At 43.9% G+C, this 66589-nt stretch overlaps 5 protein-coding genes across 11 annotated transcripts in view; 2 read left to right on the top strand and 3 right to left on the bottom strand.

Annotated features, from left to right (window-relative positions):
* The window catches only part of LOC108924129 (tau-tubulin kinase 2-like), a 21373-nt gene extending 17109 nt beyond the window's left edge, over positions 1–4264 (bottom strand). Inside the window, exon 1 of one of the 2 annotated variants that reach the window (XM_018735317.2) lies at positions 4210–4264. The gene's annotated coding sequence lies outside the window, so the exon portion shown is untranslated. Of the gene's footprint in view, positions 1–3946; positions 4188–4209 lie in introns of those variants that run through there. The other variant, XM_018735316.2, reaches the window with a different exon arrangement.
* Positions 4265–7416: 3152 nt separating this feature from the next.
* Positions 7417–14674, top strand: LOC108924120 (synaptosomal-associated protein 23-like). The gene is made up of 8 exons (XM_018735305.2): positions 7417–7537; positions 10811–10924; positions 12333–12374; positions 12602–12650; positions 12743–12860; positions 12987–13130; positions 14072–14216; positions 14405–14674. The coding sequence occupies exons 2-8, from the start codon at positions 10868–10870 to the stop codon at positions 14465–14467; spliced, it is 618 nt and encodes a 205-aa protein (XP_018590821.1). The 5' UTR covers positions 7417–7537; positions 10811–10867; the 3' UTR covers positions 14468–14674.
* A 956-nt stretch (positions 14675–15630) lies between these two features.
* churc1 (churchill domain containing 1) lies at positions 15631–17809 on the bottom strand. Its single transcript, XM_018735306.2, has 4 exons — positions 17656–17809; positions 16704–16839; positions 16542–16612; positions 15631–16258 (listed from the first exon to the last, which is right to left on the bottom strand). Exons 1-4 carry the CDS (start codon positions 17692–17694, stop codon positions 16166–16168), a joined length of 339 nt encoding a protein of 112 aa, XP_018590822.1. The 5' UTR covers positions 17695–17809; the 3' UTR covers positions 15631–16165.
* A 1213-nt stretch (positions 17810–19022) lies between these two features.
* LOC108924132 (zinc finger protein 106-like) lies at positions 19023–35178 on the top strand. The gene is made up of 21 exons (XM_018735325.2): positions 19023–19097; positions 20647–20734; positions 20920–20981; positions 21222–21404; positions 23863–25296; positions 25743–26163; positions 26454–26517; positions 27740–27906; positions 28105–28165; positions 28387–29560; positions 29770–29819; positions 30241–30368; positions 30476–30610; positions 30742–30858; positions 31085–31276; positions 31374–31436; positions 31604–31723; positions 31823–31894; positions 32032–32103; positions 32977–33123; positions 33378–35178. The coding sequence occupies exons 2-21, from the start codon at positions 20681–20683 to the stop codon at positions 33432–33434; spliced, it is 4773 nt and encodes a 1590-aa protein (XP_018590841.2). The 5' UTR covers positions 19023–19097; positions 20647–20680; the 3' UTR covers positions 33435–35178.
* A 366-nt stretch (positions 35179–35544) lies between these two features.
* LOC108924080 (calpain-3-like) lies at positions 35545–65325 on the bottom strand. 6 transcript variants are annotated; one of them, XM_018735211.2, is made up of 24 exons: positions 64618–65324; positions 56267–56336; positions 49586–49704; positions 49351–49484; positions 48222–48390; positions 47586–47687; positions 46694–46777; positions 46103–46197; positions 45033–45110; positions 44658–44818; positions 43740–43909; positions 43524–43535; positions 42894–43102; positions 40617–40653; positions 40380–40409; positions 39814–39912; positions 38442–38519; positions 38121–38178; positions 37942–38006; positions 37677–37745; positions 37341–37419; positions 36630–36746; positions 36377–36435; positions 35545–36287 (listed from the first exon to the last, which is right to left on the bottom strand). In XM_018735211.2, the coding sequence occupies exons 1-24, from the start codon at positions 64987–64989 to the stop codon at positions 36261–36263; spliced, it is 2493 nt and encodes an 830-aa protein (XP_018590727.1). In that variant the 5' UTR covers positions 64990–65324; the 3' UTR covers positions 35545–36260. The 6 variants fall into 6 exon arrangements, with proteins under 6 accessions (XP_018590727.1, XP_018590728.1, XP_018590729.1 ...); XM_018735212.2 differs by lacking the exon at positions 47586–47687; XM_018735213.2 differs by lacking the exons at positions 39814–39912; positions 40380–40409 and having other exon boundaries at positions 64618–65325.
* Positions 65326–66589: the final 1264 nt, after the last annotated feature.

The raw sequence follows: 66589 nt of genomic DNA, 5'->3' as shown, positions 1-66589 counted from the left end.
TGCCCGAGGCACTCCGTAAAATGAGCTCAAGTTTAGTTATGATGGAGGGGCAGAGGAGAGCCAGTCAACAAATTCGGACAAGGAGATTCTGGCCCCAAAGCCTGGAGCTGCACACAGGAAGGTAAACAGCTGACCATGTTGACAAGATTTCAGGGGCAAATGACTTGCTTCCTTTTAAGAGACTCCCACGTGATTTTTCATACGGTGCAGCAGTCTGCTTAGACGTGTATCTACGAAGAAGCTCGCTCAGTCCCTGAAACAGAACGACCTGACAGAAAGGGTGCAGAGGGCAAACCATTGTTTTCTCCTCTCCAAGACACACTTTCCATCATCACAGTGCACAAATCCACCCAGCAGCAAAAGCTCTGACTACTGGTTATACTGAGCATGAAGAACTAAAAGAGAAGGAAAAGGCTTTGGTCTGATTGCTCCTCGGCCATGAACGGCGTTTACTGCTGCTGAAAACAGCACAACCGCAGCTTCAGGACAAAGGCAGGATTTCGGTGGGCTCCAGCAGGGCATGGTGACCTTGGAACACAACAGGGCTCACTGGAAACCTGGAAGATCTCCATCACAAGCAGGTTAGAGAGATTTTCTCCCAGGGATCTGCACCATTGTGTCTTATAGAAAAAGGATCTCTGCATCTGCTTAAACACTTTGCAGCTGCAGGGTGCAAGGAGAACTTTTGAATGGTCAACAGGCCAGTGGTGCACTTACTTTTAGTTCCAGGTGCAGATCTGAGGCAATCTGGAAGGAGACTGAACAACGTTAAAGCCAAAATCATAGGAAACTCACCCAGGTAACAGCAGACTAGAATGGCTGGACATGGACACGTCAGCCACTTAAAATGCACAGCGCTTCCAGCGTGGTCTCATATGCAGCAGCTCGGCCCTGGAGGCTCCTGCCTAGCTACGCTGAACGAGGATTAAGTTTTTTTGTCCAAAAGAGAATCAGGGAGAATGGAGCGCTATTATCGCATGCCTTATGTTAAAGAGTCAGACAGGTCTTTCTCATTCACAGTAAAAGGTGATGGCTTTGTATTACAATCATGGTACAGTGTTGCAGAAGGTACCATGGGTTCCTCACAGCACCTGGGCTGTGCCACTAGACATAGGTTCGATCTTCTTTTAACCTGTGTGGAGTCCGCATGTACTCTCTGTGTTCAAGTGGGCTTCCCCTCACAGTTCAAAGAGACGTTTCAGGTGAATTGGTGACTCGTGTGTGTGTGTCTCTCTCACCCTGCTCTGAAGTACATCTAGTATTGTTCATCACCTTGGACAAAACCAGCAGCTAAATACATTTTAATGGTAACAACAGCCTCATGCCTCATGCATTCCTGCTGTTGGTGTGATGCACTCATTGTACATCTCAGAGGAAAACATCGCTTTGGAGAAAAGCATCTGCTAAAATGAATAAATGTAAATGTGTCAGTCTGCAGGATGACCTGACAACAAAATCCCACATGTGCTCATGTGCAGGTCGACTTTGAGACTGACTCTGCCAAACTCTGCTTATGGCTGCTGGGGTTTGCAGATGTCATTTTAACTTGGTTCTGGAACCGGGCCTGTACTCATCAGCACTCAATACCAGTAAATCAGAATTTTAACTGTTAAAGTACCAGCACCTTTGAGTGTGAACATATCTTGTTGTTCTTTTAAGAGTACTGGTACCATCTTCCACTCCACTCACTGTTGTAATTCAATCTGTACACACACTTAAAGTAAAATCATAGAAATCCTCAGTCATACCCTTCCCCACTAGATCAAGGTGACCCTTACAGTCTCTGAGGTAATTACTCTGCCAATAGCTTCCCCCTTCCCTCTTTTGGCCCACGGTGCTCCCTACAAGAAACAGCTACACAACTGCCGAGATCAGCGGTGCTCAGACTCAAAGAGCATCCATGTGCTAATATGTCCTCGTCCAGTTCTCCGTTTTTAAAGCACCCACACCATGCATCCATGTGCAGTTTCTCCTGGTTAGAGAAACAACCGCATGTACCAAAGTGGGTTTCCGTCCACTTTAACAGTGTTTCACATGGCAGTGAAGTCCACAAGTTTGTCATTGTCATTTTGATGCTTACTAGTGCAGTGCAGTGCCGACTAGGCAGAACCGGCTCACAGCACCTCGCGAGCAAATGGTCTGCGGGTGTAGAGCTGCTGGACACTGAGACACGGCCACGTTCCCGGACTGACAACCGGCTCAATGTTCACGATCACTTCAATAGCACAGCAACAAGTCAGCTGCAAATGAAGGAAAGCTGGGTACTTTTCTTTTCAAACCAAAAAGCACAACTTTTAAAATTAGATTATTTTAGATAAAAAGATGGTTACCCTTCTAGCCAGTGTGGGCCTGACGATTTCTGTAGTCTGCCACTTCCAAAACCTCATGATGACGACACATGTCGGATATTCACTTCAACCAGTATCTCAGGTGACAAACTAGCTTGAAATTATACTTTTCCCTCATGAACTACAATCAATTATAGAGGTGGTCCCCAATTTACGATGGGGTTGCGTTCCGCGAAACCCGTTGTAAGACAAAAATGTATTTAAATACACCTAACCTACTGAACACCATTGCGTAGCATGCATGCAGTGGCCATTACGGGTTCGCCGCCTTCATGCTGGACAATTATCTTGAGTTTCTCCTCAAGAGTAATTGCCCTCCTCTTCTTCTTCTTACCAGTAGTAGGAGACACAGATGGGCGTTTCTGTTACATTATGGACGCACAAAACACAACCGTGTGGCAGACCGGCTGATGCGGATTGCTGCCGCTGCCCAGCATCGCGAGAGAGTATCCCACCACATACTGCTTACTCGAGGGGAAAAAAAAAAAAAAAAAAATCAAAATTCAGTATTTGAAGTATGGTTTCTACCAAACGTCTATTGCCAGGTCACCATCGTAAAGTCAAAAAAAATCATAAGTCGAATCATTGTAAGTCGAGGAGCATCTGTACAATGAACTTCAGAATAATGAGGTTTCTTTTTCCCTCAGCAGATAGTGTATTTGGTTTAAAGCAGCTGCCTTTAGAAGGATGTAGGTTCGAATCCCGTGTCCTGTACACCTGGCAAAGAAAATTAAACTGCTACAGTAAAAATTACCCCGCTGTATGAGTAAATAACTGTCCGTAGCTTAGCACTGCTGGTTGGACAAGCGTCAGCTGAACGGATACAGGTAAATCAAAATGTGTTGTATGTTAGAAAATATCGTGCAGTGTTAACAACACTGCGGGGTTTATTTTGCCTCACACAACTTAAGCTTCGCCCGTAGAGGCGGTGTGTTCAGCAGAGTTACTGTATGCACGGCGCTCCGGGATTCTAGACTCTAGAGCGTAAATAAGACCTCAGCGCTCGTCTTCCTCCATTAGAAATTTCACCTCAGCGGCGCCCTGTGTATGTGTATTTCCCTCGCGCGCACGTACACTCGCGCGGGCCCGCTCGCTAGCGTGGCTCGTGAGGGGAATTAGCTAGCTGGCCGGCTGCCAGGGAAACAGGCACGAGCGCGTCCTCTCGGCCGCGAGCAGCGTGGAGACTCGCCGGCTGCGTTTCCACATTCAGTTTAATCTCTGTCTGCTTGCACTGCGCTCTCGTGTGTGTTTTATGCGCTTTTACGGTGGAAACTATAATACCATATTAAATATGCGCGGTGACTCCTCGGGGGCGGGAGCAACAAAATGCCCCCATCGCTCTGCTGGGTCCGGCTTGTCGCTTCACGTCTCCGGCGTTCGCCCCACTCCCACATTTCCTTCAGGTTCAGCAGCTGACATAATTAATAACGAACATAAACTCTGGTGGCATAATATGACGTCGGTTAGTCAACACCGGAGCCTTAGTTAGCCGAAGCGATTTGTTTCTGTTAACACTCGCTGTGTTCCCACCATGACGTCCTTGGCAACGCAGTAGAAACCAAAAACGGGCTCCTCGTCAAACTACCCTTCCTTCCTACCTCGTTCACTTAAGGTCCAACCGCGAGGCGCGCTGCCAATGGAAGCCCTTTATGTGCGCGAGGAAGAGGGCGGCACGTCGCAGAGCTCCATGGCCGTGAACGACGTGGCGCAGCCGCGCTCCCGTCCGCCGTCCTTCTGCGGGCTCCTTCGCAGGGTCCAACGAAGCGTTTGTGTGACAAAAGCAAAACACACACACACATACACCCTGGCTCAATCACTCACGCACAGCGCCGTTTCCAGCCCGATCCACAGCAACACCCACCCCTCGCGCGCGTGCAGTGGAGGATCGCCGTGTGTGCGTCACCGCCATAAGCGCGTCTTCCAGCGGTGCGTGTGGGAAGTCCGTGTGTCCACACTGCGTGTGACATTTCGCTGCGTGGACAAACAATGATTGCAAACGTACCAACAGCATCCGCCGTACAATGGAAGTATGCTGAAAAACAGCATTTTGACTCTCTATAATATATTATATATACACTATTATAAACACAAAACCATGTTTTATTCTTTTAACTGCTTTATTGCAAAGTTAGTTGTCTCAAATTGTAAGTATCTTTAGACAAATGCAGCAGCTAAATGAATGTTAGCAATAATAAGAATGCCATATTAATTTGATTAACTTCATGGGAGGTACAGCAATTCCCCACCTTCACACTACTACCCAACTGAAACCCTCTCTGGTAATGTATGTTTTGATGCACAGCTCTGCTTGTCAGCTAATTATACTGTATTATTACTTTATAATTTCAGAAGACAGCTATGAGTCTTACATTTTACTCCCTGAAGGCCATGCATCCAAAGCACATCGGTGGTAAGAGCCAGGCCTCTATTATTTCATAACTGCAACTTCTCTTTTAACTGGATTCGCAAGTAAAACTTTCCGAAATATCATTACAGTTATGCACAGACACACACACATACACACACCATCTGAAACCGCTTGTCCCATACGGGGTTGCGGGGAGCCAGAGCCTAACCCGGCAACACAGGGCGCAAGGCCGGAGGGGGAGGGGACACACCCAGGACGGGACACCAGTCCGTCACAAGGCACCCCAAGGAGGACTCGAACCCCACACCCACCGGAGAGCAGGGCCTGGTCCAACCCACTGCACCACCGCACCCCCCTGCAGTTATGTAGTGCAATATAAATAACTGCTTTAGGTGTCAGTGTGCTTTGATTTTCTCCATTGACATTTTTGTTAAATGTACAAAAACTGGCCCTCAACTTTTATTTCTTCATGTGTCGTGTCTAGTTGGCCGCCTATCAAGCTGATAAACAGTGAGCACTCATTTATGCAAACTCTAAAATCAGTGGCCATATTGAACATTTTAAGTGTTTTTACTGATATATACATGTAGAAAAATGGGACCAGAATGTGGTGTTATGATGGCAGGGCAGAATTCCAAATTATTACTTAATAATGTTGAGTTTCTCAAATGCCTGCTAAATGCTGAGCCTTTGATTCTAAAGAAAATGTAAATACTGTACATCCTAACAGGTAGAGCAGCCTTAGCCACATTAAGGTGACCAAACCTGGGGCAGGCGAGAGTTATTAAAGATCCCATTTCTGTACATTTCTGTTAATCCACTTCCAATGATCATTTATTGGTAACGGTACCAAGAAGGAGGCAAAACAGATGAGATGGGTAAAAGGTTATGTGAATGCAGGGTTAGATAGGGTGGAGGTTGGTTTGTTGCAATGCTTGTACTGGATGGAGAGGGATAATGTTTTTAAACAAGATTATTAGGAGAAAAACCAAACCTACACCTTGTACTTCCTCTTCACACTCTCCCGTAAATCAAAACCAATCACAACAGTCTTTAACTTTCAAACACAAACTCGATATCACAAATCACAACCTAAATAGCACATAATTGTATAATTATGGGGGGGGGCGTAGTGGCGTGGCATGGCATGGCAGGTTTGGCCGGTGCCTGCCGTGTGGTAGGTCTGGGGCTCGAGCCCTGCGGCGGACTGGCATTCCGTCCCGGGTGCACCCCTCCCCCGAGCCCTGTGCCCTGTGTTGCTTGGGCCAAGTGGTTGTTGACGTGGTTGGTATATAATCACACACACACACACACACACACACACACACACACACACACATCTTCAGAACCGCTTGTCCCATACGGGGTCACGGGGAACCGGAGCCTACCCGGCAACACAGGGCGTAAGGCCAGAGGGGGAAGGGGACACACCCAGGACAGGATGCCAGTCTGCCGCAAGGCACCCCAAGCGGGACTTGAACCCCAGACCTACCGGAGAGCAGGACTGTGGTCCAACCCACTGCGCCACCGCACCCCCTATATTATCATTATACCTGTAATTATATAATTCTATAATTTCAGAAAAAGTTATAAATGCATTAATATTAATAAATTTAAGTGAAAACAACTTTTAAAACATGAATGCCCTTACAATTACAGGAAATCTATGACCTGTAGGGCAGCTAGTACTGTAGTGGTTGGTGCTATTGCCTTTGAATCCAAAGGTCACACGTTTGAGTTCTGCCTCTAGCTATAGTACTCTTGAACAAGGTACTTACCCAGAATTACCCAGCTGTATAAGTGGATAAAAACTGTAAGTAGCTATACATTGTAAGTCACTTTGGAAAAACGTATTTCACATACACATTGTCTGAAGCTGCTTGTCCTAAGTGGGGTTGTGGCGAGCTGGAGCCTAACCCAGCAGCACAGGGCTGGGGGGGGTGGACACACACCCTGGATGGGATGCCAGTCCATCGCAAGGCACCTCAAGCAGAACTCGAACCCCAGACCCACCAGAGAGCAGGAGCCAGCCAAACCCGCTGTGCCACTGCACCCCCCCAGAAAAGTATCAGATAAATGTAAATTGAACTGCAGATGTGCACCTACACTAACATTACACTCAAACTTGGTGTGATTATAGACATCCTTGTTGTCTGGGAGTAGAGGGCCTTCTGCTCAGAGCTGAAACATGGTACACCTGATGTTAATTTTGCTCTCTTGATTCTCCACTAAAGTGCTGTAAAATGTGACTGACGCACCTGCACAAACTCATTTTTTTCTCCAAGAGGGTTAAGACACATAACGCTTCGAAGTAAGTCTGAAGCCAAAAATATGCCTTTGTGCACATTGACTGTATCCTTATAATTAACTTATAATTTGTTAATATGGCTTGTTTTGTCATTATTTTAATTTCATTAATGGAACAATGAGTTGCATTGCATACTCACTACTTTTGGTGGGTTTCCTACTTTTCTGTTGCTACCGTTTGCATTGTTAGTGTAAAGTGAGACACAAATTAAATGCAAGTTTCTGAGGCATGAACGCAACCTTCAGACCAACTTGCAACTGCACCGTTTTTCTCAGCTCTGCTCAAGGACAATAGTCCTTGGTGTTTTCCATTGACCCGCTGCCTTTCCACCCCTGCCCGCTTCGTGGCGCTAACGAGTCGACGTTGTCTGAACGTCGTCGCGTGCGGACTCGCCGTAGAAGGAGAAGAGGTCCGCCCTGTGCGCGAGCGCTCGACTGAAGGAATTCGGATGGCTGAAGTGCGCTGACGACGTTCGAGGTGGAACTCCCGGACGGCTTTTAAACTCGAAAAGCAGTGAGTAGCTTCTAAAGGCGCTCAGTTTTGTACGGTTAGCGACTTCGCGTACACGTTTATAAAGTGTAAGTGAACCTCCGTGTGAGACTAAGTGAAAACAAAACAAAAAAAGCTAAGCCAGCGGAGTGTTACGTTAAACACACTCAGGTAGCGGAGACGCATGGAGGGCCGAGTGAGACAAGGACAGTTGGCGCGTCGTCTGACGTGCTTCTTCCACCCTCTGTGTAAACACGACCCAGAGAGATACTTCAGAGATACTACGTTACACACACAGTCCATTGTACCAATGGTTGTCGAGGGAATTGTGTGCAGGACCTAGTTTTTATAGTTAACTTTTTAACTTTAAGCCAAGGCTGAGCGCCGGTGGACAACACACAGTATGGACAGTGTCTGATGGAGACTTGTGAGATTCAGATTCCATCATCATGTGACCAAGTTAAAGTTTGTTGGCGATGCCACTGCAGTGTACAGTGTGTGTGTGTGTGTTTGACCAATGGTCATGCATGCCTCTAGACGAGAGTCAGTATACTGTCATCAAACAAAGAACTGCACGACCACATGATTCATCATCATTTGTGTCTCCTTTCATACTTAATAGAATATATTGAATTCACAATGGAGATGTAACACTTCTGGGGAAAAATGTAACAGTGTATTCATTTCAGTACTTACCATTTACAGCTCATTTTTGTGTTTTAAAAAAAAAAAAATCTCATTGAGGATTTGAAAAGTGGTGGTAAGTAAAAAGGATGTCTTGAGTTGAAATCAAAGGCTCAGATTGAACAGCTTTGCTAAGAAGCCTGGAGGAAGAAAGGACTACTGTGAAAAGTGTTTTTTCTCTGATCGACGATGATCAAGACTCGCTTTGCGACAGAAAGTGTAGGAAATGCATTGCGCTGAGATGTAAGAGAAAACTACATGGACTCTACTCCTAGTCAGGAAATGACAGGCTTGGGATCCCCCTTCAAAAACAGGAAAGAGTGGCTGGAGTTTAACAGGAAGGGAGAAGATTAATGTTCAAGGAAGGTGCTGGATAGATTGTGTTGTAGGGGAGCTGTGCATGCCTGGTACAGTAGTTACAGCTAACACATTGCACTTGAAAGACCCAGGCTCAAATCCCACTTCCTGCTGTAGTACTGTTGAATAAGATACTTGCACTGAATTGCTTTAGTGAAAAAAAAAAAAAAAAAGCCCAGCGGTATGAATGTGTGAATCATTGTAAGCCACCTTAGAGAAAAGAGCTAGATAGCATTTACATTTAGATTTGTGAACTGGCTTCTGGTAGGGTCCTGCCTGCTGGCGGAACCAGCACTGAGTTCCCTGTTTTGTTTTCTGCTGGTGATTCTGACTTAAGACTGGCTCTGTAGTTGCATGCTGCCTGAAGGGTTTGTTTAGTTACCTCACTAGTGTTGCTCAAGGAGGGAGTTGCTTGAATTACCATAAAGGTTTTATGTTTTCAGTTCGTCATCCTGGTCTCTTCAGTTTTATATTTCCTCATTTGGCCGAGCTTGTTACTGTTTTGGCCAGCTGCATATGAACAGAAAGAATTGATGTTTGGGTCATTCTAACTCTTATCCATTGCCACCAGTATTCCTGGCCTCTTGATTGTCCTGATGGTGTATAACTTTGCCAAAACTTGGTATTTATTCTTTTTTAACAATCGGTTTTTCAATCTTTTTTCTTTTCTTGTATAATTGTATAGAAATATGGAAAATAAATATTAAGAGGTTTTCGGACTCGTATTGTTTGTGGTGGCCTCTTGACTTCCTTCAGCTTAGCTTGGATTTTTTTTTTTTTTTTTTTTTGCCAGACTTTAAATATAATCTTAACCTTGCCTTTTCATGTTATACCATACAGAAGACCAGGTGAAATGTGAAGTCATTGACAAATTATTTCTGACTTATTTCTTACTCAGACAAAAATATTAATATTAACAGTGTAGCCCCCACGCAACTTGTTCTCATGTGTAGTTGGATATTTGGGGTGGAAAATAGTTATATAAATATGCAGAGGGTTATGGTTTTGTAACGTGATGTTTTTTGTTGTTTTTATATTGTATGTTTTTTTTTTTTTTTTTTTTTTTTTTTGGTGTTTATTGGTGGGAGTAGTGTCATTTAGGGACTGCCCAATCAGTGCTGGTGGGGAAAGTGCTCGCGACCTTGTGGAGTGGGATGTTCCGGGAGAGGAGGGGAAGAAGACGGAGTAGGAGGGAGTTGTTGGAACACCGCGTGGGGAGAGAGGGAGTTTTTTTTTTGAGACCGGGCGAGGAGAACGATCCGGTTTGGGTTCGTTCTCGCTCGGGTGTTTGCTTGTTTTTTTTTTTTCCCCCCAATCAGAGCAATCAGAACCAGCCGGCGTGGAGTCAGTTAGGTTTGAGTAGTTGAGTTTAAGGGAAAGAGGGGGAATGGAGCACGTGTGTGGTAGACACCGCTTTGCACCTAGTTTTTTTTTTTTTTTTTTTTGGAGTTGTGGGGCAGTGGAAGTGTTAGGGTTTGGCCAGCGCGACTGGACCCGGAGAGAGTGTCGCCAGGACTCGCCATCATCGCTCCCCCTTTGCTGGAGAGAGGGTGGATGTGAGGACAGGTCGCTGTCGGTGTCCTGCACCGCACGAAAACCGTGAGTAACGGTGGGGGACTTTCCCTCGGTGGTGGACAAGGAGCTCCAGACTAAAGCGCGCCAACGAGACGACGGTACCAGAGACTGAGTTTTATATAAAAAAAGGAAAAAAAACCCGGGTATAAAAAAGTGTTTGTTTTCTTTGTTGGTGTGAATATTGTTTATTTGTGTGGACGTTTTATATTAAATGTTTGTTGGGGTTTATTTCACCTGAATGTTGTGACAGTCCCTGTGTGGGTGTGAATTGTTTTTTTGGGGAAAGGAAAAGGGGCTGAGGTTGCTTAGTGTGATGCATGGGAGGTTTGTACTCACACAGTATAACAGTATAGCTGCACGACGCTAACTGGGCCCCTCCTCACCCTAGCGAGAGTCATACCCTGCAATTGGGGAAGCAACAGTACACGCATCCCAAAGTTGTGTTGTAGACACCATCGATTCACCTCCCATGCTAATAGTAATGTTAAAAAACATCAGAATTGAGTGGGTGGGCTACACTAGTATACTTACAAAGCATGCTCAATAACATCCAAATAAGAAGATTCTTATAATGCCCACAAAATACTCAATTTGTCCATGTGTTTATATTTGACTTTGGTTACTTTTATCGGTCTTACGGTCACTATGTTTAGCATTTTGTCCCCCCCTCTGTCTGTGTAGATCTTACAACCTGAGCTGAGTGGACTTGAAGGAACTAATCTAGACACTTGCATCACCATGGCGGACATGTCATTAGAGGAGATGACCATAAGGACCAACCAGGTGACAGATGAGGTATGTTTATCATGTAATACTGCAGTCAGTGGCATTTTGTAAATGTGTAGTAGATTCACTAGGCTTCACGATTTAAGAAATTTACTGTCAGAAAAATGTGGAAAAACATGTCTTGCTTTTGAACTGGTCGTCTTTAATTGTGCTCTTTAAATTCGGTCCTATTCTGACACTTTCACTCTTTTCTTTTCCTGCTGCCTCTATGTGGGATGGGACAGATATCCTTGATCTGCTGTGGGTGGGGACACTTTGCAAGCTGGGTCTGTCTGACTAATCAGCATGCGTTGTCACCCCAGTGTGGAGCAGGGTAAACACAGCTTCTGACACCTAACTGCAGTAGTAATGAAAAAGGCTTTTATCCTATTTGGATTCATAACAAACGTCAGTTGTGCCCATTACAGTCAGTGTTTGTCCTTTTGCCTGCAGTAATGTGTTCTTCGTTAATTTTGTCATTTTTTCGCTACATTGTAATTATTGGGTATCCAGTCCTGCATTCTGTTTTTTTTTCCATGGATTTATTCTGTAACAGTTTGCTCATCTGTTTCACTTAGTCACACAGAAGCATCTAACTGTAAGCATCCATCCTGTACACAGGTGGTATCATTGCCTGGGTTTTTTTTTTCCCCCCTCCATTTATTAAGTGGCACATCTCCCAGTCACAAGCCAAAAGTGAAGCAGTCCACACCTTAAAGTGAGGGCTTTTATTGTTGGTCTTCTAGCTGCTTTCTCTTGCATTGTCACTGATAAGATAAGGCTGTCATTAGGAAAATACTTCATTCAGATTAAAAGTGACTTTTAAATAAAGGTCACTTCACTGCTGTGTGCATAGTGTGGATGATGAGTTGAAGAGTAAGTTCAGTATCTGTGCACCCTCTGTGTTCTGAGACTCCATGTTTACAGTACAGGTTGTGACAAAAGGCAGATGTAGCCCCAAATCACAGTTGTCCCTTCAAGTGAAATTATACATTTGGCTCATTTACTTCTCTCCCCAATGTGGACCATTGCTGTTTTTTGACTTCTAGCTCCTTCTGCAATGGTCAGGGTCCAGCTTTCAACCATTAAAGACATGTTGGTTTACTTGTGGGACCACCCATCCCCCTTAAATCTTATTGCACCTGTTTGTGTATGTAGGTTAGCGTTCAGTATTTTCATCTTCAGGTTTCCGTAGTTTAGTTAGGTCTACCAAGTATTGTAGTTTCTAGAAGTCTTCCAATTTCAAATAAGCAGTGAGGTTACATGACTAGATACTGTATACCCCCCCCCCCCCCCCCCCCCAAAGAAAAAAAAAAAAAAAAATCAGCAAGAGACATCTTCTATGAAGAAGCTGTTGAAGTTCATCTAAGCTTTAGATGAAGGTCTGACAAGTAATTATTGATTGTGGGAGTTGAAAGTTTTTTCTTTTTGCTTACAGTCACTGGATAGCACCAGGAGGATGCTGCAGATGGCAGAGGAGGTGAGGTTACACCTATGTGATTGTGCCATTGTTTTTTAATTATTTTTGAAAAATTTACACTAACACATTTATTTATGGGAAACTTGTATTCTTGCTAAATGGCATTTTTTCTGTAATGGGAATCATTATACTAAATCTGCCACTGTCTACCTGTAATCACATATAAATGCAACTTGATCTGAATTGCTACTGTTTAAAACTGGATGTGACCCTCTCCATCTCCTCAGACTCAGCAAACAGGGCAAAAAACGGCAATAATGTTGGGTGAACAAGGCGGTAAGTAGGCCAATACAACGCCTTCAGGTGACAAGTGGTTGTTTGCAGGGCCTAGTTTCTGCTGCGCCAGCAACATTCACCTTTTCTTCCAGAGCAGCTGAATCGTATTGAGCAGGGTCTCGATCAGATTGGCGAAGACATGAAGATTGCAGAGAAGAACCTCACAGACATGTCCAAGTGCTGTGGTCTCTGCCTGTGTCCTTGCAACAGGTACTTCCTCATCAGTTCTTGCATTTCTGTGTGAAACATGTCGTTTGTTCTGTAATTCAGATTTTCCAAACTTCAGGTTTCAGTTTTTGAATCGTTGCAGTTCATTAACTTGAATGGTTGGTTCAGGGTGAAGACGAGCGATAAGGGCTACAAGCGTGCTATGACTGCTGACTCCGATGCCTCCAAAGGAGGGGTAGTATCCTCTCAGCCCACTGGAATACGCAACGGGCAGCCAGGCCAACAGACAGCCTCCGGCCCCTACATCAAGAGGTGCTGTTCTGTTCTGCATGGTCAGAGTTAGTGAATATATTGTATTTAGGATGCATGTTAATGAATATCTAGTTTACATCTGATGCTCCAGATGGGATGACTTACTATTTTAAAGGAATAACTTCAGCATGGTCTTCCCCCACCTTACAAATTACTGAAAAGCCCTTTGTGAGGTGAATTCAAAGATATAATTGCCATTAGTTTAAATGTTTGTGTTCCTGAGCCCCAGATTGATACCAATTCATAAATATCTGTAAATCTCATTAAAATGGACAGTTAACTCCAGTAGTTAACAGTTGCATAAGGCAGTTCCATCATCATGTGTAACTGTCTGTTTGTACTACATCAGCTTTTGTATCTATCATGCATCTCACATTTAAATGCTTACAAACATGTATACATGATACTCTGTTTATCTATTAATTCAACCATTAAGGCAAAATAACAGAACAGTAATGACAAGAAAGCAATGGAAACAAAGCAAATGAATTCACTCGCCAAACAGGCTTATGTAGTGCCTTATGGTGCCTTGAAGTGCCTTGGTTATGCAGTTTAGTGTGGGTTCAATCCCTACCATGGGTGAATGATTGTAGGGAGTTTAGCACATCCATCATTGTCACACTGGATAAGTGTTGGTTAAATACTAATCGTAATTCGCTTTGGAAGTGTTTGATAAATTAATGTAAGTGTCTCACCCTGCTCAGCTGTGTGGGGGTGCACAAAATCCAGATTCCGTCCTCATAAATGCGAAGAAATGCCCAGGAAATCAAAGTAGGGCTACTAAATTAAATTCCTCGTAAAATCAAATGCTTGTAACTCAAATGGTTGTATCTTGGGGCATGACTATGCAGGTAAGGGTTGATGTAGAGTCACCGCAAACATGGCAATCTAGGTTAGCTGCAGCGAGTTTACCAACCACGCTGTGCTGACTTCCCACACAGGATAACAAATGATGCTCGGGAGGATGAGATGGAAGAGAACCTGGAACAGGTGGGGAGCATCATTGGCAACCTGAAGACCATGGCCTTAGACATGGGAACGGAGATAGACAAGCATAATAAACAAATTGAACGCATCAATGAAAAGGTGAGATCTGCTGGGCTGAAGTCGGCACATGCTGGGTGTGTCATGCCCGATCTAAACAAGCTCTTTGCACTGAGATTTGTCACTTTCTTGTCAAAGTAGCAGTCCAGGTAGCACTATGACTCTAGAAAGATTTGTCCTATTTGGTTTCGTCATCTTTTTTGACCCCTTTTGTCCTTTGGATGCTGCAGGCGGAGGTCACCAATGTCCGAATTCAAGATGCCGACAAGACGGCCAAACAGCTGCTGAAGTAGGGGAATGCATCACAGGACTGTCAGCAGAAGAAATGTCACCATTCTTCCTTCCCTAAATGCAGATTTGTCCTTTGCTGTCTATCCTCTAGAACACTTTCCTCAGCTAGCTAGAGATGGCTGGGAAGCACGAGGGGGTGATAATAGTGCTAGGCACCCACATATTCCAGCATGCTGATGTTCTCAAATCCTACCTTAAACAGAAGAGAATCCACAGACATTAAAGTCTGTGGACATATCCACTCATTTTGGTCATTAAGCTGTACATTTAATTGCTGAAAAGAAATTTCAGACTTTGGTTCTTTCTCAGGTCCCTTCACATTTATATCAAGCTAAAGCATAATGTACTTTTGCTTACAAATAGTACTTTAATTTTTAAATGTTTATTGGTTAACAGTTATGAAGTAGGTTTTTAGATATGTTCTACTTTTGTATATTTACTGACAGTCACGTCAAGAGAACATTAAAAACATAACATTTCATACATTTACAACAAAATTCATAAGAGGGTGCTTTCTTTATGTCGATGCCTTATCTATAGGTGATTTGCATCTTATTGGGGGGAAAAAAGGCCTTATGGGGGGAATACATCAGGGATGTGCCCTGAAGACCACAAGTAAAAGTTATGCATCTTTTTGTGATTCATTTGTTTGTATGGATTTTAAAACTCTTGTAGGGCACAGAATTTTTTCTCAAAATGTAGTCTCACTTGTACTGTCCAAAGACTGGGGTTTAGGTTTAATTGTTTGCTGCATGTCTGTGGGTGGTTGAGTATGAAGTAGACAATCAGTCCAGTTTTTGACTACTGATCACCTATGCTGTATTTCCTCTTAATAAAGGGATCTTTTGTAAATGGCCACCGCATTCACTTGTTCACACGCTGAGTTTAATATACCAACAACTTTCAACACTTAAACCCATTGCTGCTAAGATGCATAGGGGCACACAGAAAAGGGCTGCTAATGTATTGCATCTCCAGTAAATTTAGCATTTTAATGTATTGTAATTCTGCCTCACTTTAACAACACTTGAAGAATTAATGTGAGAATCTATAGTGCTGCTTGCAAGAATATAAAACCCTTGTCCTGTAGTTTTACCATTAAATGGTTATTCATGAGAACTAGTCTTATGTGACAAAAGAGGTGTGTAATGCTTAATTCCATAAGTGCAAAAATAAGTGAACCCAAGTGGCATTGGTTAAAGCAAGGAGGTAAGTAGAATCAGGTGTGTAAATCATTTTATAGCTTTAATATTTTATACAAGAATAATAACCATCCCTATATATTATACTTTCAAGCAACACTGTAAATGGAATGACTGAACATTGGACAGAGTCTCAGTTCATTTCCACATCAACCCTTTTCAATAGCAACATGTTTAAAATCAGTTTGAAGCAGATGATCATGCAATTTTGGTATTTAAAATACAAATCCAGCTGTGTAACCTGGAGTATTGCCTCTGAAAAGCAAGTAACAAAGCAGTATTACAAAGTCAAATTCCATACAAATAGGCAGGTGCAACTAGCAATTCAGTCCTCAATTGTAGAGAAGTTATGCATTTGAAGTTATACTCTTGTAAGAAAATACATGCGTGCATTAAACCGTGTTCCAGAAGAATACACAGCAGCATTTGAGCCATCCCTTTGTTCCCATCACACAAAGTTTTATTCCAGAAAAGATGGTCTGTGGTGTATTCCATCTTCTAGAATAGTGGTGTGGTCTGTCTTGGGTCATCTGGTAGCACACTGATAGAATCCTCTGCTTTTCCACACAGAAGGCACAACATGGTATATTCCTGGAGAACAGATTCATGCAAAAAAACATTACAAAACAGAAAAGCTTTTCTTTTTTCCCCCAAAAAATGCTGGGGCACAATTCTATGAGTACCATTAAAAGGTTTTCCATGGATTTGTTCAACAGATCAACAGCATCTTTATTAAAAATACTTGCATATACTTAGTGTAAAATCAGTACAATTCATAATGTACAGGAAATTAATGTTTTCTTTGGTCATTAATATGTTAAAGCCTACTCTAATTTCACCAGCTGGTGGTTCTAACTGACAACAAAGTCATTACCTGATAATCATCCACAACAGAAAAGGTGTACTCATGTCTGGCTATTATGTGATCACAATTTTTGCACACATCTGCAAGAAACAAGAAAACGGAAGAATGCAAAGTTTTAGCGTTTTACAAAAAACATGAATGTTCTAGTACTCAATGCAGTCTTGAGCATACGGTCATAAGTGACGATCTCCTCTCCATCCTCATCTTCAGTGGCCTTGTTGCTGATAAGCACAAAATCCCGCTGGTGGCACTTGGCACAGCCGACATAGTTCATCAGGTAGGAGCCGCTCTCCAGACAAGTGTTGCCCTGCAAGAGAAAGCAACACCTCAACAACTGGAACAACGAGGCTCCTTCATGCACACAGCAGCTACCTGGATTACTCCATCACAGTATGAACCAAAGACGTGGTGATCTACAGCTTCCTGCTACAGATGTATGGACTGTACACCTGGAACTGTTATTCTTCAAAAATCCAACTCGCCACCTGATGTGCTAGAAACCTCAACCATACTTGGGTGAGCACTGCCTGTTTGTTTCTTTGCCAAACTGTGTTCAAGTGCTCTGTATCACTATGTGAGAAGAGCACTCTATAAAAATAAACTGAATAATGACATGTAAAGACCTTTACATTCATTTATATAGCTGACACTGTTCTCCAAAGTGACTTCCAATGAACTCTCTGTAGTGTTACCAGCCCACACACCTTATTCACCAAGGTGACTTACTCTGCTAGATACACTACTTACATGGGGTCACTCATACATATATTAAGGGAACACACACTCTCTGTCACTCACACACTATGGGAACCTGAATAGCGTGTCTTTGGAGTGTGAGAGGAAACCAGAGCACCCGGAGGAAGAGAACATGCATGGACCCTCTTGCAGCGCCAGACTAAAGCTGTGCCACATGCAAATACGAAATAAAAATGACGATATCTTTCTAAAGAAAAATAATATAGGGACTTCAAAAGCAGAAAATAATTCACATGAATTAAGTTAACTGAATTAAGGCGACTAGATCAAGAATAAGGAATCAAATCGCTGTGGTGTCTGTCGAAGCACTTCCGTTCCGTATAATCAGCCCCCTTTCGAAACAGCTAAACTCGCAGCAATCGCTCACCCTGTCAGGGTATTCTTTTTGTACGCAGTCGGTGCACATTATCCTCCTGTTTTAGCCGAAGAATCGGCAACTCCGTAGCACATCAAATCCTTCGGTGGCCTCAAAGAATTACGCACTACTGCTCTCCAAACGAGTGCAGACCGAAAATATCACACTTGTGCCACACTTCCGTCACATGACTGTAGACTTCCGGAGAACTTCCGCCACACCATCGAATCGTGAGGTTTAGTCATTATTTAAGTAATTCACTGATTTATTATTTTGTCGTGACATATGGTACTGGTACTTGGTATATTCTCCAGCCTTTTATAAATAGCATCCTAGATACTAAATGTACCAGTTTGCCTATCTGAAAGTCCATTATTGCCTCGCAAAATATTGACTATAACAAGTACACATTTTTAATTCAAAATTACACACACATCTTCTGAAACCGCTTGTCCCATGCGGGGTCGCGGGGAGCCGGAGCTTAACCCGGCACCACGGGGCGTAGGGCTGGAGGGGGTAGGGGACACACCCAGGACGGGACACCAGTCCGTCGCAAGGCACCACAAGCGGGACTCGAACCCTAGAACCAGCGGAGAGCAGGACCCGGTCAAGCCCGGTCAAATCCACTGCGCCCCCCCCGCCCTATTTCACAATAAAATAATAAATACAAAGATTAATAAAAAAAAAAAACATCTTTTTTTTTCGCCTAATGGACTAGAAATGGAATGGTTAAAATTCAGCTGAATGTTGAAAGAGAACGAAAGAAATCAGAATCACAACGACCTTTATTGCCAAGTATGTTCACACATACAAGGAATTTGTCTTGGTGACAGAAACTTCCACAGCACAGACAGAATGACAGTGACAAGACAGATGAGAAGATAGAATATGTGAATGAAGGATAAAAAATATATAAAAATATAAAGTATACGTTTAAATAAATAGGGTTTAAATGATCTTTAATTTTCTTAAATTACTACTTTACTATTAAATAACTACTTCTATAACTAAAATCCTATCTAACATTTATGTGAAATGTGCCCATTTCTGTAACAAACTGTCACTGATGCTCCAAAATGTGTATGAAGGAAATCTGAATGCATACAAAATTGTTATCGTTTATATAAGGCTAAAATACTGCACAGTGAGCCTATTTGAAAAACTTATAAACTATGAAAAACGACTTTCGGTGATTGCATTTGAAAAACTCATCAACAGTGCCTTTTATAAGTTGTGCTTTCAAACGTGTGTATTACCATAATCCTGTACGACGCTGTATTCTGGTTGGAGGGGGAGGGGCTTTAACGGTTAATACGTCATCAACAGGCGACAGGCGGAAAATTCGTACGTGTCAACGTCACACGGAAGGGGCGTGACAACGTTGTGACCAGTATGGAGTCTGTGTGCTACACGTGTGGCGAGAGGATTTAAACAACATAGAGTTAGAGCAAAAGGTATGCAATTTGACCGCTTTTCGGGGAATTTCCAATAAAAAATCTCCTGTGCTCACAAACAACTATTTCAGAACTTAAAAGGACAATCGCGACATATAAGAAGTCCATGCATGTCCTTACCCTCTTCTTACTGTGTTTCCTGGATTCTGGAATCCTAGCTGCCCGGTGTTGGTTAACTTAATCATTATGGGTTATGTGAATATTATATTCGTGTACGATACAGTTAATTTTGAGTTTGCTGCTGTTTGTAAGTTTTTTTTAAAACAAAAATAAATAAATAAACATTGCAGACGACATGCAAGTTGAAAATGCTTCACAGCAGCTGGGGCACTGGGGGGGGGGGGGGTAAACCCTCTTTCTACCTGTCACCTGTGCACCCAACTGTATGGATAAAACGGCCAAGGTATGGTGTCTGGCGCACTAGTTAATAACCTGGTGGTGGTGGATCAGTTTATGATAGATTTATTCCAGACCCATTCTGTCTCCAAAACTGTAGACTAAGCAATTTTGAAGTAGAAGTTAACCAAATCTAGGTATTGTGCAGAACTTGTGATGCATAAATTGCCTGGTTTTCTGATTTTAAGGGTCAACTTTTGTTTCTCTTTAGGACATTGAGATATTTTGCTAGAATTTATGGATTTTTTTGGCTTTTGTTCTTGATTCAAATGTCTACAGACAGCATAAAAGTAGACATCGCATACATATCGGGCATATTTTGCCTTGTTTTGTTGTATTTCCCATTGTGATTTTGCTAGGGGACTGTTATACCTTATTATAACTAGATTTTGTAGATGGTCCATTGGGACTCAAAGTTAAGCAAAGGAATTCCATTCTGAAATTAGTGATCTTGACTCAAATAAGAATAACTTACTGTTGATTCCTTTGCATGTAAGGATCTGTATGTACACTTTTTTTCTTCAGCACTGAAGTGGTCTACAGAGATTGCAGACTACAAAGGAAACACGATGAAGCAAATCTGACATAAATCACAAATGAATGGTTTGTGCATCCTTAGGATACACAACAAATTAAAATTTGTGCAAAACACTTATGGGGTTAAAGGTTGTGGAAATTGATTTTGACCTCCATCTTAACGGTACAGTGATAGTTTGGTATTTTTTTTTACACCTGTTTTTAAAAAAATTCAAATCTTCAAAAAACAATGCAGTTGATTAGGTAAAACATGACATACCTTGTCTTCATAGTGTTTTTGTCTGAATACAAGCCAAAGTAAATTTACAAATCACTCCTTTTTGTTTTTCTTATTTTATCTTCTGTTAATGTAATGCACACATTCTCTGTGAGATGTCGCTTTGGAGAAAAGCATCTGCTAAATGAATATTTTTAGACTTAAAAAAAAAAAATTTCCATACTGTCCTCAACTTTTCTGGAATTGGGGTTGTAAATGTAATAAAAAATCTAGTGTTCATTGCATAGTTGGTTTATCAAAAAAAAAAAAAATCAGGAAATAGATATGAAAATTGAGAAACCAATACACTACAGATTTATTATTAAGAAACCCTGTATGTATCTTTGGTTTTACTTCCAGTGATGGCTTGATACATACAACTTCAGGAACCAACATGGCAAGAGAAAGGAAATGCATCCTCTGCCGTACCATCTACAATACAAAGCAGGTAGGGAAGCAGCTCTCCAGACAAACCAAGAAACATAATAAGCCCCTGCACTAAGATATGAAGCAGACTGAGCTCCAGTGGCCTATTAAAAAACCAAATGTGTTTTAGTGTTGTTATTGCTAACGCTTCTTTGCCTCTGACTTACTTTTCTTATCCAACCGGCACAATTTGTCCCTTTCTCACAGGAAATGGATGAGCATATGCGTAGCATGCTGCATCATCGCGAGCTGGAGAACCTGAAGGGCAGGTGAGCGCCATTCCCACACTTGATGATTCTGAGATTTGCTGATACACATGCCTATCTTACTTGCACTCGGAAATCATTCATAGCCAGATCTTGCATAATTGCGCTCTGAATTTTTATTGTGCCAAAATATATCCAACATTGTTCTTTTCTCTGATCCATGCATATGCGTGTTTTGTAGTTGTCAGCGTAAACTTGTGTGCCAGAATGTGTTGATGTTTATTTTCTCTTGTCCCTCTCCAGAGACTGTGACCACGAGTGTCGCGTGTGCCGTGTGTCAGTGGTGGGTCTGACAGGCTATGCCAGCCACATCTCCAGCCCTCTTCACAAGCACCAGGTTGAGCAGCATGATCAGGGTAGCAAGGGATCTGACTCTGAGGAGGAGTACTTTGACCAGGAGTTGGTTGACCTTATTGAGAAGCGCCGGTAAGTGGGACTTATCGATTCATCAGCGTTAACATTTACATGTATTCATTTAACAGACACTTCTCTCCAAAGCAATCAGAGGATACAATTTTGTGCATTACATTAGGAAAAAGAATCATATTTGCAGACGTGTGATTCTTAAGTTAGTTTCTTTCTACTATACGCACCAATGTTCATCACACGAGTAGCTGCATAAAACTCAAAATAGATGATTCCTGATCACCTTCCAACATTTTTTTTTTCTTTTGGAAAAATACGCAAACATTTACGTACAGTACAGCAGTAGCAGCTGTGTAAAGGCTTATCTGGGTATAATCATAAAGTTATGGAGCATAAACATTTATATCTTACATGAGCTTAAGAGATCATGGGTGAAGTGAGTCTGGAAAAGGTGAGTTTTCAGACTCTTTTTAAATGTGAACAGAGATTCAGCAGTTCTGAGTGAGAGGGGGAGGTCGTTCCACCACAACGGAGCCAGAACCGAGAACCTCCGTGCTTTAACTTTTGTGCTTGGGACCACCAAGCGGGCAGATGTGGAAGAGCTGAGCAGTCTGGATGGGGTGTAGCAAATGATCAAGCCTTGTAGATAGCTAGGAGCAGGTAACAAAAACTAATAGTAGAAAACGGTATTATTTGCTCATTTTGAAATTACTCATTGGTGGTACTTGAACTAAGGTAACTGTCTTGTTCTGTTGAAATCACCAGGGCTTAGTGTTAATTGAGTTTCTTTATTTATGTAATCACATGCTAATTGAGGAAATATGGGTTATAATTACTTGATACAAGCATTGGTCAATTTACAAACTCTCCATCAGAAATTTTGGTATAACGGCTCTTGGCATTTGATAACCAAGTTTCGAGTTAAGGAACAAAAAAGTCACACACGCAGTGGCTGAAGCCGCTTGTCCGGGGTCACAGCGAGCCGGAGCCTAACCCAACAACGCAGGGTATAAGGCTGGGGAGGGGAGGGGACACACCCAGGATGAGACACCAGTCCGTCACAAGGCACCCCAAGCAGGACTCGAACTCCAGATCCGCCAGAGAGTAGGACCCGGCCAAACACAGTGCACCACCATGCCCCCTTACAAAAAAGTCAATGTAACTAAATTTATCCAAAGCTTGTCTCAAAAAAATTAAATTTGCACATTACATGAGTAAACCAGAACAGCAGTATTGTACTGCAGCTGGCGTGTCTGCAATCAGAGCTTTCCATCTTTTGGTTTGTTAGGAATGAGAGAATTCTTTTAAAGAGTGGGTAATCGTGAGAATTATATGAAATTCTGTAGGAGTGTCTGTCAGCCGTAATGGGTGTGTTTTTTAATTAATTAAATAATTGCAGAGACAGCAGAGCAATTAGCAGGAATAATTCAACACTTGGCTTTCTTGGTATACCATGTGCATTTTAGCAGCACTGTACAGTTTTAGAAAGATCTTCATGATAAAGACAATGTGTTTAGTGGATCCCTGCCTGGTTTGTTGCTAAAAAATTAAAAAGAGAAGTGAGAAATACTGCTGAGCAGCGTGTGCATGTGTTTTATATTGTGCTGAAATCATGGGTTCTTAGTTATATAGGTATTTTAGAGTGTTCTAGTGATATTTGGGAAAATTTGTTTGGGGTTTTTGGATGGGCTAGGAATGCATTATTTTTTCCCCATTTAAAATAATGGGGACTAGGCTTTCAATATCCAAAATTTAGATATTAATTTTGTGAAGCGAGGGGTGTTTCTTTTTTTTCCTGGGCTCAAGATTGCATAAAACTTAAGTCAGTGGTAGTTTTGACCTCTACAAAAGTGATATTAACATGCAGTTTTCAGAAATCCATTGTATGTATGATATAATAAATCAGGGTAATAATGTGTAACAATTTGCCACAATTTAATTGGTTCCTTAGATTGCAAACACAATTGCAGCTAGTATTTTGCTTTGTTTGTAACTCCAAAGACACATTTACTGCCAAGTCACAAACAGAAGCTTAATACGCAAGTCCATTAATGTATATAATAGCTGTAATAAATAAGCTTATTAACTTTCATATTTTTTAATCTTGAACCTAAGCACTAATTTAAATGTAAAAGTGATCTTCATAAACTCTTAGTTTAGATCTTTGACAGTTTACTTCCATAAACACACATTTGTCAAGTTGTTATTGTTCGTCAAAACTTTCCAGCAAACCCAAGCTGTAAACACAAGTGAGTGGACATGAAATTAAAGTGGTCCCACACTTGTCTTCTGTTTGATTAGTTTGTATTGAAACCTATTGACTGACTGCATAAACAGAAGTTGTTATCTCTCTGAAACAGACAGGAATGAAAAAAATACACTAAGTGAAGAAAATTTGAAATAAATGTGAACTGGAAAATGTTTTTATCTTCAGAAATTCATAACGTGTTTTAAATATGCGAATAAGATCTCTTCTGAGTTCACAATGGCAAATTTCACTCTTATACTTACATTCCAGGAAATTAGAGGAAGAAGCAAAACAGGCTATGGAGGAAAATCAACGAAAGCAACAGTTGCAAAATAAAGGGTTTTCTCAGCATGGTGCACATATGGGATATCCCATGGTCCCCATGATGCAGGAGGGATACGGCTCACCCAACTGGCAGATACACAGGAGTTCCTCTCAAGGACCGAATGGTGGGGCTCATCACCCTGGGGAAAGTCACTTTTCGGAGCAGGTGGGGATGTGGCCTCATGGACAAAAATTTCACCCATCTCATGAATACCCAGGAAGGCCATTAAAATTCCAGAAGTGGTCCATGAGAGGCGTGGGCTTCAGGGGGAGTCAAGGAGCCCAGAACAACTGGCATCATGAAGGTCAAGGATGCCCCCCTCAACAGATGGGAGAATTTTCTCACCCATACATGAGCCATCAGAATCAGGGATCTTGGGAATGGTTGCCAATGTCTCACATGCAGTCTGGGATGGATTTGGACTTCACCAACGATCACCTTCCCCACTCTTGTAGATTCGATCCCAGCTCTGAGGTAGAATTCAATCATGGGGCTTATCAGGCTCCATATGGTGGTATCTACCGAAACTTTCAGGGTAGACAACAAACTATGGGGAGGTCACGAGGAATTCGAGGTAAGGGAAAAGGTTCAAAGTTTTGGCCTTTTAAGCAAAATCGTTGGACCTCATATAACTGGGACACCCCAGAACAGTACCATGAAATTATGTGGAAGGCAAAGAAGGCGTTGCAGAACAAGGACAGCTTTGCCACTGAGCCAGAAATACAGGTTCACCATGTGGAAGAACCTTTGAGTTCAACAAGCAGTGGCCTCAAGCCTGGGTCTTTGACAGTGGAAAAATCCATGAAGAAAAAAGACCCAATAAAAGCTAGCAGTCATCTGAACAGAAAGGGTACACTGAAAGAGTCTCATCTCACTTCTTCCCTGCAGTCTGTTCAGATTACTACCTCCACCAGCGAAAATCCTGGGGAGATTCAGCCTTCAGCTCTGGAAGGCCACCAGAGCCAGGAAGAGGAGGTGGAGGACGGAGACACTAAGAAATGCACATCAATTCAAAAAGAGAATGTGTCCGTGATAGATGAAGTTCCAGGTTCAGAAAGAGACACAATGAAGGAAGCTCAGGCACCTGTCCACGGACCAGTAGTACCAGACCTGAGAAAACTGGGTCTCCCAGCATCCCTGAAGTGGGATTTGACCCGGCATTCAAGCAAAGCCGGGGGTCACGAGCCCAACCTCAATGCAGCACGAAGGATCCGCAACATCAGCGAGTTGCGGAAGTCTGAGGCCGAGAAGGACTTGGGACTGAGGCCCACTCTCCGACAGCTCATCAGCTCCTCGGGTTCGCGCCGAATTGCCAACTGGGACCAGGTGTACCATGAAGTTTGCAAAAAGAAACAAAAGGAAGGGAAGGGCATGCCTAGGTGAGAGAAGCAGTTACTGATATTAGACGGTGTAGGGTGTACGATACAGTTAAAATGATTTTACAGTTATGTTGGGTCTTGGTTGGCTTTGTAAATGGGGTCCCATTTCTTTAGTCATCATTTGAATTTTGGTGGGAAATCCTCTGATGTATCTATGCTTTAAATCAGATCTCTCTGCATATAGATGTCTCCATCTATATCTGTAATGTACTTTTGTATTGTTCTTGCAGATGTACGTACGTTTGTAGAAAGCTGGCTGCTAAATCAATAAATGTACGTGGAAATGCAGTTTATATTCACCTTTACACAAGGCAGTTAATTGAGAGATCCTACTAAAATATCAGCAAAAGATTGTCATCAACAAATGTCATCTGAGACATTGGATAGGACACAGCAGAAAACATGCAAGTTTCTTGTCCTCTTAGTTGCTGTTGTCCATGTTTCAGGTTTGGTATTGAGATGGTGCCCTCTGTGCCCTCTGACCCAGAAGTACTGAACACGGAAGAGGACGAAATTTCCCTGTCAGAGGGATATCAATGGGAATCTTTCAGCAACCCTAGCTCTGCTGTCACTGGGTTTGGGCCCCGCAAACGAAGCTTTTCAGAGAGCAACCTGGGGGCCACTGATCCAGAAAGTGGGTCCAGGGAATCTTCTGCAAAGGAGTGCAGGCTGACCACAGAGAGACTGAACATCTCACCTTGGGGCAGTGAAACCTCTATACACTGTAGATCTGGCCAAGCAGCCAACAGGGAGCTGGAGGAGGTTAACAATACAGCCAGTCTGAGAGGAGATGGTGAGAACCCTTTGGAAGAAGACACCAGACAAGAACAGAATGATTTCCAAGACACAGATCTGACGATAACAAAGGTAGGAGATTGGAGTAGCACAAAAGTAGAGGCAACTGGTAGTGTAGTGGTTAGAGCTGCTGCCTTTGAACCCAAAGGCAATACCCTTGAGCAAAGTATTTACCCTAAAATTGCTCCAGTAAAAATTACCCAGCTGTATAAATGGGTAAATAATTAAGTAGTTTAACACTGCAAGTCGCTTTGGAGAAAAGTCATCTACATGAAGTAATGCAAATGTAAGTGTAAGGAATTGAGCTTTAGCTAGTGGACTTAGCCCGATGATTTAATTTGTTCATCATCTTTTTTGAACAGGATAACCCATCTTTTGTAGTTGTTAGTTCAGAGCAGAGGACTGAAAAGCAGAAAGATGTTAAAGGTGAGTTCCCTTAGAGGACATTTTGATGTTTTGTATGTCCATATACTTATCTTCATCCTCTGTTTTGTAGACTGTATGCGGGAGGTGTTGCATGTATATGGAAAAAGTCTGGAAAATCAAAAAAATGCATTTTTTTGAAACATGGTGCTGTATACTGTACAGGTGGTCCCCGATTTACGGCGATTCGACTAGTGTTTTTTTTTCGACTTTATGATGGTGAGCTGGGAATAGACATTCAGTAGAAACCGTATTTCGAATTTTGACTCCCCCCGCCCCAGGCAAACAATACGCAACACGATACTCTCTCGCGATGCTGGGAAGCGACAGCGATCTGCATGTCCCATTCTGTCACACAGAGGTGTGTGCAGTATTAGGTGTATTAAATGGATTTTCGACTTATGATGGGTTTCGGGGAGCGTAACCTGATCATAAATCGGGGACCACCTGTACTCTGTACTGCAGTGAATATCCTAATGTAACGTGTCATGAACACCTAATGTGCCTAATGAAATTAGTGCTGTAACTGAAGCATACATTCGTACTGCGCATACATAAATACTGTACATGCATGCAGCGTGTAATATATGTACGTACATATATGCACTAATACAAAGATAGTAAATCAAACGGAATATTGTAAATAAAATAAAGACTGCAAATAAAGACACATGTACTGAACAGAAAAAAGCTTGACTTATTAAAATTTAGCTTAGTCATATATCTGAACACTTTCATTTATATTGTTATAGCTTTTCTTTGTTATTTTTAATGTCAGAAACTGCTTACCACCATACCCTGCACACGCTAGACCCCTTTGCCTAGTTTTTCTCGCAGTTTAAACCTCTAATTGACAAATGTCCTTTCTTTGGCCTTTTGCTGCTGTTACATTTTTTGTCACTTCTGGGGCCATTAATAAATTGCAGATACACAGAATTATATCAAAAAGGCACTGAACAGCACACACTCTCTGATACCGTTCTATGAGAACACACGCTACAAGGTGATTAACCGAAACTTTGCCACTCTGTAAAACTAACAGTGGGGATGGCTGGATGGTTCTTTTAAATATAAGAATATATATATATATATGCGCACATACACATGCACAGTATATATGAGCCTTGTGACCTACAAGTAAATTCATGCTGTACTGCACTTATGTGCCCTGTATGTTGTTCGTTCTGATGTTATCTTTCTTGCTTTTGATTCTCCTGTTCCCAAGTTATTTCTACAGAAAGCTCCCAGGTGGACCAGCTTCTGGCTGTGTCCCTGAGGGAGGAGGAACTGAACAGTTCTCTCCAGACACTAGAAAGCAGCCTGATCCAAGGCCGTGCAGCCCTGCAGGCTGCCTACATGGAGATGCAGCGCCTACTGATGGTCAAGCAACAAGTAAGGGGTCGCAAACACCAAAACCATACTGATAACGTTAATCTTAAGAGCCACACATTACTCATTCAGTGTGTCACAGTCTACAGTCTGTTAAAGGCAAATTGCTGTTACTGATTCATCTCCAGAATGTTTTGCTTTTGTACTGTTTATTGCCTCTTTGTGTGCACAGCGTATGTTGGTTTCATATCTGATTTCCAGATTACTACAGAAATGAATGCGCTAAGGGCAAAACGCATTGAAATCCTACAAGGAATGCAAGGTACATGCTTCTTTTTAGGTAAAATATTTGATCAAGATAATGCGATTAACAGGCACTGTGACTCTGCCTTGGTTTTCTGGGGTAGTCGGTGCATCTGTGTGAGTGTACCTCTTTTTCGTCTTGGTGTCTCTCAAATACCTAAACGTTGTCATGATTTAGTTAATGCATTAGTAGCGACTATACTCAATGTCTAATTTTGCTGCTTATGCCATGTTTTCCAGAGGGGTATGATGGAGGGTCTAAACAAACAGTGAAGAAGACCTCAGAGGTTGTTTCACCTGCTGTCAAAGCATCACCTGCTTTGCCCCCTTCCTGCACCATCCAACAGGATGCTCTGTCGTACTCTCCAAGCCAGCTCCCACCAGCTGGTCTGCCCCATATTTTACATCAAGCTGTGCCCCTATCCTCCATGTCTCCTGCACATCCCACTCCTGCCACCACCACGCCGCTTTTCATTAAGCAGGAGCCGGTTTCCCCCACGCGCCTAGACTCGGACCCTGACCCTGCCGAGAACCCTCAGACAGATTCTACCCCAAGCAGCTCGTCTACAGCCCAGTGCATACCACGAGCAGAGCAACATGGGAGTGTGGTTGTGTCTATAGGCCACAGCCAAGAAGATGCTGCCAAAGGATGGAGTTCTTCCGGAGTGCAGTCTCATTCAAGTGCTCCGGCAGAGAACCAAGTACTTCAGGCCAATGAAGAGAGGTGTGTTTCTGTCTCAGAAGAGTCTGTTTCTGACCCTTGCCAAAAGACATCCTCTAAACGGTCTGGAGGTGAGATCGAAAGTCATGTTCTGCTGCTGGCCCATGCATCGTCTCCAGATTTAACACCAGAACAGTCTTCTCCATCTTCTGCCTTTATGCCAAAGGGAAAAAAGATAAACTTGAAGAACAAGAAAAAATGGAAGATAAAAAAGAAGGGAAAAGAGACTGAGAGTTACGCAAACAATGCACAAAATGGCAACGTAGATCAGAGCGCAAATGCTTGCTCTACCTTCTCCACTAAAACCAATATAAATGAAAAGCAGTCTGGAGTAAGCAAGTCCAGCCCAACAAAAGAGAAACAGGAGGAGGAAGAGGGGACAGACTGCAGGAAGAAGTCAGCAGAGGCTGGAAACTCCCTGGCCTCCACAGGGGTGGATCACGGAGCATCTGACAGTGATTCGTCCTCCTCCTTGGCATATGTGGAGCTGCCCGAGGCTCCACCACCCGATATTGTTTCCCTCGACTCATCTGATGCCGAAGATGAGCAGGAGACCTGTGGCAGAGAAAAGTCCCCATCGCTCCCCGGAGCAGGTGGCCCTTCTGATTCAGGAAGAGCAAAACCCAAGGGACTGGCCTGTAATGAGGTCAGCTCCACCAGCGAGCTGAACACTGGTGCAGGAAGTCAGAACAGGTCAGAGCCAAATCCCACAGGCCAGAGCCCTTGTGATGCAAATCATGATTTTAAGATATTAGTTCAAACATAAATACTAGTGTTTTGTATGTGCTCAAGATCGGTTACAAGAAGACTGTCTTTCGAGATGAGTTGGTATTGCTGTCACATCACTACATACTACTTAAATTTTCGTCATCATTTTGGAATGTCACTTTTGTTTTTTGTAGTGATACTCAGATGCCTTCAGCCAGCACGATAGACTCAAAGAAATGCTCAGGCAAGTCCTCGACCTTCCTGAGATATTCCTCGCAGAACTCCCTCTGCCATGTTTGAGTTAACGCACCGAGTCACAGCTAGGTGAATGCCATCTGGTTGAAAGTGGCCCTCTGAGCAGAAATCATGTTTACATTTACATTTATTCATTTAGCAGACGCTTTTGTCCAAAGCGATGTACATCTCAGCAAAAGAACAATTTATGCATTAATTCATGCAGTTTATGCATGTTCCAGCCGCGACATCATTTTATTAGTTTATATATGAGCAAATTTGCCTAAATGTCATCTTTTCAATGCACACCTTTTTTTATGCACACCTTCAGCCAATAAAGCGATATGATGGTAAAAGATATATTGTCTTCCCATTAGTGAAAGCCAGGCATCTAAGTGGCTAAGTCACAAGATCACGTGTCTTTGCTGCAGGTGTTTCCATGGAGCCAACCGAAGGGTCATTTGAGGGTCACAAGCAGGCTGTTACCGCCTTGCAGATCCACGGTGGATGCCTGTATACCTGTTCTGAGGACCACACTGTGCGGGTCTTCAGCTTGGTGGTGAGTTGGACTCCCTGGGAATTCTTGCTCCCAAATCCTAGTGGAATTTGTAACTTGCCGTGTGTAGTTTCTATAACCAGCATGTCAACTCTCCGCATCGTTTGCAGAGCCGGCAGTGTGTCGAAGTGTTCGAAGGCCACAGCGCCAAAGTCAACTGCCTTTTCGTATCCTCTGGACCGGACCTGCAGCACCGGCTCTACACAGGCTCCAGTGACCAGACCATCTGCTGCTATAGCCTCAAGGTCCACTTCTGCTCTGTGAAATTTTCAGATACCATACAATTAGAATAAAGTGAATGTCGTTTGCCAGTTATTTTGCTAGCTTGCTTCTCTTCCATACTGGTTGACCCCCCCCCCAATACCCTTTCCTTCAGACCCGGGAGTGTGAAAAGCAGTTCAGCTTGATGGACAGGGTCCTGTGTCTGCACAGTCGCTGGAAGATTCTCTATGCAGGCCTCGCCAATGGTTGTGTAGTGAGCGTTTGCCTGAAGGTGTGCATTGCCTGTACCCAGTCTCACACGTCAAAGAATGGAATGGGGTGTTTACGAAAAATTTAATTGCAAATTCGTCATTGCTGCATTTCCACAAAAGTTAAAGTTCCTGCTTTTCAGTAATGTGTTTGTTAGCCCCTTGTTTGACTAAACAAAACTGTGTTTAAGCTGTACACTGTTGGGTTTTTCATTGTTGTGTTGTTTATAAAATGTTGTCACTCCTTAGTCGAACCGGCAGCTGGATGTATTTGAGTGCCACAGTCCACGTGCGGTCAGCTGTCTAGCCTCCACACAGGAGGGGGCGCGGCGACTCCTGCTGGTGGGCTCATACGACTGCACCATCAGCGTGCGGGATGCCAAGAGTGGCCTGCTGCTCCGCACACTGAAGGGTCACACCAAGACCGTGCTCTGCATGAAGGTAGGGGTCCAGAGACCAACCACTCCCAGCTGCCTGCTGTCATTTCCCCTTATGTGGTGTCTGACTACCCATGTGTGACCACACTGTCTGTCTGCAGGTGTCTCATGAATTTGTGTACAGCGGTTCAAGCGACTGGCTTGTCCAGTGCCATAACATTCATGTAAGTGTCAAGCCCAGCACGCACTGTGCTCTCTGCCTTCTAGAGAGTGGTCTTCAGAAAACAGCCCGAAAGAGCCGAAACTCTTGCTAATTGGTACATTGTGTCATTAAAGACGTTTTCTGTTCTTCTCTCCTGCTCGTGTTTGTGGTCATTCTTTGCATGCACAGACAGGAGAACTAAAACGCATCTACAAAGGTCACAACCATGCAGTGACCGTAGTTGCTGTCTTGGGGAAAGTAATGATAACAGCGTGTTTGGACAAGCTGGTGCGTGTCTATGAGTTGCAGGTGGGTTCTGCTGTACACTGAACCTCTCCGTTCACTTCTAAATGCCAGAAATCATGGTATTTCCAGATAGATTATGCATTGTGTGTTTCTGCCCCACAGTCCCACGACCGGCTCCAGGTGTACGGTGGCCACAAAGACATGGTTATGTGCATGGCCATCCACAAAAGCATGGTGAGTAAGAACAGGCCACTGACCCTCATACACATGGACAGCTTGAAGATATCCTATTGGTCATGTCTAATTTAATGAGACGGAAATGAAACCGTTGAGTGTTTATAGGAAGGTTTGGCTTTAATTTTGTGGCACAGATCTACACCGGCTGCTATGACGGGAGCATACAGGCTGTCAGACTCAACCTGATGCAGAACTACCGTTGCTGGGTAAGTTAGTGTGCGGTAATCCTATGCAGGTCCACTTTTGTGTCTGGAAAAGTGTCCTTTAAGATGAAATACTTTGTCATTGTGTGCAATACAATGACATTTTTGTGCGGCAGCTCTTAGAACAGCAGCAGCAGAAAGAACACTTGAATAAGAATTAGATTAAAACTTTGAAGTCATCAGTCCTTAGCAGCCTTGTGGGGGTGGATGCGGGGGAGTAATGGAGGCAGCAGCTGGCTTTTGTGATCAGTTCTCTGGTTTGGCAGGGAGGGTGTGATGATGGCCATGGCTCTGGGAAAGAAGCTGTTCCTCAGTCTATTGGTGTGGGATTTTATTGTCCTGAACAGTTTGTCAGACAGCACTTGTTCTTACTGGGATGTGTGGTGCCCTTGATCATACTGCCAGCCTTCTTTCTCATTCAGGTAGCTTAGGTACTGTCCAAATTGGGGAGCTCCATCCCAACGTTGCGCTGGACTGCTTTCTTCATGCAGTGCAGATCCGTTCGCTCGGAAGTTATACAGCTGGCATGCAAATGACATTAATAGCCATCTTTCATTCGTTGTTTGTTGAAATGTTTAGCGCATGGTATCTTATTCCAGCTCCTTCAAATGCAGTACTTTGTGGTAAAAAGGTGGCTTGTGTTTCAAGTGGAGGTCTTATCTGAACTTAAGTGACTTAAATCATTTTTTTTTAAATTGTATAATCCCCTTTGACTTGTGGTCTTCAAGTCTAAAGTTACTCTCAGACATTGACATCATAAAGTTTAAATGAATATCTTGATCAGAAAGACAGTCATTTTAGGGAATTTGTGTTAGGGAATACAGGTTTTGAGGAACGAGTTCTGTGAATTCGAGTGGCCTTTCTCCTCTCCCCCAGTGGCATGGCTGCACCTTGATCTTTGGTGTTGTGGAACATCTTCACCAGCACCTGCTCACAGATCACACCAGCCCCACATTCCAGGTCATGAAGTGTCGCTGGAAGGGCTGTGAAGCTTTCTTCTCTGTGAGGAATGGCACCAAGGAGGTAGGCAATCCACACCAAGAAATGTCAGCGCAAAGCGAATTAGCTCACTGAAACGCAACATTTAGCAAAGGGCTTTCAGCTGTGTCCCACAAATGACTTTGATCACTTTTCTGGCCAAACTCCGTAGATGGAGAGAGAGGTTTGGACATATTTGATTAAAACTGGGAGACAGAGCAGATTTTTGTTTTGTGAGGTGTTTGGATATGAGTGTCAGGACCACTTTTCTTGATTGTTCTTTTTCCATCTCCCTGAAGGACTTACCCAAACACATGCAGAAACATGCTGAGGAGGACAGCAGTCCAGAGACCTAGAGAGCACTGAGGTTTTGGACAGGAGAGGCAGAGGGGGTCCCCCTTCCTTTTTCTTTTCACTGTTCCTGCCCTTCATTGCACCTGGAGTCACATGAATACGTTAGCTGAGTATCCCCACCAGAGTCAACAGACAACCCTGTCTTCACCTGGTTTGTCAGTTGGCTGCCTTTTGGTTTTTATTGTTGCTTAGTCCTGTCTGATCAGCTGGACCCCATGCTTGGAGAGGAAGAGCCCTCTGCAGCCAGGGTGCAGGGACTGAGCCAGTTGAGTTGATGTTGGACAGGGTGGTGTTCACCACATAATACAGCTGCTCTCCTTGACCAAGACTTAACCCGAGCGCCCGCCCGCCTGTCTGCTAGCACAGCAAGGTCAATTACTCCATGTCACCAGCAAAACAACACCTTACTGTCCCTTATCCACTTGTCCCTAAAATTTTATCCCACAGTAATTTTTCTATTTTTAACCACATTGTCTGATTTTACATTGCTTTTATCATTTTTGGAATATCATGTTGGTGTGGCCGTGTTAAGACATAATTTGTAAGAAGATTCTCAGAACAGTATTTGCCTACTCAGACAGGACACAGACATAGTATGCAGTCTAGCATGGCCTTAGAATAATATTATTCCTCAGTATTATGCAAATAAAAATTGGTTTGTTACCCTCAAGTGACCTTTACTAGTAACCGGAGGTCATAGAATGATAAGCCCTATATGGTCCGTTGTGAGATTCAAACTACTGATGGTTGTCCTGTTTTGAGCTCCTGTCTTTGATCTGCAAGTATTCGTATGCATGTGTTGTGCATCTCCAAAGTAGCCTTGCAAAAGGTTTTAGTATCTGTGATCACGTTCTTCGATTTGATTCAGTGCTTATCAGCTCAGCTGTTTGTATTGCAATATAAAGCTTAGGTTAATTACCATGTGTTTTCTTTCTCTTTGCCCAGGAAGCGCTGTCCAGACAGAGTTTGTGTCCTGGTAATAAAAACTGGGCTTTTTAATGGTTTTAGACTAGCAGTGACAGCAGCTGAATAGTAACATGGGTGTGTGTGTCAAGTGTTAAGGCAGCTGTGCGTCAACATAAGTGCATTTTCAGTTTTTATGGAATGACCTTATGTGTATGACCAGTTTTGTTTTTGAAAACTTAAAACTCTGGGTTGTGCTTCTCTAACCTACTGAAAACATCCCTAAAGACAGTAGTTCAAAGTGTTGTATAAAATGTTGCGTTTTTTTAATTCTTTTTATTTTTCCCCCATAGACCTCACCTTTCATACTTCGTGTGGTCTATTATTCACAAGTGTGCCTGAGCTTGCTGAACCACCCTCACTGATATCAGTACCAATACTCCACATTAAAAATTAATTTTCAGATCCCAAAACAAGCATTCTTTTGTGTTCTTAAATTTTGGTGACCATAATACTGTTTGGGTGGAGGAGACGGTGTGTTCTTGTGGAATCAATAGTATAGTAAGAGGGTTGATTTGTGTACCCCAATGCAGCACAAGACCAGAACATGTCAGTATGCAGTCAAACACAGTATTTTTCTACCGTAAAACTGCATGCTTGGGTGGTGGTGACAAGGAAGCTATTTGGCTGCAGTATCAGGTGTGTATGACTGGTTTGAGCAGGTGGGTAAAACTATGGATGTAAACACTGGCTCTCCTACTGTTTTTGCTTCCTAGTTGGTCAGCATCCTTCTCCTTTTTGAAAACTTGTGCATGCCTGTTTAACATGTTTTGTACGGAAATGTTTTTATAAGAAAACATGCAAACGTTAAATAAAAAAGTTAAAATATTTTATTGCAGTTTGTCTTTGAGTGCTTTACAGTCATCCTTTCAGAGAAGTGTGTTCACATAGCTTGACCAGGAACACGAGGAGTCCTTTCTGAACACTTTAATTAATTTGGAAAATTTAAGCTGCATTCACTTTAAATAGTCACAACATTTCCGTGCAACCAAGAGACAGGACTGACAAGTCTGTGAATGTCTCTCTTGCACAGGGTACTATGGAAACAAAGTATTGTACTAAATACAGAAAAGCCCAATCACCCTTCATGAAAGCCTCTGGGGAAAAATCAAACAAATGTTGAGTAAACTGCATTGAGAAAAATTACTTATGACTAAAGCCTTAATTTCAATGTTAAACTAGGAAAAATTTTCAAACCATATGTATATCCACAGCGTCTTTTAATCCCCTCCAACTGGCAATAGATGACAGGTATCACATACTGATCTCTAGGTGTTAGTTTGCAGGTTTTGGGACTGTCCACATGAAGTGTCAAAAATGAGGCAGTTCTTAGTATTTGGGCTGTGAAGGGACATGGATAGTGCCCAGTGGGAACGAGCCATTTCTGCTCAATAGTGCCAAAGGCCATTAAGAGTGACTGAACAACAGAGGGGAAGTGTGGCCCAGAGGAGCAGATGGATCAGGAGTCGGAGGGAGGTCCGTTTCTCCTTTCTGCTTTTCCCTTTGTGACCTAGGATGGATGTCATGCACGGAGAGCGTACGTAAACCTATTGCGTACACAATGGACAGGTGGAGATCAGCTATGGAGAAATGGCTATGTCCCTGAGGTATGTTGACAAGAGTTGGTGTGTGTTGGTGAGGAGAAAGTAAGGAGTGACCAGGACATGAGGGAATACAGAGAGTGATAAGAGAATCAGAGAGATGGATGAAGCTGGAGGGGGTGAGAAGATTGTGCAATGGAAGGGGGAAGGAGTATAGAAGAGATGCGTTGGTAGGTTTACGGTTGAGGTAACAGCTGTTGCAGTTTGGCCTGGAATCCAGCTTCAAGCCTGTCAGGGCCTGTGCTTGGAGGCTTGGAGGCTGGTCTAGGCATACATGGTGAGCTGGAGCCACTGCACACAAAGGGCAACATGTCAGTCAGCCTGGTTCTGGCACCCCCTGTGTTCTGTTCTGTTCATCAATCTCCAGCGGTTACTCTTACCTCCAGGACATTGAGTCTGATCAATCCATCCCCATCTTTGTCAAAAGCATGGAACGCCCCTGCAAGGAGACCCACTTATCTCAGCTGAGACAGGCTGGTTTTCGCTTTCCATGGTCAAGGCCCACCTTACCAAGTGAACTTGCCAATGTACTCCAGATAGTATATAGATACGCACACAGTATTTTTAACGTATGAAATTCATAATTCTGCTTAGCAGCTTGTGATCTTTGACTTCGGATTTAGTGGGACTTACTGAACATGCCCTCAAGCCGCACAAGACAGCAGATGAAGCTGTCGAAATCAATGTTCATGTTCTCATCAGCATAGCGCATGGTGATGATGTCATACAATTGATTGTTCAGACGGAAGCCTGGGTGCGACAGAACACTGTAATCAGAGATTTGGATAAACGGGAGTAACACTGGAACATTTATTTATTTATTTATTTATTTGCTGAACTGCAAAAAATGTAGGCAACGTTAAGTGGGAGAGATAGTTTCATATATTTCCATGAACTGCTTGAAAGTATGTCAACCCCTTCTGTCCCTTAATTTTACCATGAAATGCTTATTTAACGAGAAGCACTATCTCATATGACACAATAGGTGTGTAATGACCAATTCCATGTTGCTTTAGAGGAAATCATGTGTGTAGCAGAAACACAGAAGTAGTGCAGGTGCAAAAATAAGTGAACCCCAAGTAGGTAAGTAGAATCAGGTGTGTAAATCATAATCTTTTATAAGTTTATCTTAAAATTTAATATTTTATAAAACAATAATGACCATCTCTACAGGGTTCACGAACTTTCAAGCAGCACTGTAGATCATTTAAAAATGTGAAATCCGGCAGCTTTAGACTGTGTCACGAATAAAGCAAAGTTGATCAACTGGATTGGACTGGTTTTCATGAATGGCATCAAAAACAATCAGTGCAGTTTATCGCGATGGGACTGTGTGGCTCTAACCTGCGTCATTCACAGCATTCCTCATCTCATAGCTGCTGATGGTGCCGGACATGTCAGTGTCATAGTGCTTGAAGGTTCCCTGCATCAAGAGCACAACGTGAGCTGACTGTGGGTGTCTCTGCTCTCTCTTTGCTGTCAATACAATTTCGTATTTAGGCAATAAAACAGCCAACCTTTTGAACTTGTATGACAATATATCAGAAAAGTCCTCATTTCTACCGTCTGTTATTCAATAGTGTCCTATACCTGACAGTGTCTTTGCTGGAAACAGCCATGTTCAGAAGTGAATATCAATCAACGTTCCCCACTAAAACGGAAGACAACCGTTTGACTCACCTGCCACTGTTTGATTTTGTTCCACAGGTGTCGGAACTCCTGCAGGTTCAACTTGCCCGATCCGTCAGTCTGGTCATGCCCGGTTAAGACAACAGCTGTCCCAGAACAAACCTTTCTTTCTGTTTGTCAGATCTATGGTACTTCGAATCTTACCTCTGTCTTTGGAAGAAAAAGGTACTGTTTGCACCGCTGGAAGCCATCGCAGTTTCAAGCCCCATTGTGCCACTTCGAACTACCTTCTTAGATCTACCAGCAACAAGGATACATCCATCAGGGCAATCATGCTTCTACAGCTCTCCAGAGTGAAGCCCTCAGTCTTCAGTTCCTGGTCTACAGAGGGTTGTGGGCAGTGACAGTGGTGGCGAGGAACACAGAGGGAGCAGCAAAGGCAGTTTAGAGTAACATTTCAAAGAAGTGATGGGAACAAGAAAGATGTGAACTCACGTTTGGCAACCACTCTGTTCAGAACATTCTTGAGCTCATTGGCTGTGATCTCCATGTCCTATAGGAAGAGAGAGCTCAGAGTTGGGGCTCGTCCAGATAGCACACCCAGCGATCACGGTGAGTGCCGGTGCAACGACTAAAAGAAGAGCGCCTTTCCAACACAGTCAGACTTTCTTCTAAATCACGAAAATTCTCGAGAGCATCCCAAACGCACTAACACACGCAATGTTGCACTGCAATGCTCAACAGTTAGAAAATCAGTTTCCCCGGTTCCCCCATACTCACAGTCCCCCCAGTGCTCCGTGGCCTCCTAGTACTCACTTCTCCGGCGATCTGCTGAAAGATGGTGCGGAACTGTTTGTCTTCCTCGCTCTCTTCCCCGGCAGAGGCTGGTGCTGGCTGAGACACGAGGAGAGAGGGAAGGGAAGGAGGCAGAAAGAGATGTCTGCAGTGTTAGGGGAAGCGAACAAAAGAGGAGGCCATGTCTTGCAGGCCAGCAAATGCTCACACATCGCTCTCCGACAGGGCAAAGTTAAAAGCAGCAACATTACCTTCGGTACAATTACCTCAAGGGCACCTGGGCGTTAGCATGTCTACATTCACCTCTCAAACTCTTTACATGCTCAAGAGAGTGCAAATAGACATGAGCGCATGTGTAACCATTGGCATGCACATGTTCTTTGCTCTATGTGTGAGCAACAGGAGAAATTATCGTAATTGCCATTTACACAGTGGCTCAGTGATTCAATATATACTAGAAGTAAGTGAAGGTGAACAGGAAAAGCAGTGCTTGTCTCCACAACTGGAAGGACAGGGTTTGATGGCTCTCGCGGGGCACAGATAACACTGCTGGAGACTTAGGAGGAGCGTTGGTGAATGCACGTGATCGGAGCATGCATCAGAGGGCCTCTGACGGTGCGGACATGCTGCGTCACCATTAAAGCCGTAATCCGTTCAGAGTGAGGGAACACAGGAGGACCAGCGACAGTGACAGGATCATCTCACTGGCTCCTCATCGCCCTGCCGTGCTGCACGTACCAGGCTGTCTCCTCATTACGCAATGACCCAAGCTAGGACCGGTTGACAGAGATCAGGCCAACTCAGAGCAGCCAGCTCCTAACAGCTCTTCAGAAAACCTGCAAGGTCCCACAAGTTCCAAACTCGTGCAACATTAATGAGAACAGGAACAACAAAATCCCAAGGGAGCTCTGCTGCTGTTGTCCACTTAGAAAGTGCATGCAGAAGGAACAAGAGGGAGAAAGGAAAACCATTCAAACGTTCCCCTCAAGCAGTGCTCTCAGTGCTTGCGGAACATGCTGACGACGGGTTGGGGGTGGGGGTAGGCAAGGTGATACCAAAGGAAGACCCCATTGCACGACCAAGTAGTCAGATACCATAACTTCAGGAAAAAACCCAGCAAGTTTCCATGTGTCACTGGGTGCAGTACCCTCTTGGGTCTGTAGGGGGAGGGATTGCCAAAGAATGGCAACCTCACAGCACTTGGTGTTTATCCTTAAGTGGTTGATATAGCAAATGTGGGTCATTATGGCCCCATGACTTGGAGATCGGCTGCATGTTGGCCCTACTGAGACTTATTTCAGGGAAGGGCAATGGAGTGGAATGAAGAAAATCTATCCTTCCATCACCTCACCCCTTACCCTCCTCACCCCCTCTCCACAGAGAGGAAATCAACCTTTTTTATATCCTGCTTCCTGTTCTTTTTCTCCTCCTCGTACTCCTCCTGCTCAATCTCCCTGTTGACATTCGCTCTGTCCGACACAAAAACGATGGGCTGGCATCCAAGGGGGGGTTGTCAATGAGGTGTGGGACAGGGACGGAAAATGGGTTAAGACAAAGGAATCGGGAAGGAACACGCAAGGGCAGATGACCACTGGTCAACTTGGAGGTCTACACTAAGCTATTGCGTGTTGTGATCCATACATCACTCAGAACTCACACCATGCAACATTTCTGCTGAGGAGTCATTGTGTGACTCATGCATTATGTGGACACTTGGGAAGATCATTACACTAAACCCCAGGTAACAACTGACCTTTCAGGTGCTCTTTATACCAAGGCTGAACTGAAAAAAGTTTGGATTACATTCCTACTATTCGATCTAAATATAAACTGCTGTAAATAATTCTGAAACCCAACCAGATCATGCACTTTGTTACAGCCCTATGAAATCAGAAGTGCTTCTTAACTTCAGTTTTTACCATGGGAAGCCAAAAGGAGCACTCCTATTAATAATTTTACCTTTTCTTTCTTTTTCTTTGGCTTCTCTGGCTGAGGGTGCCAAGTGGAATAAAACGGTGGTTAAAGAGAGGAAGGGAAAGAAGGAAAAGGTTGTTGATGCCAAGGGATCTGTTCACCTTTGAAGATGTGAGAATGCATTTTTCAGGTTCGTTTAAGGGTGCTGATGTTTGTGGGCCAGTGGTTTATACGAAATCGCTATGAGTGACTACTGGGAGGATGTGCTGCTGAGATACTCACCACTGGATTGTCAGCTTCAATCCTGTTCTCTATTTCCCTGAGTAGAAACCAACAAACAGCAGTTAGCATGGCACCACCGGCCTCAACACGGTCACACCAGGAGAGAGTTGAACACGACTGTTTCAACACTTTTCTACTTCTAAGTTTCTCACACATCCCTTCATTTCTGACATCCCATCTTGATTACATTGTCCATGCCTTATGGTTTTGCACAAGCGCTGAGGTGGTGAAACACACACACATTGTCTGAAACCGCTTGTCCCATGGGGGGGTCGCGGGGAGCCGGAGCCTAACCCAGAAACTCAGGGTGTCAAGCTGGAGGGGGAGGCGACACACCCAGGACGGGACGCCAGTCCATCACAAGGCACCCCAAGCAGGACTTGAACCCCAGACCCACCAGAGAGCAGGACCCGGTCCAACCCACTGCACCACCACACCCCCACTGGGCTTCTCTGTCACATTTTAATTTGTGTTGTAACAGAACACATGACACCACTTCTGATGACTGTCAAACTTTCGCAGGGACCGAACAGGGTTTTGCATTTGCGTAATCAAGGAAGAGGAACAGGCTTTCAGTGCGTTTCCTTCTCTTTTTGGTTGCGTCACCTCTGCATTGGAAAAAAAAAAGGGAGAAGTGAGGCTTTTCGAAGTTATTGCCCCTGTTGTGAAATATTCCACCGAGCAGATCTTCGCACTTCACATCTTATACCACGCAAATCGTGAGCGCCGGCATTGTCCGAGTTCACTGGGTGTGGACAAGCTTTCTGTGGTGTGTCTCGGCCCTTAATGCGCAGCGATCGCAAACGGTCACTGACAGGAGACATAACAGGATTTGTGTGTTACTTGGTAACAAGTGAACTAACATGATGTTGGGCTTTTGCTTTAAATGCACCTATCGTGCATTTCTTTTTTCGTCTGGCATTCTTTGTCTAACACAATTAGTAATATATTAATCTATTATCAGTTTGCCTTATAGAGCTGATGCTTTTCTCCAAAGCAACTTACAATGTTCAGCTATTTATAATTGTTCTAACCATTTATAGCCCTGGATAATGTTTTTCAGATCAGGTGCTTACTCTGAATTGCCCCAGGTAAGCTCAAGGGCACTACAGCATGGGATGGGATGCAAACCCGAGGCTTTCCGGTGTAAAGTGGAAACTTTAACCACTATACTACCTGCTGCTTCACATAATTGCTATAAACACCCAACAATTATTAAGTTATTAGTTGATTCAGCAGATGTAATTAGATATCTTAAGTCATTGTGTTGTTAAGGGAGTGGCAGTTATGAGTGATCTTGTGCCATTACACAGTATAGTTTGAGGCATTGTGGTAAGGCAGTGACAACCCCGCATGAGGTTAAGGTGCTTCTTTTCACTGGTTAGACAAGAGGTCCAGATGGTCCAGAACAGATGCAGCCCGTGGAGGTCCGAAGCACCCTACTCTCATCCAGCGAGGCTGCGTTGTGGGCCGAGGAGCTGGTCCAATTTAATGAGCTGTTTACCGGGGTACATCAAAACCTGAGGCCACTTGTCCTAAAAGAGACTCCATAATGGCTTCGAACTGGGGGCGATTTCTTCCAGCTCTACAAATTAAATTGTTGTTAGGGTTATTTGCCCTTGACTTTTTCTGCCCTCTCAGAACCGCCAAAAGACTGCATGTCAACAGGACTATTAGCAAGTACAATGCCGCAATGCTGCGCGACAAAAAATACGCAATATACAAAGTCAACTTCATTGACTTTGTGTATTGCGTATTTTTAGAGGGTGGAAATCTCATTTCTGACCCAAAAAACAAGCCAAGCTGGGCTTTGGGGACTTTCTTTAGGGAAAAGTACAAGTTAGCACTAGACTGGAATTTAGCATCTTCCGGAGTAGACCGCGTTGTCATAGTAGTCAGACTACATCAATGATCCGTGAAGACAACGTCTAACGGTTTACGATGCAGAACCCTGAGGATGTTTCCAACATAGGAAACGAAACGTTGGGATTAGTCTCTATGACAACACGGTCTACTCCGGAAGATGCTAAATTCCAGTCTAATGACAACGGCCGCGGAAGCCTACGTGACTTGATGAGTTAGTACTAGTTGGGTCACATTTTAAAAGCATCGTTGGCTTGGCAAGAATGGAAGCAATCTACAGCTACACACACTTTTACCGTTCTTCACACAACACAGAGATCAACACAGTGTATGGACTGGAATATTCCTGAACACTGCAAACAGCATCGTCCCTGGTTTTGGCATCGCCCTTCTTTCCATTGAAAGCCCACTCACTCAGACAAGTTCCTCTTCTCAGAGAAGACCCTGAGGATGAACTCCCCCTCCTGGTGAGGCTCGTAGGTAGAGGGCACAATGATGTACTCCCCGGGAGGCAGGCGGAACCGCTGCGTCACCTCACGCAAGTTGATGTAGGACTTGCAGCGTGCCTTGGATGCATTGTACAGGAAGAAATCCTTCTGCATGTGTTGCTTGTTGCCGTGCATCTAGCGCAGCGGTGAGAGAGAAAGACCAGTGTGAAACAACAACACAGGGAGCCAAACCGTTTAGTCGCTGTGGAAAAAAATGCCAAAACAGGGAACCAACTATGGATGGGAGAGAAACAACAGGCTTGTGTTTGCACAGACCCAGAGAGCAGCGGAAATAGAGCTTTACAGCTTTGAGTGGATAATACCTACTTCTGTGACATGGCTTTTGAGAGTTATGACTTTACAGAGCATTAAAATGTAAAAAATTCAACAGCAGAAGCATTGAGAAATTTGGGAATCTGCACGGACATGGGCTAAAAACTCTGGATGTGGTGGGTGACACGCAAACATTTCACAACTGCAGACAGATGTTGGGACCCTGAGGCCAGAACCCAGGCGCTTCATTAACATTTCTTGAAGGACGTCCACAACTCCATACCTCCTTAGGCACCTGAGAGAGACGGCAACACAAAAATTAGCTGTTTGCAGTGACAAGAAGGATTCAGGTCCATTGTGTTTGTATTTTATAATCATTTGCATTTTTCTGCGGATACATGCTGCCAGAATCACTTACACTTTTACAATGCTTCCATGCTAATTGTATAGTTAATTTCACACAATGTCCTCTATAGATATTAGATGAGACACTGGACACCTCGTAGATGGAAAATCCTATAGTGAATAGGTTTGCTCCCAACTTGCGGTCTTTCCGGCGGTTCTTCTGCATCAGCGCCACAACAAAGCTGCAGGCCACCTCGTTGTCATCGGGGTCGTCGTCCTCCTCCAGTAGACGCAGGCGGTACTGTGGATTTGTCCAGAACGTGTCTGCGGAAAATGGCAAAACTGAATAACTCGATCTAGTGCTATGAGCTGTGATAGTTTACACCTATGACACTATACACACACACTGTCGGAAATTGCTTGTCCCAAGTGGGGTCACGGTGAGCCGGAGTCTAACCCAGCAACACAGGGCACAAGGCTGGAGGGGGAGGGGACACACCCAGGATAGCACACCAGTCCATTGCAAGGCACCCCAAGCAGGACTTGAATCCCAGACCCAGCAGAGAGCAGGACCCAGCCAAACCTGCACCGCCACACCCCCCACGTATGATACTACTGAAAATTAAACATCTGTGATCCAAAACCAAATCATTTGGTTGTTCTCTTTTATGCTTTTCTGTGTGATATTAGGTGATCCATGTTATCTACATTTTTCCTGTCACTGCTGTGTTATACATATGTATGTATTAATGTATGAATATATCTATTTGTGTTATGTGTATTTGTATCTATATCAGGTTAGTTCATAATATGGCAAATGTCAAAGACAACATGCTAAATATTCTTTCATTTACCCTACAATAAAAATTAAGTAAAATAATATACAAAAGAGTGTAGTTTTAAGTATTTCACAATGAATTTCCCTAAAAAAATGCTTAACTGGTTTTCTCTCTGATTTTGAAGGTATTTTTTGGAGTATGGCATCATTTAACAGTCCTACTCTATGTGTTATTACCCACTGAGCTCAATTCTGCTGACAGGAGGTATAATTCTCCATGGACAGAGCACTCACCTGGGTAATTCCGGCACCCCCCTGCAGAGCAGCCTCGCACCCAGCGGCCCTCATTCACCGACACCGTCCACTTGTGGATCTTGTCGTCTTCCAGAGCATCAGGTGTGAGGTTGCAGATCTCGATCTTGGTGAAGTTCTTCTTGAAGTCATCGAAGGACATCCTGGAGGGCATATAGATATGAAGGGGAGGATGGGAAAGGATAGGGAAGAAATTAAACAAACTCCGAAAACATCCCCCAGAAATTAGGAATTACCTCCCATCTTGTTTCAAGCATATATGCAGTTAGGACATGAATTTCCCTAAAAAAAAAAATGCTTAACTAGTTTTCTCTCTCATGCTCTAATGCTGTTTGCGCCCATGCACGCTCCACTCACCAGAACTCTCCATCTTCAGCATTCTGCTGCTGCAGCTTCTCCTTCTCTGCCTTGGAGATGGACAGCCACTCCTTTGAACTAGAGGGAGGAGAAGGGTTTATGGCCATTCACACGACAAAAGTTGAAACTCAGCTTTGACAAACAGAGAATATTAAAAATAGGAGCTCTATTTGGTTGACCATATTTTGGTATGCAGCACTACAGGTTTGGATGGGGCAAAGAAGAACGCGGAGGCAGCGTTCATGACAAATGATTTATTAGAACAACAGCACCAGGGAAATAACGCTCTCTGTTCAAGGACCCCATTTCCTCTAGGACCTGCACTTGCAGCCAGTCTTCCCAGCCTGCCTAACCCCTCCAGACTTTTTCCCCACTACCCTGGGAGACATGGTCACCCCATCATTTTCCCCCTAAGTGCCCCCAGTGGTTACACAGGTTATTTACAATTTTCCCATAATGCAACTATTTACACAAAACCAGTAACGCTGGTCATCACAATATTAAAAAAAACAAGCTTGGGTGCAACTGTATACAGAATACTAGAAAAAAAGCATGGGACAGCACTCTCAAACTTTTCAAAGTAATAATTTCATTTGCACAAAAGACGGATGTGATTCGGCTAAATGCCTTCATTGGCACGCATATACATTATGTAAAGAGGGACATGTATGAGATGTACATCGCTTTGGAAAAAAGTGTCTGCTAAATTAATAAATGTAAATGTACAGTGTATACATGTGACGGATTATGATGTCAATTACTAGGTAAACAGTTTGCTGAATTCAATAGATGAATGGTAGGCATTGTTATGTGTTACTGTAGTGTGCATTTTAAAGAACGCAAGGACACAAAACAATCTCTTTAGTTGCTTTGTGTCCATTTTTTTAGATTCTGTGCTGTGTTATAGAGGCCTCAGTTGCCATCTGAGTATGTCTGTTGGATATTATACTTTTTATGGGTGGTTGTACCATGATTCATGCAGGGATTGATGGACAGTAAACAGGTGAAACTGAGGGACATTACTGCTGGACGCTGGTGTTCATATCAGAGAGCAGGATGAGGTCACTCACTTATCGCTCCAGGGTCCATTCCACTCCACCTGGCCCCAGGGGTTTCGGAGCCTCACCAGACGGATCCTGGTCTCCTTTTGCTCCCCTTTTTTACACTGTGCAAACAGGACAGGGTCTGTGAGTACTGTACACTGACACAACATAGCCCAGTACCCCACTGCACAGTAGCATATGGACAATTTTTTGCTGGAAATGCATAAATCTCTGGGTCAAGGACATTTAACAATGTTTTATACTCTGTGTATATATATATATATATATATATATATATACACAGTATATATATACTATATATATCTTTTCTGTCTTTTACATATTTAGTCATTCAGTTAAAGATTTAATTTAACATCTGATCAGGCTATAAAGGGTTGGCATTTAGTAACATCATTAGCAGGGATTACAGAAATTCCACTGGATATACAGCACTTTCAGATCATGTACAATAGCTGTGTACAAGTAGGCACTGATTTGAAGATCTAATGGGTCATACAGTGAAGAAGGGGCTCTGTCAGACTTCAGGCTCAACCACCACTTTTCTGCATCTCCCTATCTCATCCTGGGACCACATCAAACATAAGCAGAAGTTCCAACCTCCTCCACCCCCGTCACTGAGTAGGCATGGCCTTTGACAAGTCCAGTGGCTGTCCGGGTCTCAAACCGAGCTGGAACCAAGGCCTGGTAAAGAGAGAATAGTAATAAGTACTAACAGTCCTTTTGAAAAATGAAAAGTATTAGTTTGTTAATTGGGCTGAGTTAAATTATTCTGTGTTAGCACCTATGACCTTTTGGGAGCCCTTTTCATAGTCTTTTGTTGAAATGAAAGAAAAATGATATAATCAGGATAAGAATGTTTCTGTATATTGTCAGGTAATACATTATGACCAAACACCACCTTAGTCTCTTTTTCCCAGAGGTTAACTGACTGACCTTCAGGCACAAATAAACTGCAAATAGATGGCATGCATAGAGGAGCGGTGGTGCAGTGGGTTTGGCTGGGTCCTGCTTTCTGGTGGGTCTGGATTTCAAGTCCTGGTTGGGGTGCCTTGTGATGGACTGGCATTTGTCCTGAGTGTGTCCCCTTCTCCTCCAGCCTTGTGCCTTGTGTTGCTGGGTTAGGCTCTGGCTCACTGCAACTCCACTTGGGACAAGTGGCTTCAGCGTGTGTGTGTGTGTACATGGCATGCAAATGATCTTATGCTGAAAAACTGCAGAGGATGCAGTACCTGCCCCTTATGTTTTTAGTTTACACTGGTGCATAGTTTTATACTGTCAGATAATGTAAATGACCCTGATTCAAGAAACATGCAGTTCAACATCTTTTTGGTTTCTGCAGAACCCAGATTAGTCACATTAATCACTCCAGTGAATTATTGCTGTGAAGAAGAATTGAATTTCCACTCTTGTTCTGTGACACAGCCATGCTATTGGTTTTAGGGGCATGCTTTCACCTCTGTGCTGCACGGCCAGTTCGATCGATACAAACCCCACTCGGTGTTTCCTCCAGCTTGCTCTTTTCTGCATCTGTGAGCATTTTATCGATAATAGGGCCCAGCTCACCTGAAGGCGTGGTGTACCCTAGTGTATCCTTCATAACAAACGGACACAGATAGTTCATTTAAGACCTCGTGATGCAGTAAGAATCACTGGTGAAATTGAGGGACATAAAATCACCTGTCAAAATGTGTTATAGTAATAGACTGGCACATACAAGCCATTGTTGAAATACTGGCAAACAGAGGACATGAGCTCTAAAATACAAAGGCTATATGGAAATTTTCCAGAGTAATGACAATATGTCTTAGATGTGGAACTGGATGGCAGGTTGTCAAAAGGACAAGATCTAGCTGACATGTTTGTTTATACTATTTCCCAAACTGCCAATGTGTTATGTCCAGCCAGATGAAGCGGTATGCAAATGAGACTCAATTTTACAAGCAATATGGTAATATACTGTTGGGAGACAAATCAGTTGGAGAATATTGGAAATTTCTCAAAAACCTAGTCACTTCAAAAAATACAGTTAGAGTGGAACCAAGTATTCCTTGTAACCAGCGCACAATTTTTGCCCGCAGTCCAAAGGTTCAGCTGGGGTTCGGCAGCTTGTCTGCGATGCTCTTACATCAATAGAGCAGCCCATGAGGGATCCTCTCTCCAAAGCCTTCCTCATAATCTTGTAGAGGTCCTTGGGGATGTCTTTCATGTCGTAGAATTCTGTCACCCCGCCAGTGAAATCTTCCATGGCTTCTGTGGTGTTTCCACCCTTGAGGGCTTCGTAAGAACCGTGCAGCCTGGCCAAAGGGCAAAGAGGAAAAATGTGAGGAAAAGATGAGTGAAAACTTTAGAACATTGGAGTTCACTTGTTCTTGCTTTATAACTGACATAATAAAAATATCATTATCATGCATGTTACATTTGCAACAGAACTCAATGTCACTGAACTTCTTTGTGTTACTGTAAATTTTTACACAGTGCATTTCAAATGTCAAACAAGGCATTGAAAAGTGTTCATTGAAGGTCAAATATGTTCAAGTACAAATATGCTAGAATATGTACAATACAAAAAAGGACTAAATGGGCACAATTAAAAATGCAAATGGTGACTTGGTTTTCAACTGCATTTGATCTATTTTTTAATTTGTTCAAATGCTAAATTTAAAGAGATATAAATACAACAGACATGGTAGTATATCGGTTGACAGCGTTCTAGTTCATGTTGATCGGAATGTGAGGTAAATTTAGTTACATTAGAATAGTTTTAATGAGCTGAATTTAACAGGTAGCTCACGTGCTTCACAAGTCGGCTTTAGGTTTGAATGTGTATTTGAACCCAGTTCAGTCTGTATGGAGTTTGCATGTTTTCTCCATGTTTGTGTGGGTTTTTTGTGGGTACTCCTGTTTCCTCTCACAGTCAAAAAATGTATGTTTCAAGTGAACTGGTGACTCAGAGTTAACAACTTAATGTGTCTATGTGTGACTGACTGTGCATAGCTATTCTGTGATAGATTGGCATTTCATCCAGGGTGTACCCTGCCTCAGGCCCTATGCTTCCAGGATAGACTGCACACCACAACAACCTTGCACTGAACAAGTGGTTTTGGATGATGGATGAACAAATGGAGGAATTCCATTAAATGTAAATGAAAGTGCTTCCAGTATGAGGAATGAAGGCAATAAAAACTGAAGAGGACAGTGCTTAAGGGTCGACTGTGGCAGTTTTGTTTGTAGAGGTAACACCTCCTCACACTCACTTGGCATAGGCCTTCTCCAGGAGGGCACTCCAGAATTCATTCCTCTCTGCTGACTTGGTAAAGACCAGCTGGTTGTTGAAGGTGGGGATGCGGTCGTCCACAATAACATCCACCCAATCGCCATAGCGCCAGAACTGTACGACCCACCGAAAAGAACATATGGACAAAAATTTATGTCATTTTTGCTCAAAGTCCAAGCTGATATGATGGTTGATGTGGGCTTCATGGTCCTCACCTGGAAGTGGAAGATGCCTGCATAGTTCTCTGTGAAGCTTTGGTCTGGTGGGATGACACGATACAGCAGCTTCTCATTCAGAGTCAAGCAGGCGATGGCTGCCAACAGCCAGCAGTCACCTGCCAAAGTCAACAGAAGGGCATTGATTTCAAGCTATGGTGAGAGCTCTTTTGATTGGATTAACACAAATCTGTCCATGTACAGAACCGAGAAATTCACCGATGACTAAGATGCACGCAGTCTCTGATTTTTCGAAAACCTAGAGACTACAGTAGTGATGTCACCTCACCATCTTAATTCATTGTTCAGCTCTTATTGTTTCTGTCACCCACTCAGTTGCTTACTCTTCTGGAGCATATTTATAAAGTTTAGGGTATTAATCTAGGCCAGATACACCCGGGACTGGAAGTTAGTCCATTTCAGGGCAGTCACACACACTCATTCTCTCACACAAACAATACACTACAGGCATTTCCTTGTGTCTGCAACCCATATTTATGTTGCCTGAAACAGGTCTTTCACGAAAACACAGGGAGAACATGAACACTGCACAGAAATTGAACAAGGATCAAACCTACATTCAATCGCACAGCTGATGTGCAACCATGCCATTCATTGCATTAATATTTCCTTTAATTGTATAATGAAAATGATTTTTAAGGAGTCAAATGGTCGTTAACCTCACATTTTTTAAAACGTGACATTAGTTGTGATTAATATTCTTAACGACCTGATTGGCTTGATGTACAATCATAATATAAATTATTGCATACGAATGAGTTCACATGAAATAATCTGTACATTCTTATAAATTCCATGTATGATTATTTTTTTTATGAGTATTTTTCAAAAACCCCTTATGAAGAAAAAATCAAGGTTTTCGTTTACCCCGCCCGGTATGGGGTCACCGGGGCCCCACCCTGGAGCCAGGCCTGGGGGGGGGGCTCGCATGTGAGCGCCTGGTGGCCAGGTCTATGCCCACGGGGCCTGGCCGGGCTCAGCCCGAAGCCACGACGTGGAGCCGCTCTTCGGTGGGCTCACCACCTGCCGGAGAAACCGTAAGGGGCCGGTGCATTGTGATTTGGGCGGTGGTCGGGGCCGAGTGCCCGGCCGACCCAGACCTCGGGCGCCAACTCTGGTTTTTGGGACTTGGAATGTCACCTCACTGGCGGGGAAGGAGCCTGAGCTGGTGCGGGAAGTTGAGAGATACCGTCTAGATATAGTCGGGCTCACTTCCACTCACAGCTTGGGTTCTGGAACCACTCTTCTCGATCGAGGGTGGACTCTCCACTATTCTGGCGTTGCCCAAGGTGAGAGGCGGCGGGCTGGTGTGGGCTTATTAATAGCCCCCCAGTTCAGCCGCCATGTGTTGGAGTCTACCCCGGTGAATGAGAGGGTCGTCTCCCTACGCCTTCGGGTCAGGGAACGGTCTCTCACTGTCGTTTGTGCTTATGCGCCTAGCGGCAGTGTAGAGTACCCGGCCTTTTTAGAGTCCCTGGGGGGCGTGCAGGAAAGCGCTCCCACTGGGGACTCTGTCGTTCTACTGGGGGACTTTAACGCCCACGTGGGCAGCGACAGTGATACCTGGAGGGGCGTGATTGGGAGGAACGGCCTCCCTGATCTGAACCCGAGCGGTGAGTTGTTATTGGATTTCTGCGCTAGTCGCGGTTTATCCATAACGAACATCATGTTCATGCATAAGGGTGTCCATCAGTGCACTTGGCACCAGGACGCCCTAGGTCGGAGGTCGATGATCGACTTTGTAGTCGTTTCTTCTGACCTTCGGCCATATGTCTTGGACACTCGGGTGAAGAGAGGGGCTGAGCTGTCAACTGATCACCACCTGGTGGTGAGTTGGATTCGATGGCGGGGGAAAAAGCTGGACAGACCTGGCAGGCCCAAACGCATAGTGAGGGTCTGTTGGGAACGTTTGGCGGAGGCCCCTGTCAGAGAGGTCTTCAACTCCCACCTCCAACAGAGCTTCAACCAGGTCCCGAGGGAGGTGGGGGACATTGAGTCTGAATGGACTATGTTCCGTGCCTCCATTGTCGGGGCGGCGGTTCGGAGCTGCGGCCATAAGGTCTCCGGCGCCTGTCGCGGCGGCAATCCCCGAACACGGTGGTGGACACCGGAAGTAAGGGATGCCGTCAAGCTGAAGAAGGAGTTCTATTGGGCCTGGCTGGCTCATGGGACTCCTGAAGCAGCTGACAGGTACCGACGGGCCAAACGGAGCGCGGCTCTGGCAGTCGCCGCGGCAAAAACTCGGGCTTGGGAGGAGTTCGGCGAGGCCATGGAGGAAGACTTTCGGTCGGCCTCAAAGAGATTCTGGCAAACCGTCCGGCGACTCAGAGGGGGGAAGCGGTGTTCCACGAACACTGTTTACAGTGGAAGTGGTGCGCTGCTGACCTCAGCTGAGGATGTTCTCGGGCGGTGGAAGGAGTACTTTGAGGATCTCCTCAATCCCTCCGACACGCCTTCTGTAGAGGAAGCTGAGGCTGGGGACTCGGAGGGGGACTCGTCCATTACCCTGGCTGAAGTTGCTGAGGTAGTCAAAAAACTCCTCGGTGGCAAGGCTCCGGGGGTGGATGAGATCCGCCCCGAGTTTCTCAAGTCTCTGGATGTTGTGGGGCTGTCTTGGCTGACACGCCTCTGCAGCATCGCGTGGAGTTCGGGAACGGTGCCTCTGGACTGGCAGACCGGGGTGGTGGTCCCTCTTTTTAAGAAGGGGGACCGGAGATTGTGTTCCAACTACAGGGGGATCACACTCCTTAGCCTCCCTGGGAAAGTCTATGCCAGGGTACTGGAAAGGAGAATCCGACCGATAGTCGAACCTCGGATTCAGGAGGAGCAATGTGGTTTTCGCCCTGGCCGTGGAACACTGGACCAGCTCTATACCCTCACTAAGGTGCTGGAGGGTTCGTGGGAGTTTGCCCAACCAGTCCACATGTGTTTTGTGGACCTGGAGAAGGCATTCGACCGTGTCCCTCGTGGCATCCTGTGGGGGGTACTTCGGGATTATGGGGTTCGGGGCTTGTTGCTACGGGCTGTTCGTTCCCTGTATGACCGGAGCAGGAGCTTGGTTCGCATTGCCGGCAGTAAGTCAGACCTGTTCCCGGTGCATGTTGGACTCCGCCAGGGCTGCCCTTTGTCACCGATTCTGTTCATTATCTTTATGGACAGAATTTCTAGGCGCAGTCAGGGAACGGAGGGTGTCTGTTTTGGTGGCCGCGAGATCTCGTCTCTGCTTTTTGCGGACGATGTGGTCCTGTTGGCTTCATCAAGTCAAGACTTGCAGCGTGCACTGGGGAGGTTTGCAGCCAAGTGCGAAGCGGCGGGGATGAGAATCAGCACCTCCAAATCCGAGGCCATGGTTCTCAGTCGGAAAAAGGTGGATTGCCCCCTCCGGGTTAGGGGGGAGTTGCTCCCTCAAGTGGAGGAGTTTAAGTATCTCGGGGTCTTGTTCACGAGTGAGGGAAAAATGGAGCGGCAGGTTGACAGACGGATCGGTGCGGCGTCTGCAGTAATGCGGTCATTGTACCGGTCTGTTGTGGTGAAGAGGGAGCTGAGTCGTAAGGCAAAGCTCTCAATTTACCGGTCGATCTACGTTCCTACCCTCACCTATGGTCATGAACTCTGGATCATGACCGAAAGAATGAGATCGCGGATACAAGCGGCAGAAATGAGTTTCCTTGGCAGGGTGGCTGGGCACACCCTTAGGGATAGGGTGAGGAGCTCAGTCACCCGGGAGGAGCTCGGAGTAGAGCCGCTGCTCCTCCGCATCGAGAGGAGCCAGTTGAGGTGGCTCGGGCATCTGTTCCGGATGCCTCCTGGACGCCTCCCTAGGGAGGTGTTCCGGGCTTGTCCCACTGGGAGGAGGCCTCGGGGCAGACCCAGGACACGTTGGAGAGACTATGTCTCCCGGCTGGCCTGGGAACGCCTTGGGGTTCCCCCAGAGGAACTGGAGGAGGTGTGCGGGGAGAGGGAAGTCTGGAGGACTCTGCTCGGACTGCTGCTCCCGCGACCCGGCCCCGGATAAAAGCGGAGGAAGATGGATGGAAGATGGATGATTATTTTTCCATTACACAATCTTCATGAATCCAGTTTTATAAAGGTCATTGTTGTAAATGGATTTCACAGACAATTTCGGTCATGTTTTGTGTGCTAACGTGGTAACGTATTGTTGACAAATTTGACCCAGAAGGGTTACAGGAAGATATCCCTAACATATCTAATTATCCATATTAACAAGCACTGTCAGGCATAATGTCTGACCTGCCAACCCTAGACTAAGCATTCAGCAGAAGGGCTAATTTGATCTCCAGGGCTTGCTGGTGCACATCGTCGCTATTTTTGGACTCAATGCAATGTGCTGGGAATAGCAAACGGTTTTGGGTTCGCTTAGCTGGTAATGGTATTCATTAGCAGCATTGCGTGCAGCTGCCTTGTGGTCACATGCTGATAGATTGTGATTACACCCCTTTACTCTTGTAGTCATCACACCTCCAAGGGGAAAGTGGAGGAATGCTGGTCCTCCACAGCTCCAGTGACTACTTCAGTCTTGTATTTGTTCACAACTGGACTCTTGCTCTTGCCCTTCAAACTAAGTGGTTTCTTTCATCATTCATACATGTGTCCACAGTTGTCTCTGCCCCTCAGACTCCGCTCTCTCTGCTAATCCAGGGTTCAGCCACATAGTCCACCTCCCAAGTGTGCAAAGGTGCATTTTGCAGAGTGTGGAGGGAAACAATAACTCCTGCATCCAATTTGGCAAAATACTTTATTGATTCAGCCAAAGTACAACACAGAATATTGCCAGCACTATGAAGTTACAAAGTGCTTTGTGGTGCCCCCAACTAAGACAGGTATTCACAGATGCTCCTCGACTTACGATGGTTTGACTTACGATTTTTCACCTTTACGATGGTGAGCAAGCGATAGACATTCAGTAGAAACTGTACTTCGAATATTGAATTTAGATTTTTTCCCAGGCAAGCGATATGCCGTGCGATACTCTCTCGAGATGCCGAGCAGCAGCAGCGATCCACATCTCCCAGTCTGTCACGTAGAGGTGTGTTTTGTGCATCCATAATGTCACAGAAAGCCCATGTGTCTCCTGCTACTGGGAGGAAAAGAAGAGGGGGGCACTGCACGTATGCTACGCTATGATGTTCGGTAGGTTAAATGGATTAAATGCATTTTTGACTTATGATGGGTTTCGCGGAACGTAACCCCATCGTAAATCGGGGACCACCTGTATGGCAAAAAATCAAGTTTAGGACAGAAAAAAAGGTCCAATAAAGGCGATTAAAAAAGCATGGCTTCCTTCTGCTTAGGTCAGTCATAAACTCCCTATATGAGAAGAAAAACATGACGGTAAAGTAATATTCTGGCTCAAATAGAAAAGAAGCTCAGAGTAAGGTGCTACAAGGTTAATTTTAACCAGACCCAGGCAGGCTTCCCCACAGAGGAATTTTCCAGAATTTTCCTCAAGGGGGGTTAATCCTGCAAGGATTAATAAAACATGATAGTATCCCATCTTGAGTAATTTTAACAACGAGTAACAATGAGACAAGTTTATGAACACCGTATTTACTTTAAAGAAAAGTCAGAACAAAAAACAGAGGAAGCGGAAAGCCTTTAAATTCCACTTTACTTCAGAATGGTAGGATGAGACATTTTTCTAATTAAAATTTAAGAGAGCTTATACCTGTCTATGCCATGTAAACCACCTTCTTTGAGAGCTCTGAGCAATTATTCTACAGTCACACCTACCATGAGAGATATCATAGGATTCTACCCATATTATTGCTGACAGCACAGCTTTTGATAAAACAAAACAGCACAGCTTGTTTCCTGCCATTACCTGTTAGCTATATGGTAAGGAACAACATTAGCTGTTAGCTACAATATGTGGTGAGGGAACAACATTAGCTGTTAGCTATCCGGGAACAACGTTAGCCATTAGTCTGCTTTCCTACTTCCTCAAGTTTGTTCCCACTCACAGAGTGGAACTAAGAGATACGGTTGGATTTCATCTGAGGAGCTTATGAAGGCAAGGCCTTGAAGAGGTGAGGCAGAAACTACTCTGGCACTGGTCAACCTTACACACCCCTTCCCTGGCTCCCGGCCTACATACTTGGTCCAGCCCACGTGAGTCCCCTCACTGGGGTTCATCCTCTCCCCAGTATGCTTCTGATATTCTGGAATGAACGGAAGGACCCTGTACACGGGCGCATGTTCTTGACTTGACAAGCAAAACTGACCGAGGACAATACCTTTGACATGTAGTAGCTACCGGAACATGCAAGGACAAGGTGAAACCTACACAGCCCTCCATGTTATTACATTTCTGGCAGAAAGCTTGGGGCTGTCACTTTGTTTGATTGTCACATGTTTCAGCTGGATCACCTCATCACATGCTTTAGAGGTCAGGTGTTAGGGAGGATACCGTAACTGGATGCCTTGGACAAATACAGTTCAGATCGGAAATTAAGAAGAACGTGTGATTGACAGCAACTGGAGATACTCTGGCCTTGCACAGAATGTAAACAAGTTTTCATATGATTATTCAAGTTACTGGTGATGTTGTCACTGTGGCTAGTTCTGAAGTTATATGCAAAGCCATAATCGTGTCTGGGACACAATTCTCTTTACAAATAGTAAGGTCTTTAAGTGTCTTACCCAGATCTCCCTGGCAGATGTCGGTTCTGTTGGCTCCTCCCACAATGAACTGTGGACTTTCACAGATCTCCTGCAGAACACATTCAGAGACAGAGAGGTTCACAGATGCCTCTTGATTAGTCTGGTCAGGACAGTGGGTGAAGTTCTTCTCCAGCAGTGAAACGGAACTTGATAGAGCTTGAGCTGATCCAACTGATCCAGATGTTGAAAAAACTGAGTGTTGAAGTATATCCTTCATTGAGTCACAGTGCCTATCAACTGTTACACCATGACAGATTGTATAGGCAGGTCATAGTAAATATGGACCATTACAAAGTGACTGGCGGAAAATAATAATTATTATTAATGTATTATAATTTCTAATTTACATGTATTGTTATTTAATACATGGGTCCATCATTAATTTTGGGGTACATCAATTTATTTTATTACAAAATAATATAATTATTTTATTTATATGGGGGCGCAGTGGGTTTGACCGGGTCCTGCTCTCCGGTGGGTCTGGGGTTCGAGTCCCACTTGGGGTGCCTTGCGACGGACTGGCGTCCCGTCCTGGGTGTGTTCCCCTCCCCCTCCGGCCTTACGCCCTGTGTTGCCGGGTTAGGCTCCGGTTCCCTGCGACCCCGTATGGGACAAGCGGTTCAGAAAATGTGTGTGTGTGTGTGTGTGTGTGTGTGTGTGTGTGTGTGTGTGTGTGTGTGTGTATTTTATTTATTTGTTATATTTATATATTATTTATAGTATTATAGGATTACAGTCAGATGACATGACAGAAGCTTTGTTTATTTTTGTCCGGTATTATTGTAGCAGGAGTAGAGAAGGCTTGAAGAAGAAATGGTAGCTTCTATATAATTATAATTATAATTATATATTATAATATATAATATATAATTTAAATTACTCAGCTGTATAAATGAGTAAAAAATGAAGTCAAGACTTTTTACGTAGGCAGTAATAATAATAACACACACACACACACACACACACACACACACACGCACACTGGTTGAAGCTGCTTGTCCCGAGTGGGGTCGCAGCGAGGTGAAGGCTAACCCGGCAACACAGGGCGCAAGGCTGGGGGGGGGGGGGAAACATCCAGGATGGGACGCCAGTCCATTACAAGGCACCCCAAGCGGGACTCAAACCCCAGACCCACCAGAGAGTGGGACCCAGCCAAACCCGCTGCGCCACTGCACCCCAATAATAATAATAATAATAATAATAATCAGAGGACCTGAAGCAAAGCTGTGACAACCTCAATAGCTCCTTAGCTGGCCTGTAGTGAGAACAACTACTACATAGTTCATACCTGTAAGGGGTATAAGCCATCTCTGACATATAATCCTTATCTCAAAAATTTTAAGAGTTATGAGAGTTTACAATTATGCCTAAGTGCAGACATATAAATAGCTTAAGATATTACAAGACAGGGAGGATGAAAGGCTGATACAGCAATTGTCTGCAGTGCCAACAACTAAAGCGTTTTTGGCATTTGGGTCAGCTTTCATCAGAAATTTATTACTATACCAAAATAAAAGGTAATTTTGTGTTTACGGCATGAACCAGTGTACATTATACCAACCAGTAGCTGCATATAGAGTCTTTTTAAAATTATTACACATTTAAATAGTACATGTTTATCAAATACATAACAGATGTGCTCATGGGAGAAGTGAGTCCAAAAGAGATGCATTTTGAGACCCTCTTTGTTCACAGAAAGGCAAATACCAACATATTTTACCCTTATAGCACCTTGGTGGTATCTTAAACATACTTGTAACAAAAATTATTACGTCTAAATAATATTTTAATGTTATATTTTATTAGTTTATTGTCAATAACCAGTTTTTTAATACAGGGTTGTGGTGGTCTAGTGTCTGTGCAGGAAGCATAAGGTATGAGATAGGGTACACCCTGGATGAAGACATATTCATGGTTTGGCTCACTGATCTTTATGGTATAAAGACATAAAATTCACAAGATCATTGCCTCTGTCTCTCACAAAGTGCCATAGACAATATGCACAAAAATGTTCGATCAATGTTATAAGAAGTAGGAAGTACATACTTTGTGGTTGGTTTTTGGGAGTCCAACCGCCGCCATTTAATCGCTATTTGTACGTCTAGCCATCATTGTTTCCAGGCTAATGAGAAGATTGCTAAACTTGATTCAGTCACAAACTGATGCAAACGGCAGTGCAGCGATACAGAACTTCGTGGTATTACAATGACCGCTTCATGTGCAAAAACACCGTTGTAGATAAAAATAAGCCAACTATTAAAAGGGATATTTGTGTAAGCCATTGTGGTTTTTGTGCTGTATGTGACCCTATTATATAAGGACACACAGAACTTCAATATATTTTTATACCCTTTCATACTGGATATATGCAATGTCAAGCGTATTTTCTTCTTGCATGCCAATTTTAGAAGTGCTAGCATGTTACAATTAAACAATACTCGTAAAATGTGAAAAAAATTGGAACAGAAAATAAAACTTAAAAAACTTCAACACTCATATGTATTATGTTTAGCTGTAAGAATAATATTAATAAGTATCATTTGTATTGGGTGGTGCAGCATGTAGCGCTGCTGCCTCACAGCACCTAGCCGTTTCACCAGATTTTGGATGGTGACACCTAGTAGAAAATACATTTTAGACTATTTGAAGCAAAATTGCTCCATGCAACCACATCTAAACACTTTTAAAAACCATTAAAAGATGAAAATAATCAACATCAACAACTGCTTGTCCCAGGTAGGGCTGTGGCAAGTAAAGCCTATCCCGGAAATAGAGGGCGCAAGGGAAACACCTGGGACGGGATGCCAGTCCATCACAAGGCACCCCAAGCAGGGCTCAGACCCCAGACCTGCCCCACACCAGGCACTGGCCAAACCTACCATGCCACAACACCCCCAGCTGAAATATCTTATGCTTAAAAATAAAGCTTGACATCCTGTGAACTTTTGCCAGAACACAGGATGGTGTCCCATGCTTGCAGAAGCAACATTTTAGATGAAACCTCTTTGACTGTGCATGTTTCAGATGAAATGCAACGTTTCAGTCTTTCAGTGATCCCGTGTTCCAGTGTTCTCCCCTCTCCACGATACCTGTGTTCATTCCATTGCACTGTCTGGTCTAAGCAGGCAACACATTCACAGAAGCATTCCAGTTCTTGAGTTGCTCCTCAGCACTTAAACTCATTGACTCTGTGTTCAACTGTATGACATCTGTAATACACTCTATCTATCACTAAATAAAGCAGAAGGTGTACAATGCTAAAAACAGCTGCAACCGGTTTATTACTCAAATGTGATTTGTGTCATTCTATGTTCCAACGAGAAAAAAATGAGTGTGCCAATGTATGGAAGTCCAGGAATGCACTAAGCATGTTAAAGCAATAAGCCGCAAGGACATTTCACTAAGCTTCAGTTACAGACAGAGAATGTCAAAGTATTACATTCGGATCTGTTAATGGAGACATACACACTGACGGAAACCGCTTGTCCCAAGCAGGGTTGCGGTGAACCGGAGCCTAACCCGGCAACACAGGGCACAAGGCTGGAGGGGGAGAAGACACACCCAGGACAGGACGCCAGTCCATCACAAAGCAACCCACGCGGGACGCAAACCCCAGACCCACCAGAGAGCAGGAGCCAGCCAAACCCACTGCACCACTGCACCACCACACCCCCCGTATTGGAGACACTGGAGGACGAACTACTGGTATCTTGTTCTTTTACTGAAGGTCCTTTTGTGCTCTTGTAAGTGACCTCCACCTACTTTTATTTATTTAATCTTGACTTATTGTCTACTTACTACTTTGTGTTTACTTTGTCAAAAATGCAATTTTTATTACTCTGTGACCATTTTTATGATTTGACCTCTATAGCCAACAGGACAGCTTCTTGCTAGCTTTTGTAACTGTATATAAGTACAAAAAACTTGCAAAGTAACCAAATGGTCAAAGCACATCACTTCTTAATGGTTATTTCCTATAACTGCAAAACTGGTTTTAATAATTTGTCGGTCTGGTCTTATCATCTGGTCTGTCTTAATAATCGGTCAGTGATCTCACTTTTATGAGGCACTCTACAGCTATTTTTATTCTCATGTCCTCACTTTAAAAAACACAAGGAGTAACGTGTACAGAATATGTAGGTCACAGATTTGCGTTGATAGCCTTTCCAGATGGCCATGAGCTCCAGGGCACATTTACCTCTACCTGGGGTGACCTGCAGGTGGCAGGATCATCACTGACCTCTTCAATCCACCGAGCTGGGGTTACACTGGCACAGAGAACAGCCCAGAAGGGCCGGCCAGGGCAAATAAAGTACAATAAAATTAATCCTGCGTTAAAACCTGAAGCAATGTTTCCAAAAAAGACTCAGATTAACTCCAGACTCACAGAAACATCTTATAATGCTTCTATGTACACATCCAATATACATTTTCACTATACTTTTATGAATTCCTAAGGTTCCATGAGCAAAAACCTTAGTTACTGTATTAAATAAAATATATTAATTGAATATGAAACTTTAACACTTGGAAAACACACACACACATTTTCAGAACCGCTTGTCCCTCACGGGGTCACGGGAAACCGGAGCCTACCCGGCAACACAGGGCGTAAGGGGAAGGGGACACACCCAGGACGGGACGCCAGTCCGTCGCAAGGCACCCCAAGCGGGACTCGAACCCCAGACCCACCAAAGAGCAGGACTGCGGTCCAACCCACTGCGCCACCGCATCCCCCACTTGGAAAACATTGCGGGTGAAAATAAATATGCCTTATGAAATGGATGAGAAACACAGGAATATTTGCCAAATACAGGTGAGAGACTAGAGGAGTGTGATGTGGTGTGGTATGGCGGGTTCAGCCAGTGCCTGCTGTGCGGTGGGTCCGGAGTTTGAGCCCTGCTCGGAGTGCCTTGTGATGGATTGGCATCCTGTCCAGGGTGCTGGCCCTATGCTCTGTGTTGCTGGGTAAGGCTTGGGATAAGTGGTTGTTGATGATGTATTAAAAAGCATAAAACGGACATTTTTACCTCTAAATTGCCTCACTTTCTTGAAAAAGCTGTTCCGGTAAATTTTGACTGTCTTTAGTACTGTTTTGCTATGACAGATTGATAAATCAGAAACACGTGAAGTAATCACGGTAATGAATTTACACATTGACCTCATCAAGGGTACTGCAACTATAGAGGGGAATCAAACCTGCAACCCTTGGGTTCAGCAGTAACAGCTCGAACCTCCATGCTACCAGCTCACCCCACTACAAACTACAATGAAAAATTCTACTGCAATAATTTTAATTATATACTGTATTTCCCCCTTTGGTTAGAGAGCCTTTTTCTTTTCATGACACATGTGCCAGTTTTGTTAGCCATTATATCCAGTAGGTTTCCTCACTGATCTCATCAGGAGATTCTGTACTCAATACTGGCCTGTAAGCCTGTGCAAGTGTAACTGCACATGAAGGAAGGAGCTCCAGAAGACCATGTCAAACTGCCAACTCAACTGGTGTCCTGCTCTTGGTGGAACCACCACACTGGTGATACTGCACCACAGGTAAGAGATCTCGTCCATTCCACAGGTCAGTGGACTGCTTAAGGCACGACTAAATCCTTAAAGGGCATTTTCCTTTGCCAGCTATTAGTTTCACCTCCACCCGCCACCCCAGTGCCAGCAGAGTGCCACTGGAAGGGAACAAGCCACCATTTTGAATGGTTGCCTCCTCCTATTGCTTTCCCTCCCATCTCATCTCTCCTCCCTGCATGAGCTACAGGCCTCCATACAGCCACCCTGCTCTCCCCCTTCATACCTTGGGCCTCTTCCAGACAATATTCTTGACCTTGTTTGACTTCTGTCCCAGCTCCTTGAAACCCAAGGAGTCCACTGTGGCTGGGAAGACATCGTCCTCAAACAGAACCTTCTTCTGGAGGCTCTCCTGCTTGATGGCAGCAAAGTCCTGGCCACCAAAGCGCAAGGGCTTGTTGAGGGACCCTTCCCCATCCTTGCGCTCCCTTTCCCGGATCAGCCGGTCGCAGAAAAAGCCGGACGGTGTGTAAGTCATTGCAACCTGACTTTTTTTTTTCTAAAAAACAGTCGTTTGCTATCTCCACTATACATTAACAAGCCTAAAAACCCTGGCATAAAGCCAGGTCCCTGGTGCGCGATTGGCCACCTTTTTTCGATGATGTCACTCTTTTCCTGTCATATTGCGAACATGGGTGGAGTAAAAAATGAGCACACGCGTGCGCACAAAAAAGTCCCCATTTCATGGGACTCTCATTGGGACCCGAACAATGATGGTGGGACCCCTGGCCCCCTGTCGGCTGTATGGCCGCGCCGTATTGTCTGGCCTCACAATAGTGGGAGTGATGCTCTCTGTGTACAGGACAGGCCGTAGGATCCACCACCTCAGCAGAAGGCTTTCAGGACTTTTAAACCTGTCCTCAATGGAGCTCAGAGTACAGCCACCTCAGCAGAATCACATGAGCTGAATCCTATGGAGACAAACCTCTCTATTTAGTTTTTTTTTGAGGACAATCAGTTTTGAGGACCTCACCGATGCTGCAGAGTTTGGTGCATATTTACGTTTACATTTATTTACTTGGCACACGCTTTTCTCCAAAGTGACTTCCAATGAACTCTATGTAGTGTTATCAGCCCACACACCTTATTCACCAAGGTGACTTACACTGCTAGATACACAGCATGTGTATCATGCAGACAAATGACTGTAGTATAGACACGGCCCCACAGCATGAGGACAAACAGTTTTTATCTTAATTATAAATCTATTAATTATGCAGATGATTTGCTCCGAAGTAACTTAGGGTTCAAAGATCGGAGAAGTGCATTCATCCGTATACAAAGAGACGCATGGTTATCGAAATGCAGTTTGTTCTGTACACTATTATTAAGATATTTATTTAATGCACTTATTTAATTTATTTACTTAAATAAGTTCGGTACCTATACTGTATGTGGACAATATTTTTATGGTGCTTCCAGATCAGGACAGAAGTGTGAGCAAAAAAACAAAGATTTTTCCTCATTCTGCATATTGAACAGATCAACTAGAATATTTATTGACATGTATCTGTCACTTTTCTCCAACTTACAATGTTCAGAAAATTAAAATTATTTAATCATTGATACAGCTGAGTAATTTTATTGGAGAAATTTAGGGTGTGTGCCTTGCTCAAGGATACTAGAGCTGGATGTGGGATTCAAACTTGCATCATTTGGGTCCAAAAGCACTAATTGTAACCACTGCACTACCAGCTTATTTACAGACTAGCTGCAGTTATTGCTATTTTGCAGAATTAAGGAACAGCACAATTCCACACATCATGAAAAAAACAGCACAATGATCCTTTAAGAAATAGAAGCGAACCGCATGCATTTTATGGATAGTAGTGTCATACTAAAAAACCTGCCTCCACAGCCGGTGACACATCCATAACTGTCATGGTTCCACCTTAACGTAATATTTCTTCATGCCAAACATTGTGAAGCTCAGCTGGGCTCCTCCTGTGTCAGCTGGTTGTAACCTTAGAATGTAGCAGTTCATTGCTATGCCATAATCAACGTGCCAAAATCATTTTCTCTGTGTCACGGTGCTGACGGTATACACCATGTTTATCAGAGGGTTAAATTTGCACAAGTTTTTTTTTTTTTTCTCAGTGGAGTAAAACTTACAATAAAATATTTTTTAAGTGTAAAATGAAAACTACAAATAGAACTGTAATGAGAAGAAATTGATGAAGAAATTTTTCCGGTTTTTTTTGGCCATTCACTCCTTTGAGAAAAACACGTGTAAATTTTGCTCTAGTGCAAAAGCTGAATAAATCTGCCCAGGAGTGTGTATTTCGTTCATAGGAGCTGAGATATCTCAATTCATTTTTTACAGCTGAGTCTCTAGAAGAACATTAAAATCAATGTGAACAGACAAAACCGTGATGGATTGCACAATTATTTTGAATTTATAAATACTTTCATTCCTATAATATTCAAAAATTTGCCTTAAAATTTTTTTTCTTTACTACTAACATAATCTCACCAAGCCAGAGCCTAGTAGGCTGAAAGATTTCCATTCTTTCATTGAGACGACACTTTCCTACAGCAACTTACGAGGTGAAGCTGCCTACACTTATTTACCCTTTCATAACAGTGGGCTATTGAGAGTAAGTACCTCGCTCAACAGTACCATAGCTAGAGACAGGATTTGAACCTGCAACCTTTGGATCCAAAGGCAGCGGCACGAACCACCGCATTACCAGCTCTCAGCCACGCATGACTTGCATAGCGCCACCCAGTGGGATAAAGGAGCCACTTACTGGTGGACGTCTCCATTCGAAGGTGATGGGCAGCTTCTGGGTGTAGAAGAGGGAGGAGTCATCAGCAGGAAAGAGAGGGTCTTCAAACAACACCTTCTTGTGATAGTACTTGTCCCTCAGCTCAGTGAAGCTCTTCAGACGCTTGGCGTCGATGACGGCGTGGTTACGGTTCAAGATGGCGCTGTAGATGCTTCCAGGGGCAGAGGAAGGAGCACCGACCTTGTATGGCATAGGAGAGGCTTCAGTGGGCAGCGCTACTGATTTAGGAGTTTTCACGCTTACAGCCATCTTCAACCCTTGCTTTTCTCTCTCAGTTCCCTTCTGCTTCTCCTTCTCGCTCACTTTGTCTCCAAATTTTCTCCCCTTCAACATTGCTGCCGCCTGGTTATTATTGCCACACAAAGTATTAAAAATCAACACAGAATAAGAGACATGAAATATGGAACAGATGAGCTGAACTTTGAAATTTAAAATCAAGTTCCCAAGGAGGAGGGGTTCAAACGTTCCCCTCCCACCTTCACCGAGACAAGCGTCCAGCCAGGGCAAGCTCCCCGTTATATGGTTCGAGACCTTGGAACAGATCCATACAGGCTTCCTTATCTCGTTTTCTCCGTTACCCTCTGGGGTTTGCCTAGTTACACCCCAGTTCCCACTTGTCCGACACCCGCTTGCTCAAAGTGGCGTTTTAACACACACACACACACACTTTTGCTGGTGCTTCTCTGCTGCTAGTTCTAAATATAGACTTCTTAAATGCAGGGGAGGGGTCTACTTAAAAAAAGACTGTCCCTCCAATCACCATTCATCCAGAGTTGTCCCCAACTCAGACTGAAGAGTTGCTGACTGACCTCTATGTATGAAAAAAATTATAAGCTTTCACATTTATTGATAAAAATAGATTTTGTGGAAAGATTACCACTCTCTCCCAGTTAACATTAAGCAGAATCTCTTCTACAGGTACAGATACAGACACACACTATGCTGGGCTGGAGTAATGGAATTATAGACTTTTTGGCCTGATCAAAATATGAAGAACGCAAATACTATTATCTATTGAAAAATCCAACTAATATTATTAAAAATATATTTGTAGGATTGACAGACCAGAAGATCATCACTCATAACCTCACAGCGCCTGAGTGGTGCAAGAGAAGATGGACTCAATCCCTGCTCAGTCTGTCTGGAGTTTGCACGTTCTTCCCGTGTCTGTGTGGGCTTCTCCCAATTGCTCTGGTTTCCTCCCATAGTCCAAAGAGATGCAATTCAGGTGAATGAAAGAAGGTATGTCCTTCCCTTTTTTATGTAATGCTATTAACTCTCTCTCTCTGTCTGAGTGTGTGTGTGTGTGGCTACCCTGTACCAAGTGTACTCACACATCTGCCTTGTGCCCAATGCTTCCAGGATAGGGCCTGGACCACTGTGACCCTGCTCAGGACAAGCGGTTATTGAAATCAGATGGATGGACAGTATACATAGTGTATTGATTAAAAGCAAAAAAGTTCGGTCTACGTCTCTGGACTGAGGGAAAACAGTGGAACACCAAGGTGAAAGCCACATGCCTGAATCCACACTCAGTGAGGCACAATTCTTCTTGCTACTTAACTCCATCTAAGTTCAAAGGGAGTCTTGCAGATACTTTTCAGGTCACGCTGTGTTCATGGAAACTTCCCAAATCACTGCAAGTGGGAAATCAGAGATGGTACGCCCCAGATGAGGTATGGAGATATGTCAGAAAACATGTTGTATGACTCCTAAATGACATCATCTGATTCCTCCACCTCCTCCTAGGACATAGTCTTCCACAGTCTTGCAAGGGTAATTAATTCCTGAAAAGTCTTTATAACTCATAACTCCAAGATATAAATGGTAAAAAAATTGTATACAACCCCGAGCCTCAAAACTGACACCCATTTATGCTGAAAATACTAAAATGAACACAAGTTATTTTAATAAAGATCAATTTAACACAATA

The sequence above is a fragment of the Scleropages formosus genome, chromosome 1 (assembly GCF_900964775.1).
Source record: "Scleropages formosus chromosome 1, fSclFor1.1, whole genome shotgun sequence".
Taxonomy (NCBI): Eukaryota; Metazoa; Chordata; class Actinopteri; order Osteoglossiformes; family Osteoglossidae; genus Scleropages; species Scleropages formosus.
The sequence above is the reverse complement of the archived record's forward strand: the minus strand, read 5'-3'. Positions and strand labels throughout refer to the sequence as shown.

Excerpts from the sequence above, each read along its gene's own strand:
- LOC108924120 (XM_018735305.2), top strand. The coding sequence starts at position 10,868 with ATGGCGGACATGTCATTAGAGGAGATGACCATAAGGACCAACCAGGTG. Across the intron at positions 12,861-12,986 it reads TGCCTGTGTCCTTGCAACAG|GGTGAAGACGAGCGATAAGG; the intron begins GTACTTCCTCAT and ends TGGTTGGTTCAG. Across the intron at positions 14,217-14,404 it reads TTGAACGCATCAATGAAAAG|GCGGAGGTCACCAATGTCCG; the intron begins GTGAGATCTGCT and ends TGGATGCTGCAG.
- LOC108924080 (XM_018735211.2), bottom strand. The coding sequence starts at position 64,989 with ATGTTGAAGGGGAGAAAATTTGGAGACAAAGTGAGCGAGAAGGAGAAG. Across the intron at positions 49,485-49,585 it reads CAGGCATCTTCCACTTCCAG|TTCTGGCGCTATGGCGATTG; the intron begins GTGAGGACCATG and ends TGGGTCGTACAG. Across the intron at positions 46,198-46,693 it reads CAGTGACGGGGGTGGAGGAG|TGTAAAAAAGGGGAGCAAAA; the intron begins GTTGGAACTTCT and ends CTGTTTGCACAG.
- LOC108924132 (XM_018735325.2), top strand. The coding sequence starts at position 20,681 with ATGGCAAGAGAAAGGAAATGCATCCTCTGCCGTACCATCTACAATACA. Across the intron at positions 21,405-23,862 it reads GACCTTATTGAGAAGCGCCG|GAAATTAGAGGAAGAAGCAA; the intron begins GTAAGTGGGACT and ends CTTACATTCCAG. Across the intron at positions 29,561-29,769 it reads GGTGCAGGAAGTCAGAACAG|TGATACTCAGATGCCTTCAG; the intron begins GTCAGAGCCAAA and ends TGTTTTTTGTAG.
- churc1 (XM_018735306.2), bottom strand. The coding sequence starts at position 17,694 with ATGTGCACCGACTGCGTACAAAAAGAATACCCTGACAGG. Across the intron at positions 16,840-17,655 it reads AAAAAGAATACCCTGACAGG|GGCAACACTTGTCTGGAGAG; the intron begins GTGAGCGATTGC and ends TTTCTCTTGCAG. Across the intron at positions 16,613-16,703 it reads GGAGATCGTCACTTATGACC|ATGTGTGCAAAAATTGTGAT; the intron begins GTATGCTCAAGA and ends TGTTTCTTGCAG.